At 40.7% G+C, this 58,948-nt stretch overlaps 2 protein-coding genes across 2 annotated transcripts in view; one reads left to right on the top strand and one right to left on the bottom strand.

Annotated features, from left to right (window-relative positions):
• Nucleotides 1-14,820: 14,820 nt before the first annotated feature.
• LOC127017337 (solute carrier organic anion transporter family member 1C1-like) lies at nt 14,821-33,885 on the top strand. The gene is made up of 14 exons (XM_050898386.1): nt 14,821-14,952; nt 17,279-17,420; nt 17,509-17,641; nt 19,778-19,893; nt 20,712-20,858; nt 20,975-21,073; nt 24,158-24,403; nt 25,292-25,456; nt 25,934-26,129; nt 27,620-27,782; nt 29,209-29,393; nt 30,645-30,709; nt 32,681-32,798; nt 33,669-33,885. The coding sequence occupies exons 1-14, from the start codon at nt 14,821-14,823 to the stop codon at nt 33,883-33,885; spliced, it is 2,124 nt and encodes a 707-aa protein (XP_050754343.1).
• Nucleotides 33,886-47,527: 13,642 nt separating this feature from the next.
• LOC127017751 (solute carrier organic anion transporter family member 1C1-like) overlaps nt 47,528-58,948 on the bottom strand; it is a 22,491-nt gene continuing 11,070 nt past the window's right edge. The window contains exons 8-15 of the mRNA XM_050899021.1: nt 58,913-58,948; nt 57,579-57,743; nt 56,014-56,209; nt 53,486-53,651; nt 51,735-51,916; nt 50,229-50,293; nt 48,925-49,042; nt 47,528-48,145 (exon numbers count right to left, since the gene is read on the bottom strand). The exon at nt 58,913-58,948 is cut by the window's right edge and continues 201 nt beyond it. Of these exons, the coding sequence (XP_050754978.1) occupies nt 47,923-48,145; nt 48,925-49,042; nt 50,229-50,293; nt 51,735-51,916; nt 53,486-53,651; nt 56,014-56,209; nt 57,579-57,743; nt 58,913-58,948 (1,151 nt within the window). The 3' untranslated portion in view covers nt 47,528-47,922. The remainder of the gene's footprint in view (nt 48,146-48,924; nt 49,043-50,228; nt 50,294-51,734; nt 51,917-53,485; nt 53,652-56,013; nt 56,210-57,578; nt 57,744-58,912) is intronic.

Genomic DNA, 58,948 nt, shown 5'->3' with positions numbered 1-58,948 from the left:
CCACTGCTGCCCCTCAGCTTCCTTCTGTGTGTGAGGGGTAGCGGGGAGGCTGCAATGCAGCTCTCTCCACCATGGTACCAGTCTGAGAGGAACTGGTGCACAAAACCCGACTTGGCAACCTGGAAGGTGCAGGGATATTCTGCACATAGCTCATCCTTGCAAGCGGCGTGGCACAGGACAGGAGGAAGGTGGTTTGCTGGAAGGACAAATCAGCTACAGGCTCTGGGCATCTCCTGAATTCAACCCATAACACTTAGGACATCAAATGTTGTGGTTAGGGATTCTTTTTCAAGTAGCTCTGTTATAGCACAACAATAACAGCAATAAAAGTTGTCATTGCAGTCAAAGAGACCACAAGAGTACCGTCCAAAGGAAACTGGAATAAAAATAGAGCTTTTTTAGGTTTCCAGCAGTTTCTTGCTACTTCTAGTACTCAGTGTACTGAATAATACTGTGCATTTTATGCAATGTAATAACATCATGATACAAGATACATATGATTTATTTTTTAAAAAGCTTGGCAACAATAAAATTAATTCAAAGACCAGGTGATTTGAGGCTTTTCCTTTTAATTTATTGTATTTTCTAGCTGAAACTAAAAGACATGTATGATAGTATACCTTTATATATAATTTCTGCAGTTTGACAATGTTTGATATTAAATTAATTTGGGGTGAGGAGTACAATGGAAAGCTGTTTAACATGGAATAAAGTCTCAAGAATGCTTGCACTGAAAAAGATAGTGACAGCACCACTGCAAATAATGTCCTTTAAAGCAACTAGAATTTTAGAGCACATCATGATGAAAGGTAGGCTTCACCCTTCATCATAATATTGACAAAGCAATCTCATATTGCATCACTTGCATCTCAGCAGTGACTGTAGGTACCCTGCTGCCTAGCTGAGCTTGCAGGTCAGAGGCAGATGTAGAGCCTCTCCTGTGGGATGCATGAGAAGGGGCAGATATACAAGAACGGGATTTACTGAGCTTTATCAATGATAAATGTTTACAGTGTGCCATTAGGGAACTACCTAATCCATTCAATAGGAATACCAAGAAGAAGGATGTTGCTTAAGCACCAAATATCTGCAGAAGGTAAGGATTTAAAGCCATCATTTGAGAAAATGCAGTTGTCAGAGGAAGGACCAATGCCACCTACCATTTGCCACGTGAGTGAGTGTTTAGACAGTGGCCTGGAATATGGGAGACCCGGTCCCCTGTCCCAGCTCTTTGTCCTCCCAGGTGAGTGTTGGAGGCTACAGGTAATGGGGTACTGGAGAGCTGGGGCTGTTCACTTTGCCTTGTATAACTGGATATTGAACTAAACAAAAAAAATTAAAATAATTAGAAGGTTTGTGAATATAGAACTAACTGAAGCATTATGGCTAGGGTGAATCACAAAGGTTGGCATTCCAGTCTCAGGTCTCATTCATACTACATCATCATAAAAACAGCAAAAAATGCCAAACCACATCAGCGTCCAGGAGTAAGAGAGATGCTTGAAGCCTTCCATAGCCTCCTTGGGAGGGCACTTTTCAAAACAATGAGCTGTCGGATCCAGTGAGAGAAAGGGACAACTGTCATGGTTTAACCCCAGCCAGCAACTAAGCACCACACAGCCGCTTCCCCCTCCCCCCTCCCAGTGGGGTGGGAAGGAGGAAAAAACAAAAGTAAAACTTGTGGGTTGAGATAAGAACAGTTTAATAACTAAAGTAAAATAAAATACACTACTAAGAATAATAGTAATAGTATAATAATAATAATTGTGATGAAAAGGAGTACCACAAAAAAAAAGAAGTAACACCCAAGAAAAGAGAAGTGATGCACAATGCAATTGCTCACCACCCGCTGACCGATGCCCGAGCTGCGATCCACCCCTGCCGGCCAACACCCCCCCCAGTTTATATACTAAGCATGACGTTCCATGGTATGGAATACCCCTTTGGCTAGTTCGGGTCAGCTGCCCTGGCTGTGCTCCCTCCCAGCTTCTTGCACACCTGCTTGCTGGCAGAGCATGGGAAACTGAAAAGTCCTTGGCTTAAAAGATAAGCGCTACTTAGCAACAACTAAAACATCAGCGTGTTATCAACAGTATTCTCACACTAAATCCAAAACATAGCACTGTACCAGCTACTAGGAAGAGAGTTAACTCTGTCCCAGCTGAAACCAGGACAACAACCCAACTTAAGTACACACTGGGATAAAAAAGAAGGGATATCTGCATTTCACTCAATGCTTGGTGTTGTATGTGTGTCAGAAAAATGGGGATGATTCCTAATTTGTGAATCAGTCCCGGCAGGGTTTATGGCAGGGACACTGCTGCTCAGCCATGCTGAAGCTGTCACGGAGGCAGTTCTGCATGTGCCCAGCAGCAAGATGGCCAGGAAGATTCACTGGCTTACAGGACAAAGAAATAAATTAAGAGAAATAAGCATATCCTACTCTAATTCAGAAAGAAACAGGAAAAAAAATCAACTATCACCTAAGCTTATGTATGTAAGCCTGTACTTAGTGAATAATTCTTTTAAAGCATGGGCTTTCCTTCCATACGTCATTTTCTTTACACATGAAAGGAAGAGGAATACTATAAAAGAATCTGTTTCAGTAAGTCTTACTTTCATTATAGTTTAAACATGACTCTTCCTCTCACCCTTCAGCAATGATAATACTGTAAGTTACCAAGCAGATATACTCCATTCCCACTTTTTGAAATATTTTCAAGTCTGCTACTTTATTCTAGTACTTCAAGTAGTAATGTGGATGTATGGATGAGTGTCTGACTAGAGATACATATTCTGCATTTGTTATAACAGATGAACTAAGGGATTTGGACCTGTCAGGTTCTTCCTACCAAAATTCTTCTTCTTAAACTAAATCTGCAACTGGTAATGTCTCACAAAGGTCAACAAATCTGGATTTTTTCTTTTCTTTTTAGAATTAGAGATATTAAACCACAAATGAGAGACTGCAAAGAAGCAAAAGCCTTTCATTTTCAAAGGTGCGACTGTTAAAAGAATTGGCTGAGGAGATTTCCCAGCTATTGATGCCAGTCTTTGAGGCCAGAGTGGGACTCACAACCTTGTTAAGAAGTACCCACGGGCTGTATGCCATGTAAAAATGGTATTCATACTTTTTCATCTTATAGCAAGGACCCTAATTGGCACATAGGGGAGAAGGCAAGGGTACCAAGCCATGTCACATGGCGGAACGTGCAACCAGGCCTGGGGCACGTAAGCCAATGCACATTTTCTCTTCAATTTCAACAGCAAAAAATGCAACTCTCAAATGACATAACATGTCTTGCTTAAAGGCACATAATTTCTAATCATGTCAGGAGGGAAACATCGAGGAATTCTAAGGAATGAAGGAGGCAAAAAGATGAGGTCAGCATCAGTATAGGATGAAGTATCTTCAGGTCACAGACAGTAGAACAGCTACGCCATCCTTGTGCCACTATTAAATTGCTATATATGATCCTGTAATCCGAGGGAATTGCCAAAAGACAGAGAGCAAATGGTGTGAACGTATCAAAAAGAATACATAGGCTGAATAATGGTAGGTTGCCTCCTTGATGTGCTCAAAATAATGAGTAAGATTGATGTATGAAACAAGATAGTAGTTCAAAGCAAAGGACTTGGCTTTTCGCACAACAGATGTGAGACTTGAGAAATCCTCACAAAGAAATTTTGTATACATAGTTTCAAAGGGAGACAGGGTAGTTACAGAAAAGAAAATGCAGCGTGGGTCATTAGGTAACTGCCTTTGACTCCTGGTTTTGCTCAAGACTTCTCTTGTATTTTGAAACTAATTGGCTATTGGGAGAGTAGTAGACATATCATATGTCCTGCTGATTTTCACTTTCCCTAAGCATCCTCCCTTGGCTACTGCCTGTCAGGGCTTTGAGGGCACCAATGGCCCTGACCTGCTTCCCCTAGGACCCACCTCTATTTCTGCCCATGGGCCCCAGAGCCCCTTTTCAGCTCCAGCCTGCCTATGCAGTCCTGATCTGAGCCATCTTGGAGGTTTGCATGTGCTGAGCCCTCTCCCTTGCTCTTCCTGAATTATTGTCTGGGTTTCCAGGATTGTCCTAAGGCCTGACTTCTTAACTTGCCTTTGGCTGACAGTCACTGGCCTGAGGCTGGGACCAGTGGCTGTTGCTGCCTCGGCTCTGCTGACCCTGATCAGGTGTTGGATGTACAGCCTGGGCTGGCTCTCAGCTACCAACTTGTCCTGCCTCGTAGAGCAGCCCCCGTCAACAAGAGCCTTTGGGCTAGAGGGATCATAGGTCTGACTCAGACTGGTTGTCTCTTCTTGTACCCTGGAGCATCACTAAGCAAGTGCTGCATGAGGCAGTTCTTCATCCAGTGCTAATCAGTTTCTGCAAGAAAGTAAGTCCATAGTTTCTGTAAAAATTATGAGAGCAATTTAAAGGCGGGGCCCTTTAATGGTGATTTAGAGTGCTCACTAAAATGACCTTACTTAAGCAACATGTGGTTAATATCATCAGGAGGTTGGTTAACCAACAGCTCGTCACTGATTAATACAGTTCATTGAATTTTGAAGGAGTAAATAAGAAAAGGATTTAGTGGAGAGCAAGCAGAGCACATTCTCACAGCTTGATGGTGACCAGGTCAGGAAACTTTCTCTCATGGCTGTTGAGCAAGGTAACTTTGAAAGGTTGTTGTACTCAGTGGTAACCAGAACCCTCTCCTTGATCCTGTGATGTTGGCACTTCTAAAAAAAGATGCTGAGAAATGAGGACTGGTTTAGAAAAGAACCCTGTGAAAGTGCTATGCAGTCAGCAAAAACCTGTTTATTTAATTCTGCAGACAAAGGTAAACTATGTTCCAGTGCCTGTAAATCAAACAGGACAAAACTGCGTTAGAAATAAGATAGATATACTTTTTTTTTTCACTGGAACAACTGTCTTTGGGATGTCATAGATTTTTCTGTCGTGTGTAGTCTTTAAATCAAGAGTTGGCCATTCTGCTAAAAGATCTGCTCTAGTGTAACAAGACAGACGAAGAGCTTAGTGAAGCTGTGTTGCATATAATGCCAGGCATTCAACTACGTGAAGCATAATATTTTTTTCAGTCCTTATATCTGAGGTAATATCCCAGACGATGCGAAGGTGATGGGGTTTTGCCCTGGGGATTTCACCAGAAGCATGCATGTTTTTCATTGCTGTTATGCTACGATGCAGCACACATTTGGACTAGCTCCTACAAAGGTCTAAGTACTCTCACCTGCCAATGACTTGCACACCTTCAATTCTGCGTCTATAATAACAACTCCAAACCAAGCTGCTGATTAAGACTGGATGCAAAGAGAAGCTGTACAATCAGCATTAAAGACTACCCTTTGTATTTTAAACAGAAAAATAAGAAATATCATTAAAACAGCACATCCTGGTCTACTTTTCCACAGACAGATACATGATGCAAATCAATGACAAAATTATCAATGAGTTCTTATGAAAGACAAAAGCTCCACTGAGTAGTGGAAGGAACAAGTCCCAGACACTAGCTAAAATGGCGACACTAAATCAGTTTGTCGGCATGCTTTTCTTTCCTGTTAGCTCTACAGAAACAAGCTGAAATTAGATGCACTGAAACAGGAGCATCAAGAAACCTTTTCTATTATTGTAAACGTTTTTCACGTTCTCAGGATTCCTGTAGTAGCTTAACATTTGCTTAGCTGTACACCATCCCTTTTACTTAGTTCGTTAACTAAGAGTTAAATTTTAAAATACATTGATCTTCTTTATTTAGGGATTAGTGTCCCGAGAATAAAAAGGGCTCTAATCAAAGCTGTCCACTGTAGTTGGCCTCTGCCTGGCCGACTGCTCCCTGCTACTGCTGGCTCACCCCTTGCAAATTGGTGCCTTGGCAGCCACTTCTTCTGGTGGGAGTCTTCTGCGACCCTTTGCCTGGAGGAGTCTGCAACCAGCTCCTGCGGTAAAGGTGACTCTTAGTGTGGCTTTTGTAAGAATTGTTTTTATTCTCAGGAGTAATCAGCAATTACTGATATCTCAGTGTTCTTATTAAGGGGATTTTCACTATCATAATCCATTTTTTTCCCATGAGTGTAAGTTACAGTCATATGGGAGGGCTTGGATGAAAAAAAGGATGAGATACATCTTTTTTCAGGTGTGAGACCATAATCTTTGATTTGACTTCAGTAATTTCCTGTTTCCCATTCTGGTACTTTTGGTCAACAGTTCTTGGTTCAAGAAGTCAACTTTGAATGTGAATCCTTCCACAGAGAGCTTGGACAACAGCAGTCTGAATATAGAAAAATTCTTCTCAGCCATACAGAAAGTAAAGTATCAAAGATATTTTAATTCCTGAAAAGTTATAAATTAACTAGAAAAAAATGGGGAGAAAATGCTGTATGGTCTTATGTTAGAATGAGGAAACCAAAGGAACACTGTTTCCTCTTTTACTATATGAAAAAGAAAGTGGCACTTTTTCTACAGGTTCTGCTACTTCCAAATTACAGAGTACATTTAGCTCCATGCCTTTTCATATTTTTAGGATCAAAAGGCAAAAACCCCCTTGGGTAGGTCTGCTAATACATCTGAAGACAACCTGAAAATGAAACCTTGAGCATGCAAGGCTCCATCAAAAAACATTGTAAAACAAGAGGGAATACTTATCTTGACGTAGTCAGCACGTAATAGTGGAGCTTGTGACACACCTTTGAAGAAGGAGGAGGACACAGGTGTTTGTGTGTATGTGCCCTTGGTGGAACATCAGTAACCACACAGATCAGCAGAAGTACGGTATGCCATCCTATAATAAAGAGCAATAGACAAGGGCCAAGATGCCTATCTTGTGACTAGAAAATGTCAATCATGGTATAAGAAACCTGCTGGAAGTGGATGCTGATGATTTATGCCACAACAGAACATGAAGAATCCCCAGCTCTGAGAAGAGGAGGCCCACATCTGTTGTAGGACCATGAATTTTGACCTCTTGCATGTAGTTACTGCTAAGTACATGATCATCTGACTGTGAGGATATGCTTGACTCTTTTAGAGAAATTGCAGGGGGGGCGGTGTTGGGGTTTTTTTTAATTCAGACCTAAATCTGATGGTTGCAATCATAAAGTAACACCATGTTTTTTCTCTGCAGCAATGAATGAAACCCCCCTTGACCATGTTATTTGTCACTTTTAGTCATGGAAAACTAAAATAATTCTGCACAAAAAGTTACAAATAAAAGGAATCAATAAAATACCAAGAGAGGTTTATGGAAGGTTATGGAACAAGTTATCCTTGAAGCCATTATTAGGCACACAATGGACTGGTGATTGGGAACAGCCGGCATGGATTTACCAAGGGCAAATCAAGGCCTGACCAAGCTGGTTGCCTTCTACAATGGGATGACTGGTCTGGTGGACAAGGGCAGAGCAGTACACGTTGTTTACCGGGACTTTAGCAAGACCTTTGGCACAGTCTCCCTTATTATCCTGGTAGCCAAACAGGTGAGATGATACAGTCTATCCACTATACGGTGGGTAGAAGACTAGAAGATCTGAAATTGTGATCAGCAGTTCAAAGCCCAGCAGCTGGTGGCCAGTTGCTAGTGATGTTCCTCAGCAGTCATTACTGGGGCTGATAATGGTCAACAACTTCATTAATGGTTTGGAGAATAGGACTGGAAGTGCTCTCAGCAAGTCCATGTATGACACCAAACTGAGGAAAGGAGCAGTTCATGTGCTGGAGGGCAGAATGGCAAAGGTTTGATGAGGATGGAGAAACGGGCTGACAGAAACTCATAAAGTTCAGCAAAGGAAAATGCAAAGCCCTGCACCTGGGATAGAATGAATCTATCCACAGAATATGTCAAGGGAGTCAGCTAGACAGAAAACAGCTTTGCACAAAAGGACCTTTGGGTCCTGGTGGACTGTGAGTTAAACATGAGACAGTAGTGCACCTGTGAGCCTACAAGGCTAACTGCATATTAGGCTACAGTTATTAAAGACCAGAAGATCTGGAAAAGTGGTTCTTTCCCTCTGTTCAGTACTTGTCAGGCTGCATTTGGAATGTTGTGTCTGGTTTGAGGCTCTCCAGAACAAGACAGACATTGATAAACTGAATCAAGTTGAGCAAATGATGAATCTTACTGCTTTCTTCAGCTATCTAATGGATGCTTATACAGAAGACAGCACCAGACTCTCCCCTGTGCACAGGTGATGCACAGCAAAAAGATGAGAGGCAATAGACACAAGTTGCAGCAAAAGAGATTCCAATTATACATACATTTACATCTACGTATACAAGTTATTTACCGTGAGAGTGGTCAGACACTGGACCAGGTCCCAAGGGAGGCTGTGGAACCTCCTTCCTTGGAGATTTCCATCCAAAACTCAACTTGATAAGACCTGAGCAACACCAACAAACTTTGAAGTGAGTCCTGCTTTTAGTGCAGAGGATTGGACCAGATGAGCTCCAGAGTTTCCTTCCAGTCTAAATTATGCTGTGATTCTAAGACTTTCTCTAAGCTTTTCTCTCTAAGATTACTTTCTTTTGGAACGCATCCCAAACTTTGATGAAGCCAACAGTTAGGACCCATCTATTTTAGATTTCCTAGCTAGGCACCAGTCTGTCTCTTTAGTTTTCATTACTGTTATTAGATTTCTAAATATACTATGCGTGACATTCCAGCTTCATTTTTTGAAATAACAGTAAAGGCACAAAGTTGGATGGAATGGTTAAACAGAGGAGAGTCTGGATATCATAGAGGGAAAAAAGAGGAATGAACCTGAGAATGGCAAAATAGGAATGGAATACAATGTTAAATAGAAAGTTGCATAGTTGATGGCCAGTAACAGGAATTTCTGCTCCAGGGTAGGAGCTCCTTAGCTGAAAATTTTTGAGAAGACCCTGAGTGTACCTGTTAATTGTAGATAACTAGAAACCACCCTTAAAAAGATGCTTTTCTAAAAATGCTGTATGTAATCTTAGAACATATCAGACAAGGCTAGAGACAAGGAATAGTTAATATTTCAAGATGTGGCACTCGTGAGATTACATCTGGAATATTGTATACTCTTTTAGCCATGTGCATTGATGAAATATAGATCCAGATAGAAAGCACTGTAGCCAAGGGCTCCAAGGATGTGCTGCAGAATCAAGAGAGCCTATTTTTCAAGAAATTATTAAGCATGATTAGCTTGTTTACCTAGTAAAACAGTTTGAAAAACTGTGCTCTCTTCATTTATGATCAAGGTTGAGTCCTAAGTATCAAATCGAGAGGAAGAGCTTTTAAAGCTAAAGGACCCTGTCAATTCAAAACCAGAATATAATTTGATCATGATATTGGAAATTAAAAGAAGATTCCTATGCATCAGAAGACCAATCTTTTGCAGTAGCCTTAGAAGTGGATGGAGTGGGAGGGAATGCAACTCTTGTTGTTCTCAAGGCAGGGCTTGGCCTTTTCACAAAAGGTGCTTTTGAGTTTGCAGACCGGATTTGTGATCTGGATTCCTCCTGCATTCTTATTTTATAATTTTACTAATACTTGTGGTTGAATTGCCCTGACATACAGCTTTGGAGTGATTACCATTTTCTTGATGATGACGTCTCTTGTTCTAGGAAGCTAAAGGGAACTCTCCGGTTGAGAGTCAGAAAACCCGTGAGCAGTGCAAAGTATCACCGATAACAGTATTGAAGGCAAAATTTAATTAAGATTATCCAAAGGTCAGCGTTATTAAGTAGGCTGTAATTGTTCATAGCAAGTAAAAGAATGGGCGTGGTGACAGTGGTGGCAGGGAAGGACACACAGACTACAAGGAATGGCACATTTTGGTGTAACATCCAGGCAGACAGTAGTCATAGTTTACATGTTTTAAGAATGGTTTCTTTTTTAACTACAATCACTCTCAGGAATCAGGCATAATCCACAACAAGGGCACAATCAAATAAAATACTTATCAGGAAACGAGTTCAGGTTTCATTGAACTAGAGCTGTAAGTAGGTAAAGGGCTGCTCCAAAGTACACATAGCCCCAATATACTTTCACACTGGGTTTGCCTGTGCTGTTAATAGCACTGACCTATAAATCTGAACAGTCTTCTAAGCACGAGTGTTTCTTCAACACCCAGTTTGTTCAATATACCCAAGGCATTATATTTTCTCTTCCTGCAAGTCCTTGGCTGGCTCTGGCAGGTCTTAGCTGAATGGACTTTAGCCATAGACTATGAAAATAAAACTTCATACCAAAATACATTTTTAGCTATCATTAACCAGGAACACTTCTAAAGTTGGGACACACCATTTTTAAATGCCAGGAAGGTATGAACTATTATAATCTTGACAAGCTCAGGAAAAAAGGTGTTTCACAAGAGTGTACAGAAGGAACACGCTTGCACGTTTTCTACCTAATTAATTTTTGACCACTGTGGATAAACATGTATTTTGGGACCTTTAACAGAGGGCAGAACTGGGAGGAGACAAGATTAAAACTGCCTAAACCATAGTTTGTGTTAGAAGTTAATGATTCTTCTACCAAGTACCAGCACAGACTTGCTTAAGGAGAGAATACTCTGACTTTTGAGCGTTTGTGTGCTAGTATAACTGCTGTTGTTGGGGATACAGAACCTAGGTAGGAACCTCTTTAATATTTGTTTCTCTTAACCTTAAAATGTTGCCATTTAGTGTTTGCAGCTAATGAACATTACCTGTGTAGTACTAGTTGCATTTCCTGTGACCAGAACACCAGTAACATTCCTGTTGTAAATGTCAATGCTTAATGATGGTATCATACATTTGTATGTGTGTCTCTGAACAGTAAGCATCATATGTCATGAGCAATGCAAGCAGCATTTAGACCTGCACAGCACTGTGATGTTCATTTTTCATATTACATTAACTTAAAAGTTCTTATTATGATTCCTTAAAGTATTTAAAAATCAATAAGACAATTGGATTAGCAATGTAATTAGTGTAAATCAATACAGTTCCATAAACCACTGGGTGAAATCTGGCTCTTGATTTGTGATGTGGTAGTCTATTGGATGGTGGTATAGCCCCTGAGAGTACAACCGCGGTGAGAAACAGCCCAGGGACTTACTGTGTCTGTGTTGGATTCTGAAAATTCCTCAAACATCATTGTATTTTTCTTTCATAAGAATCTACAAAATCTGTAGCAAACTATTGTCTCGACCTTTGTAAACTAATTCCCAGTTATTCATGCTAAGGTGTTTAAATTGGTGTTCTTATTCATTATAATTTGTATATAATTATGGCGTAGAAAACCAAGCTCGAATTTTTTTAATGTTCATCAAGGAATAAATCTACCTAACAGGCACAGAGTTCCCCTATAAGGTCATACACCCTGAAGCACTGAAGAAGTCTGCAGCTGTCCTTTCCAAGGCTGGCTGCTGTACTCTGGAATGAACTCGCAAGGTGCCACATGCTTCCCACGATGCTGTGAAAGCTCTCAGTTCCCACCAACACAAATGATCCACACTGATTATTAGTTAAGACCCTTGATCTTCCCCCACCCAAAGTGTTTCTCAGAAGAGACTGTACTGAGCACAAGACCAAAAAATGTAACTAGCTGTTTGTCAAATGCTCCCGGGGTATGATGCAAAAGTGAACAGAAAGAGTGTTTGCTTTCATTCTCACAGTATGGCTTGGCGGGTTTTGGTGGGTTTTTTTCCTTATGTTTGCTTTTGGGAAGAGGATTGTTTTCTACCCTCAGGAAGGAAGCCAGGGTGATTTTTGTTTAGGTTGAGTGACTACCTAAACAATGCCAGTATGTTATTTGACTGATCTCGTCCTTCTGCAAATGCAACTACCTCAGGTGATTACTACAGCAGAATGGTTTGTGCAGGCAAAACGTAATAGTTTTAGAGAAGCCATATAACTGAATGAACACATTTGAAGCAGAAAGCTTCATACTTTTGCTTTGCTTATAACCAGATCCTTGGTTTATTAAGCATGGAAAAACACACTAGTGAAATAAATCTAAAATAGCAACTTCATCAATACTTGAAACTGTCAGGCTCAACAGCTAATGTATGTTGACATCAATTGTGAATTGACCTTTTATCTTTTTTTCTAATCTTCTTGTGGCATGGCATTTTCCCAGCCCTGATCTCTTCTATCTCCAGCAGATTTCCATGTAGGTCAGGGTCAGCTGAGGACGGGAGGAGATGCTGCCAGCAGCGCCAGCTGTTGATCCTTGCACATAGCTTGCTCTAACATTTCTCCAGCACAGGTTGCATCATCTTTTTGCTTCCTTGCCCCTCAACCCACCCTTCCCCAGCAAAAGTACCACCATCTTCAGTAGCACCTTTGCAAAGCAATGATAAGACCTGTGTCATTCACCACTGACAGGAGCTGGTCATCCCTGTTCTTGCCTGAGAGTCCTTCCCTTGGATCGCAGGAGGACCTCAGTAGTGACAGTGCTGAGCCAACTAACTACTACCTTCTAGCTGCCTTTACACTTTTCTGTGTGCATCAAGCAGCTTTGGCCCCCAGAAGATTAATTTTACTTCATTTTTCTTCTCTTTCTTTATCCTTTATCTTGCCTGGTACCCTAACCTCTACCTCTGGATGCCTTTTTCACTGTTTGCCTCTAACTGCTTAACCTGCTCTTTGATACTTACTGCTCACACTTTCAATCTGACTGTCCTCCCTTCCTGTGCCTTCACAGTCTTCCTCTGAAACATTTACTGGGATAACCTGCCAATACCTAAACTTCTTCAGTTACATGTATGGATACCTAACTGCCTTTCTCTTTTCTCTACTTTGCTTCTTATTCTTATCTTCATGTTTCTCTGCCTTCACTCCTTCTCTCCTTATGTTCAGATTCTAAGTCATGTCTAAAAAAAGCCACTTCTTTAGTCCTGTGAACTGTAATGACATGCTACCCCAGCATCTTATAGTAGTCCTTAATATATCATAATAACAAGGAGAAGCTAATATTCTCAGATTACACAGGGACAGATAAATTTCAGAGGACCAGATGCTGAAAAGTATTTGTGTACTAACTTGTCCTGAGCACTAAGAATCTCATTTCACAAGCATTTCTGTTGGTAGTTGTGCAGACTTGAGGAAATCCTTTCCTCTACTTCTTGTTCCTACCTGCCTTGGGAGCCAAGGGAAAGGAAAAGCTATTTTTCATCCAGATATGTGTTCTGACCCAGACTTACAGCACAGCCACAGAAGCAGTGGTACACACATGAGTGAAGAGTGTGGGAAGCAGGTATGAGCAGTGGGAAAGGAAAGGAGTTGTTCATGCCAGCAGTAGTACCTCAGGACATGCTCATGAAATTAAGCCCAAGAAACTCCTAAGTTGTTTAAATCTCTGTTTGCGTATTTGTCTTAAACATTCTTAGGTATTAACCCTCTGCCATCTGAGTGAAGAAAAATGTTCTTCACCATCGTGCATTAGAGCGATGCCTACCCTTTAAATGCTCTGACAAGTGTTACTCTGCCATATGGCCTGTTGCAGAGCAATTTGCAATTGCAGATGGACTTTTTCCAGCATTGGAAAAGTTCATCCAACTTTTTTCAGCTCCATTCAAGCATGGAAAAGCTCTCTTTGTACGACTTCCCCCCCTCCCCTTTTTCACCCTTTTCTCAAATGAGGAGACCACTGTGAAAGGTGAAATAAATCAGTTCCTGTGAGCTATGATTTCTGAGTTCTGACTTGGGGTCATTACTTTCAATACTTCTATCATCTCCCCTGTGTGTCAAGATCTGCAGATCTGAAGAGGGTTTGTTTCAAGTGACCCATTTTTTCCGAAGGGCTCTGCAGTGGCATCTGGATCTTCCTTCAGAAATCTGTTCTGTTTGTATTTGGAGTTGCACAAACGGGCAAGTGTTTTCATTCTTTAAATAAACTTTGCAAATAGATACATAGACTTCCCTTACAGCTTTTCACTGAAGTACTTTTTTTAATTGCTTAATTATCTCTCAGAAATAGAGTTTTAAAAAACTGAGAAAAGAAGTATTGTAAATAAATTGCAAATAAAACAAATGCAACTTAATCATGAAACAAGGCTTTCAACAATAAAAAATATGTTATATCAAAGAAGATGAAAGATTTGTCCTCTGTGGCTACAGGGTGTGCTCTTCCCAGGGGAACTGGAGTGGTTCCGCTGAACTGCTGAGTTGCAGATGATTTCATGCATCAGGGGATATAGACAGCACTCTGCAAACAGAAGCAGATTAGGGATACCCTGTACACTATTGCAAGAAGAAAAAACATATAATCTCCTTAAAGGAGGTCGGGCAGATAAAATAATCCATTCTTTTGTCATTAAGAATTTTTTCCAACAAGCCAGTGTGAAGGAATAAGTCAGATGGCACAGTGTTACTACAGAGATCTTACCGAAATGATGATTGAGTCCTAAACTGCGTGGCCTGCAAATTCAGAGCTTCACTAGGACTCCCTGTGCCTCAGCACTGATGCTTTGTCCACCCTTGTAGTTTATTTATGGACAGAGACTTCGTCTTTTACTCTTTTGTGGAAATTGTCTTTTTAGCATTAAAAGTCATTCTAGACTGAAAAAAGGAAGCAGAGGTGTGGGGAGCAGTGGGGAGAGTGAAGACCATTTCACTTGAAAAGAAAGATATCAAAACAAGATACTTGAGAATTTAAACAAATACACACTTTGAAACACCCAAGTCATTGAGCCAAATCCTTTCCAATGAAAAGATTCAGTTTCAACATCTCAGCATTTTCCTGTAACTACTGTTTCATCAGAAAGGTCCTTAAGCAACTCTATTTTGGCACATTTGCTTTTGTATTTATTATTGTTTTTTCTTGGGTTCAGATCACTCAGTAAAGAAATCAATCATGACAGTGGAAACCGAATCCAGCAATGTTGATGACTCCAACCAGGAAGCAGAACCTGCCCAGCTTTTGGATGATGATGCAAACAAAGATCTACCAGTCAAAAAGAAGACTTCCTGTTGCACTGGCTTGAAGGTTTGGTTCCTTATCAATATCACCACAAATTACTGTTGTCATATGTTAAGAAACGTTGTTCAAGATATGACATGACAGATTACTTCATTCCTGTTCCCCCTATCTTTTATGGAACTGGATACACACTGGAGGTACAGGGAAGGGTTGGATCTTGTCTTTGTCCTAAAGAAAATAAAAATTCCTGATTTAACATATTCACTCTCAAGTTACTCATAGGTAGATCTCCTTTTTAGTCATTGGAGAGAGGCAGCAACGTCCAGTGGAAGACATTAAGCATCCTAAAATAGTCGGCTATGATACACTGTTATCTGGAGGTTGCTATCACTACCCATTCTTGTAGGGCCAAAATAGGGTGAGGTAAATTGTATTCCAGGACTTTTATCTAATCCAGGGCTGTAGGTCGAACAGTCCACTGATTCCCAGAAGTATCCAGGCTTTCAGGAGTGCAAAAGAAGAATTGACGGAACAAAGCAAGTAAACTTATGAGAATTTTGCTTTTGTGTTAAAACCTTAGTATTTATTGCTTCTGGCTGAGCTGCAAATACTACAAGGGCAAGATTTCTTTTGACAGTGATGTGTTTGGGTTTATGTTTTGACTACTTCTTCAGCCAGCTTCATCTCAGGTTAAATTCCATAGGCTCGGTGGAGTTGCAATCAGGGACACATTTCTCTCTATAAAAAGGTCTGTAAAATGAAAGATTAATGGAAAAAAATAGGTAATTGCAAGCTTCTCAAACATCCAAAATAGTTTGACTCAAGTATCCGGCAAAGGTTGTTATATTTTTTATTTTATATGACTCACATTTGCCACCCAGGCAGAAATAGAATCTGTTCTCTCTGGGAGACTCACAGGACTATGCCATCATGTATGCGGGCAGTGCTGCACGGCTGTGGATCTATGTCTAACTTTATGGCAATTAGAGTTTAATAGACACAATACATTGGAGGTAATAAAAGACAAACTGTTATTCTCCCTCACCTTCCTATTAAATGTTTTGTGGTTTACCTGGGGTTGTATTTTCAAACCCAAAATACCCAAGTCATTCTTGTTTGTGTTTTCATGATTATCAGCAGTTTGTGATTTCAGCCAAAACCCCTGAGAGCACTGCTGGCATAAGGCAAGAAAGGTGGTTCTCCCAGACTTTTTGCCAATTGAGCTCAGGAAATACAGAACATGTCTGGACAAAGCCCACACTTGTGAGATTTTTCTCTTCATTCTTAGACAAAAAGAGAATAAATGTACCTATTTTCAAGCTTTTACTTCCAGAATTGGCTTCATTCCTTACAGTAGATAGTATTGCAAAGTCTAAATCTGTATTTACCTTTGTTTACTTACCCAATGTTGTGTTGTATTGAAACTTTTACCCAGTGAGCAATAAGTCTATTTGTTTTTTAGACTGTGTTGAAATAGTTGGATAATATTTGAACAAACTTAGTTTAACTTTTTATCAAATACATCTTTACTTGCAAAAGCCACAATGTGTGTTGGTGGAAACAACTATAAAATTGTAAAGAATATTAAGCTTTCCCTTATGAGGTATATGGTATACAGGCGACACAGCCATGATCCACACATTTCAAAATATGTCATCTGAGACAGAGATGAACTCAATCAGTCTGTACCACCTTCCACATACTGGGATATCATAAAAACTTGCATAAAGCCTTTATTTTGATGCCATGGCTATCTATATGTTTGAGTTAGAACCAGTTATGAACTGGCCTAAAATAAGGGACATGGCCCAAGCAGAAGAAAATTGGGGCTAAGATTATGTTTAGGTTGGACTAGTATCAGTAAATCTATCCTGATTAGGATTTACCTCCGGCAAATTTTACGTTTCTGCAACATCTAGAAGTCCCACCATTTTGGCTGCCCAACACCAGGCCTCAGCTTTTTGATAAATTTAACCTCAGAATGTCGGTAAGGTAAGTAGTCCTCAGTGAGTTGTTTGCCAAATTTAAGTTCCACAGTCCATAGGATTTCTGCTTTGGAAAACCTCTGGCCAGCAATGCAGGGAAGATCAGGCTTCCTGGTCATTAAGATGGCTATTGCAAGCCTGAACCCTAAAGCAAGCAGCTGCTCTCTGTGCAGCATCTAGCACCAGCCCTCTCCGGCAGGGAAAACCAGAGCAGGAGCAGACATTGCTGAGAGACCACCCTGGTGCTCCGTAGCATTAGGGTACATGAAAATTCACACACAACGTTGTCACTGCAATTTGAGTAACAAATGTATACCATGATGATGATTGCTCCACACAGTTTTAAACATATTTGATCCCTCTGTGACCAGTTTTCCCTCCCATTTTCTGTATTAATCTTTCCTCAGGCATTTCTCGCTGCTTTATCATTCAGCTACTTCAGTAAAACGTTGTCTGGTACAATTATGAAAAGTTCCATCACTCAGATTGAACGAAGATTTGACCTGACGTCGTCTACTGTTGGTTTCATTGATGGGAGCTTTGAGATGGGTAATTGATATTCTGTAACATGCAGAAAACTGTTCAGAGAAATACGAGGCACAGCATCTGGCACTAATTTTGGTTCATTACCTTCCAGGTAACTTGCTGGTGATTGCATTTGTAAGCTACTTTGGAGCTAAACTTCATAGGCCTAAAGTAATAGCTGTTGGATGCTTTACTATGGCTTTGGGAAGTCTTTTAACAGCAATGCCTCATTTCTTCATGGGACAGTAAGTACTAATCAAGATTAATTTGGGTAACCTAACATTGGAATTGGATACTGCTTTCTGGTTTTTGAATGAAACTTGGTGTATATTAAGTCTTAGATTTCCAAAGGCCTATAGAGCCTCATCTCGATGTGCAATGAATCATGCTTGACACATCACTGTTCATTATATCTGGTTGGAAGAATATGGCTCCTCTGAAGTAAAAGTTCAACTTCTTGAAAAAATAGGAAAATCACAATGCTTTAGTTTTCAGTCAGACTTGTTCAGAAGAGAGGCAAAGAAGGAAATGATTTTACAAAATCATTAGAGTTTATTTTTTCAGGAGGAAACACCTATGAAAATCTTATGAAAATTCAGGTTTCAAACAAAACGTATTGTTCTTTGAAAATCTTCAACCATGCTACTATGCTGATGCTATCACTTTAATGAATTATATACTCTTCCTGAATGGCAAACTATAAGAACACCTTATTGGGACAATCAGTGTTAATCTAAGAATGTCACATCATTGGTTGCTAATAGAGATGTCTGGATCATATAGGCAAGAAAGTCAAACCATTATGAACCACAGTAAAATCATGAGGAATATAGAATCCACCTATATGATTTCCAGAATAAGTTTGTGCTGTTTTGAACAGGATCTCAAAGCTCTGAGTGGGTAACTTCATACTGAGTGACATCTCTACCTGAAATATGACTTTATTTATAGTAACAGGTAACTCTCATGTAAAATCAGGGATTCAGAGCTTACTCGGTGAAGAAACCAACCCACAAAGATGCTCATTAGAAGAAATCCTGCTCCTTGAAAGAAGAAACAAGAGCCTTGTTGTGTAAGATGATGCATATTGCTCTCCTGTGGCAAACAGCTGCTCCTCACACGAAGCAACCTCTCAGCTTCACGCAGAGCCTGCAGATGGATCAGTGCTGGTAGAACTGGTCCCAGGGTTTTTCCTGTTCCAAATGCACATGGCTGGTTAAACTGATTTTCCATGGCTGGTTAAGCTAATTTTTATTCATCTTCTCCAGGCTCAGAGAATTACTGCATTTTGCTTATATGTGATAATGTTTCTAGCCATAGCTTTGATGCAGTGATAGCATGTAGAGTAAGACGTATTTCTGTTGTTCTCTTAAATGTATTAGGATAATTTTAGGTATACTACTGTAAAAAGAAAACTGAGGAATGCTTTTTATCATGATAGCAGATCTTGTACTACCATCAGACAGCAGTTTTCCACTGCTTAAGCCAAACTATGTATCTTGCTCATCTACACTGGGAAACTCATGCAGTTTCTCATGAACCTGGGCCTGAATTTTTATGAGGAAACTGTTCTGCACTGTCTCTCCTGATGAATGCTCTTTGTTTCAACCTGAAAAATCAGCCTGCCTGGTCTAACAGAGCCAGCCCAGTTCCTAGAAGCAGAATGTGTGCTTTACCATGTTGTTCTGCTTAGGCTAATTGTACTTTGCACCTCAGCAGGGCTCATATCTGGGAAAAGGATCATGCTAAAGCAGTTGAAGAGCTTCCAGCACCTGAGCTGCTCAGCTGCCTCCCCACAGCATTGCCCTGCTCCCTGTAAATACAGCTAAAGAGTGTCTTTTAGCCACTACTTTATCCACCCACGACTGTACAACAGCTCTTTCTAAAGCCGGTGCCAATTACCAGGCAAACAGATACCGCCTGAGGATGGCTTCTCCTCACTGCTGTCCTCCCCTACTACCCCAAATTACAGATCTAAGATGAAAAGGGGGACTTGAGCTCAGACTCAAGAGATTCTTCTTTTTCTCCTTGATTGTGGGGTCAGCATAGGGAGCTCACTTGGACTTGACCCTAAATTTTGACACCGAAAGATCAATCCTATCTGAATTACTTTCAAAAGCCCTTCTGAATTTTCCAGCTTAAAATGTTATGTATTCTAGACAGATGATTCTAACTTTTATTTGTTCTTTATTTTAGTGGTTTGATTTTTCAACATGTGCTTAAATAATCTTCTTTTTTGCTCCTTCAGTAGCACTTTGTATTGATATTTAAACAAAGACACATTTCTTTTTAGGAAAACAGCAGTCAAGTGGTTCCTGCCCTACTACGCTAGTATTTCCCTAGTGAACACTGCTTCTAAACCTACTATTGTGTGTTTTCAGTTATAAGTATGAGACAGCATCACATACAGCTTCTTCAGTCAACTTAACTTCAAGCATAAATCCCTGTTCCCTACATCAAGATGTGAACAAAACCTTGTTGGAAGTCTCCCAATCAGGTAAGGAACCGTAAGTGTAAGTACAAATACAGGATCTAGTTTTATCCTTGGTTGTAAGTGGAGTAAATCATTGCCCCATGCAAGATGCTCAGTTAGATTTCTAAGTTCAGTCTCTACCTGGCTGGGAACATTACCAACACTTAAATGCACTTTGTGCATTTCATTGGAGAAGAAACAACCAGCAAACACAAATTATAAGGATCCAGATCCCCATTTTCCTATGTTCACACTTCCAAATTACAATAAAATCACCCTAACACTGAAGGGGATGCTGAGGCTGTGCTTGAAGGGATTCAGTTACCCAGGACCTGGAGTTGGGGAGGTGGAAGAGACAGCGTGACAGGGCATGAAACTGCACAGAGTCAACCAGAAATAAATGGAGATTTCTATGATCTTGCTTACAACATGGAATACAGCTGGTTTACAAGTTGCTTTGCATGGGACATAGGTAGAGAAAGAGCCAAGCTGTGCCCCAGAAACCATCTCAAACTTCTCACGTTAAAGATATATGCTATATGCCAGGTAATACATTTATGACAATATCAATCTGCCATTTTTTTACACAGGTGTTTTTTCTGATGGGTGATACTTATCTGTATTTTTAGAAACCAAATACAATGGAGGTGGAGGAAAGTGTTATTAAAAGATTATTAAAAGGTGTAATGAGGTTGACAGCCTTTCATTAATCTTCCATAAGGAAAATGCTGTTAATACCTTGAATACTAAACTATAATCATTTCATGTGCTGAATTTCCTGTGATTTGTCACTGTTTCCAATTCAACTATTCTATTACAAAGATGTAAACTCTCACCTGCAGGCTGTGAGAAGGAACCATCATCATATATGTGGATATACATCTTTCTGGGAAACATGTTACGTGGAATTGGTGAGACACCAATAACACCATTGGGCATCTCTTATCTTGATGATTTTGCTAAAGAAGAGGATGTTCCTGTGTATGTAGGTAATTTCAACAGGAAGTAAACTGAGAGATTCATAGTATAAGAGGTCGATCACCCTCTGCAGAAGAAAACGTTCAGCCATTAAAATGTACTAGCATCTGCTTCGTTATATTTTCAGCATGTTTGCACACGATAGCCATGTTGGGCCCAATGTTTGGTTTCCTGTTGGGATCTTTATGTGCAAAACTGTACGTGGATATCGGATTTGTGGATTTAGGTAAGCAAAACAGAGGAAAAGTGGAAGTAAGCTAATACTTGTTCGTAACAGGTTCCTCTACACATTTGCATAAGTTTTTATTATATTAATTATATTAATATAATTTATATTTAATTTATATTTATTTCATTAATTTTATTATATACTTTATTACAATTTAATTAAATTACTGGAAGCTTTTAGGGTAAAGGCAGAATTAGACAGGGAATCATAGAATCATAGAGTCATAAAATGGTTTGGGTTGGAAGGGACCTTAAAGATCATCTAGTTCCAACACCCCTGCCATGGGCAGGGACACCTTCCACTAGACCAGGTTGCTCAAAGCCCCATCCAGCCTGGCCTTGAACACTTCCAGGAATGGGGCATCCACAGCCTCTCTGGGCAACTTGTTCCAGTGCCTCACCACCCTCACAGTGAAGAACTCCTCCCTTACATCTAATCTAAATCCACCCTCTTTCAGTTTCAGTTCATTACCCCCTGTCCTATTACTTCATGCCCATGTAAAAAGTCCCTCTCCAGCTTTCTTGTAGACTCCCTTTAGGTACTGGAAGGCTGCTATAAGGTCTCCCCAAAGCCTTCTCTTCTCCAGGCTGAACAATCCCAACTCTCTCAGCCTGTCTTCATAGGCAAAGTTCTCCAGCCCTCTGGTCATCTTTGTGGCCCTCCTCTGGACTCACTCCAACAGGTCCATGTCCTTCTTATGCTGGGGGCCCCAGAGCTGAACGCAGTACTCCAAGTGGGGTATCACGAGAGCAGAGTAGAGGGGGAGAATCACCTCCCTCAACCTGCTGGTTACGCATCTTTTGATGCAGCCCAGGATACGGTTGGCTTTCTGGGCTGCAAGCGCACATTGCCAGGTCATGTTGAGCTTCTCATCAACCAACACCCCCAAGTCCTTCTCCTCAGGGCTGCTCTCAATCCACTCATCACCCAGCCAGTACTTGTGCTTGGAATTGCCCCAACCCACGTGCAGGACCTTGCACTTGGCCTTGTTGAACTTCATGAGGTTCACACAGGCCCACCTCTCAAGCCTGTCAAGGTCCCTCTGGATGGCATCCCTTCCCTCCACTGTGTCGACCGCACCACACAGCTTGGTGTCACTGGCGAACTTGCTGAGGGTGCACTCAATCCCACTGTCCATGTCGCCAACAAAGATTTTAAACAGCACCGATCCTAATACCGACCCCTGAGGTATGCCACTTGTCACTGCTCTCCACTCGGACATCGAGCTGTTGACAGCAAGTCTTTGAGTGCTACCATTCAGCCAGTACCTTATCCACCGCATGGTCCATCCATCAAACCCCTGTCTCTCCAATTTAGAGACAAAGATGTTGTGTGGGACAGTGTCAAATACTTTGCACAAGTCCAGGTAGATAACATCAATTGCTCTTCCCTTATCAACCAATGCTGTAATCGCGTCGTAAAAGGCCACCAAATTTATCAGGCATGATTTGCCCCTAGTGAAGCCATGTTAGCTGTCACCAGTCACCTCTTTATTTTCCATGTGCCTTAGCATAGTTTCCAGGAGGACCCGCTCCATGATCTTGCCAGGCACGGAGGTGAGACTGACTGGCCTGTAGTTCCCCAGGTCTTCCTTTTTTCCCTTTTTAAAAATGGGGGGTACATTTCCCCTTTTCCAGCCAGTGGGAACTTTGCTGGACTGCCATGACTTCTCAAATATGATGGATAGTGGCTTAGCCACTTCGTCCGCCAGTTCCCTCAGGACCCATGGATGCATCTCATCAGGTCCCATGGACTTGTGCACCTCCAGGTTCCTTAGATGATCTTGAACCTGATCTTCTACAGTGGGCGGTTCTCCTAGTCCCTGCCTTTGCCTTCTGTGACTTGGGCAATGTGGCTGGAGCACCTGCTGGTGAAGATTGAGGCAAAAAAGTTGTTGAGTACCTCAGTCTTCTCCATGTCTTGGGTAACCAGGAACATATTTTAGAATTGTGTTTTAGGATTAACTTTAAAAGTTAGTACCAAGAACTCTCACAGATCCAAGATGTTTTACTAAACTGAGATCTTACTGAAAGGATTCTGCTAGCATAACAGTTTTACAGTTTTGGTGGATTACCTGCCCTTTCAGCTGAGCATTTTACATTATTTATAATTCATGTAAAGTTTGCAGTACATTATATACTTTTTGCCAGCCCTTGCTTATTCAGATGAAAAGAAAACACAGGTATGTATTCACATCTGCAAAATGCCAGAGGGGGCAGAGAAATCCCCGTAAGTGGTGGCTGTGGTCCTTCATCCTGTTCCCTTTCACTGGAAGAGGCAGGAGCCATCTCTGAGGTGGTGTTTCCTGGCCAGCCCACTTCCCAACCCACCGGACCAGCCTGATGGGGAGTCAGGCAGTATGGACTGGTGTCGGCTTTTTCAGGAAAAGGCCCACGGTAGCAGCAGCAGTGGGTGATCCTGTTTTACTAGCAGGACAGAGAAGTTTTCAGATCTTCAGGATCCTGTAGTTAGATAGATGAACTATTTTTTCTTTGCTCTTTGTTAAGCCAATGTTTGATTTTACTTAAGCGTAAGGACAGTGAGCCAATTCTGGTCACACAGTGAAAAGTCTTACAGTGTTGGTCCACCACCAAACATGCCAGCATGTTACAATCATAAAAATACAACGAACTACTCTCATCTTCTTTGCAATACAAAGTTTAAAGTCATGGCTAATCTCACCAATGCCACAGAGAATGCCCATATGCTTAATAGCAACCTACACAATTCAGGTTAGCAGAGGATGGTCTCAGTAGAAATGTATCATCAGCCCTAAAAGGACCCCATGCTTTGGGTCTGTCTGCCACCCATTTTGGTTTCCTATGTGTTGGATAAGGACCTCTGTGTTGCCATGTATGTCACAAAACAGCAGTCAGCGTAAGATGCAGAAAGGCAGATGAAAGATAACACCATTCAGGGTATGATTCCTGATGCCTTCACTGCATGAACGGTCTCTCATTAGATGATTATCGTTACCACTGAAAGTCAGACATTGTAAAATGTAGCTATTTTAGCAGATAAAGGGTGGGAAGGTTCAACTTCTTCATTTAGGTAACTTGTATCTGTTTCCCTCAATTCTAGGAAGCGTCACTATCACCCCACAGGATTCCCGCTGGGTGGGTGCGTGGTGGCTTGGTTTTTTAATAGGTGGAGCAACGAGTTTCCTAGCTGCTATTCCATTTTGCTTCCTGCCAAAGAGTCTGAAAAAGCCAGACAAAGCCAATAATGACAAAACTTCGTGTGGTCTCTTGGAAAACATGGGTGCCACGAGGAAGAAACTTACTCCTGCAAAACCTAAGTCAAAGAAGTGGTCAGTAATGCTGAAAGGCAAGTGTTTTGCATGTTGTATAAATGTGAAAAGCAATGGGCACAACGTACAGTGGGAATGTAATAATTCTGCAAAATATTTTGCCTCCCCTGCACTTCAGTCTAAACCAGTTAGCTATCCCCAGGAAAGAAGGGGTCCGCTAATGATTATTAGAAGTCAAAGAGCTTGTTCAAGACTGTGAGGTTCCGCATGCATCACCTGCAATGCACCATCGCCTGAGTGGTACCTACCTCTCAAACTTTGTGCTAGAAGGAATTTAAACAGTGGGAAAATTGTTTCTGTATCAGGACCTAAAGAATATACTAGAAGTCTCATTTTGCAATATGGAAAGCCAAATTATTCATCTGATCATCATACAGCTCATGGAGACTCTGAAGCACATTGCTGCCTGAGGAAAATACAGCAGGCTTGAATGTCAGCCCTGGTTGTGCAGTCCTTAGGCTCAGAAAGGAGTGGAAGGGTGGTGGGAAGAGATGCCTTTGCATCATTAGTCGAATTCTCCTGTCTTTGTTCAGATCCCAGTGGAAGACATTGGGCATCTCCACAAAGGCAGCTCTCACTTAGCCTTGAACCTGTGATAATATTCATGTAAGCTGAAATGAGTCTTTGCTGTGTGGATCCCTTTAGTCTTCATGTGCAGATCTCACTAGAGCACCCAGGCCTTAACCCATACTTCTGTCTTCTTTTAGGATTCTCTTCCTGTATCTCAACCTCTGGTGTTTTTCAAGAACCTGATTTTGCTTTCACATACTCGCATGTAAATGAAGATCAGTATGACTTGCACTTGGGCAGCTGAGAGAAGGATTCTGCCCTACGTTTTGTAGATTAGTCACCAGTGATTATGCCATGCATCTTTCAAAGCCAACTCATATATTCCTTTCTTTCAGATTTCTATACCTCCCTGAAAAAAGTATTGGGTAATCGAATGTACTTTACATTTTTGTGTTGCTCACTGTTACAGTTCAGTAGCTTTATTGGTTTCTTGACTTACAAACCAAAGTACATGGAACAGCAGTATGGACAATCTACATCTAAATCTAACTTTCTAATAGGTGAGTTATATATCTATATATATATTAAGCAATGCATGGGGGTAACTTCTGGCATGCTTTTTCTGGGACTGAATTCCTTGCAGAACACGCTGATGTAAATGGTGCTCTCCTGAACTTGAATTATATAAAGGCAGCATACAAAGTACAGTTTTGGTGCCTATGGCACCAGAATAAATTATTATATTATATTATATTAATTATATTATAGCAAGAGCACCCCAAATATGCAACAAATGTGGTGTGGGTGTTTTAGTTGCTGCAACATCTGACAAGTGCCTTGCAATGGAAATGGTTTTGGGGGTTAGGCACTTCATAAATAGCATATGCAACCCAGGGATTAGGCTGAGCATAAAGCCACCTAAAGTCATCATAACAGAACATGAAGCTGCCAGGGACATCAACCTGAGGACAGACTTTGGCTCTTAAACCCATTGTGACTCTTTTATTTTAACATTCCCCTTCTATAATCTCTTTCAGGATTGACATCCTTACCTCCTGTAGGTATTGGGATTTTCCTAGGAGGGCTCATAATGAAAAAGTACAAAATGGGCATCATTGGAGCAACCAAGTTTGCATTTACCATGTCATTTTTGGCCTACGTCATCACTCTCTTGCACTTTTTTGTTGGCTGTGAGAACCATGTGGTAGCAGGAATGACAGTGTCCTATGAAGGGTGAGTATAAAATGAAGAAGAGTATGTTTTTCCTCATGGCAGCAATAGTTCAAAAAATGTACTATGACATCAAGGCTAAAAGAAGAACATGCTTTTGCAATCCTTAAGAGAAAGTGAACACTACCACGTGTCATCATTGTGATAGTTTTGTCGGTCAGCAGAGTGTCAGCCTGCCAAAGCACAACGCTGGTCAAAGATTAAGTAGAAATATATTAGCAAAATTGCATCACTACCAATGTAGGTTGTTTGGCTGTGTGTGGGGTGGTATTGCTGTCTCACACAGTGCTATCTCTACACCAGAAGCAATTTTCTAGCTAAGTGTATTCAGTAAAAGGGTGAAGCATATGTAACAGAGAGCATTGGTAGCATATCCTGCACAGAGATGGAAAGACTGCAACATGCTAGACTCTCAGCCTGCTGTAAACCAAAATGAAGCTTTTATGCCTACTGAAGATGCTCTCTCCTCTCAGGCGAGAACCAGGGTTTAAAAGTTACAGGCTGTTATTTTTTCTTGGAGTGAGTGAAGATACCAGTACAGGGGATGTGTGCTAGTATCTGGTTGTCCAAGGGCCCAGCAACACACGAGCATATGGGTTGTCACTACTTCATGTCCAGCCTGCTCAGAGTACCTCATGGCTAGTGTGAACCTGTCTGCATCTTCCTTGAAGACTTACGCACAGTTCAATAATTTGTCACTACAGTTCATTTATCAAGCCATACTGTTTCACAGCTGAAAGTGTGAAACTGGACAGGCAGAATACCAAGGATGTTTATATTTGTTGGAACCTGAGGACTAATTGTTGCTTGTCCTATACTCTGCAATGTTTTCATTAAGAATGCAAATGGTGGACCAGGGAATATACTTAGCAAGCACTGAGATGAAAGAGATGGCAAGCACATAAGCTTAATTAACCCAGAAAGGAGAAGATGAGGGAAGACATCCCTCTTTGTTACAGATCTCAATACCCAAAGGATGTCTGAAAGTAAAAGGGAATATTGCATTCTCCATATCCTCTAGGAAGAGTTAGGCTAGGCTTTAAGAGAGGAGTATTTTTTACTATGGAGACCAGGAAATATAGTTTCAATCATTGGTGCATTTTTACCAACAGCTAAAGATGTACTTGATAAGACTGCGTTAACGGTTGCTAGCTCTACGTTCAATTAGGTGGTAGTCTAGCTGACCTCTCAAAGCCTTTCAGCTTTTCCTTTTTCTTTTCTGTCTACACCTGCCAGCTAAAATCAGTAGCAACATTTTTATTTGTTTTAAATTTCTTTATAATCTAGTAATTACTTTAATATCAGTGCAAGTAGGATGGAATCTCAAACAAACAGATCAATACTGTAGAGACTCAGCTATGAAAACGTATGTCCTGGGTATATGAGGTGGGTTTCAGGACAGCAACACTGTCACACAGAAGGGACTACACTGACCTCAGCACTGAATTAAAAATGTCTTGCACTTTTACACCTGTCTGAACTTAACTTCCAAGCAAACCCATTCCTTACCATGAAAATGCCATCTTTTCTGAGTGCAACTCTGACTGCAAATGTGCCTTCAATGTGTGGGATCCTGTGTGTGGAGACAACGGACTCACGTACGTTTCAGCATGTCTAGCTGGGTGCACGACTTCGGTGGGACATGGAAAGAACACAGTAAGACCCTGCTTCAGTTTCTGAGGTTTTCTACCAGATTATTTTCCATGTAACATCAGGGATTTAGTAGTATAGTACATTTAAGGAAAACCAAAGTTACTGGGGACCAGTCAGTAAAGTATTTACGATTTCTGGCCACAAACAGCACAGAAGACATAGAGATTTCCCTGAGTTACTGCACATGAAGCAAAAAGCCCTAGCTCCTTGTTGCAGATGTTAATTTTCATCTTTTGTAGATTGAACACAAGAGGGGGAAACAAACAAATCAAAGTGGTTACATGTTGCCTGAAGGTTGTCCATGGCTTGCCTTTCATAAACCTCATTTTGGCTGCCCTGAGGTTTTAGCCAACAGTTGAAGTACACTAAGACAGTGAGGTATCTTCCCTGATACTGATCATTAATGTGTAAGTATGAAGAATGATTTGAGGGGAGGCAGCTTGTTTGCTCCATGTGAGACTCTGGGATGGCAGGATACTGCTTATTTTTCTGGCTGACTGATTTCCGCTCAACACAGAGTGCTGGGGATAATGCACAGAGTCCCAGAGAGGAAGCTCCAGTCCATGGGTATAAGCCTTCATTGGACTGTGTCATTCCCATGTTTTCTGATGCCAGATGATCACTCCAGAAGATACATGGTCTGGAGCTGTCTCTTGCACTCAGACAGTTTTCGCTGCAACAGATTTTTCTTTGTGGCTGGTTTCTCTCTGATGTCTGCAGCCATCTTCTCCGAAAGACGTTCTTTGCTTAAAATCTTAAGGTGGGAGGCAGGAGAGAAGGTCTCAGCAGTGTCCATGACAGTGGGACTACTGCCTCCCACACAAGTCTGTCTCTGTAGAGGTTAAGGTTTGTGGCTCACAGTTCCCCTTACCTCAGCACATCCTCAAGCCCCTGAAGCCCTGGTCAAAAGCTATTGCTCCTAAGTTATCAGTACACCTACTGCTGATCTCAGCGCTCTGCATGAGCTGTGTCTTGACAGGTAGCTGCTTACAGCTGTGAGGTACCTCTGGTGGATCAGCATTAGCAGAGAGGGACCTGTGATCCAGGTGCTTTTCACAGAGACAAGTCAGCTAACAGATTGTATCACCTAGCAGCAAAACGTACAGCTCCCTGAGCCTCACTTTTCCACTTTGACTGCCCTCCAGGGATCCAAAGGCTGAGGCCAGCCTCAGAGGTCCTGCAGGTACTCCAAACATCTTCCAAAAAGGGTTGCTATGTCCACTGGCAAAAAACATGCTGGCACGGAACATCCCTTCCAACTCTGAGCACTGTTTGTAGGAAAAAAAAGAAGATGCTGCCCATTGCCTCAAGAAAGGCAAATAAGATAGGAACGGGATGCTTAGGAAGGCTTCAGGCTCTGCCTGTGTCTGAAGGCAGGATTCCCCATTGCATGAGCTGTGTCCTACCAAATCTGCTTTGTGTCTTCCAGGTCTTCCATAACTGCAGCTGTCTTGAAGCCAGCAGTTCATGGACAGGAAATAACTCTGCCACCTTGGGGCAATGTCCAAAAAGTGAAGATTGTTCAATGAATTTTATTTATTATACAGTAATACAAGTCATAAGTGGCTTTTGTTATGCATTGGGAGGCACCCCAGCATACATGATTATGTTTAGGTAAGTAAAACTAACTGTGTACCAAAGGTTGAGGCTTTCCAATGAGGGGATCAAAATTATGTTTAGGTTTCTCTCTTTCCCTTAAAAAAGACTCTCTTGCAGTATAATGTGCTTTCTTTAATGAGTTTTGTCATTTCCCATTTGTTTGTAGCTGTTAGCATCAAACCTTACTTTGCTGCTGTCTGTAAGTCAGTTCTAGTGTGTTGCTTCCAACTACTGCAGAAAGGTTTCTCTCATGCCTGTCATATGCCCAGGTTTTCCAGAACATGTCCTCTTTCTCTGCTTGGATATTCTGGCTGTATGGATTTTGAAAATGCCATACATTTTCATGCCATGTCAGGATTTCTGGATGTGGGATTGCCCTAACAGTTTGTCCTTATCAGATGTCTGGAAATTCAGGATGTCTGAGGCTCCTATGCTTATGTCTGTCAAGGTACCCAGGTGCAGGTGTACCAGGATATGATTTGGAACCACGTATATAAATTAGCACATACTTTTCGGTAACCTGAAGAGAAAGCTCACTCAGTAGAAAAATGCTTAAGTGGCAAATTTAATGGTAGTCCTAAGGGCATTATGTCATCCTAAATGAGCATGGAAAACAGAATGCGAACTCCCCTCCCTTCCTCATCTCTGTGAGATGTCTTTCTGAGTGTTAACCATGTTAATACTTGTAAGGAGATGGTAGAGGCTGGATATATAACGGATTCAAGATCAGTGCCCATTTCTGATGCTTGGAGTGTGGTTCCCCGTGAAACAGATGGGCATATTGCCAGATGGCTTTGTGTAGTTCAAGATGTGGCGTTGTACAGAGGAATGTCATTCGAGAATAGAAAGATGCCGCACTAATGCAGCTACTTGCTACATTTTTGTCTTAGGGCAATATGGTATTTCCCATCAAGTGAGTAAGGTATATCCCCTCAGGTGAGGAAAATGTATGCCAGGGAGTTAAGGCAGTTGGAGAGCCCATTTCAGTAAGACTAGGATAGACTGTGAGTATGACTTTAAAAATTCACTTCTTTAATTATGCTTAGTGAATGGACTTCCCAGGAGCTATGTGATGGAAAACAATAGATTAATTCACTTTTTTCATACCACTTAACCTATTTTCAGCAGACATAGGAAGCACTCTCCTTCCAAAGCTTCGCTTTCTGTCATTAAGAGTATTAAATTCAGGGTAGTTAACAGCAGTTTAATAGACATGTCTAAGCACTAGGTAGGCAAATACTTCACATTTATCCCTCTTTCTTTCAGATGCGTTCAGCCAGAGTTGAAATCTCTTGCAGTTGGGCTATACACACTCATTATGAGAATGCTAGGTAAGAGAAATCATTCTGACTGAGATGCTTGCTCATATGGCTTTAAATGACACCAACGCAACCACCATTTGTAAACCAGATGTATCCTTGAAATAGCTGTTAGATCCTGGGCTGTTCCTGAAGATCCTATTTTTTTCCTGAAGGTCCAATATTCAGTCAAGAGTTCATTGGGAAACCAGCTAACACAATTCTGAAAATCTCCGACGTGCTGATTAGATGGTGTTGCAGTTTGGGAGTCTGGTGTTCCAAAATGGGAAGAGTTTCTAAGCAAAATTAAAGTATTATCTTGAATTTCTAAACAACACTATAAGGTTTCAAACTGATGATTCAATCAATGGCTCACTGAGACACAATGCTGCAAGTAAGATCGAAAAGAAGTGCTCTAGTAGGACTTCATTCAACGCTAATACAACTCTGCTCATAGCAGAGTGTTTTCTCCATGTTGAAACTTCACTTTCCTGGTGGATAACAGCTTAGATTTCAATTCCCTTTAAGCATGCTGCAATGCTCTTTTTTTTCCCTTTTTATTTGAGAGTTGCTAATGAGATGATTGATTAAGATGCCTAGGCAGGCAAGAAAACACCTCTGTTTCCTTTTGTTCTCTTTGTCAATGGAATAGGAGTACCTGCATTTCAGACATGTAGAGAAATGCGTGTGAAGAGACAAGCCACATGAGTTTGCTATGAAGCCTGAAAAAAAATCAACAGCCGCTTACAAATGTCTACAATCAGACCTAGGTTAGGGCTGTAGTCTCTACTCAGGATTGTGATGGGACATTTTGAGATAGGAACGTGTATCCACACTTCGTCCTCTTCTACTTTTCTCATCACACAGTGGAGGGGCAGAATTTCTCCCCCAGCTCTCAGGACAAGCAATGCCAATGGGATTCTTGGAGCAATTTCGGCCATAGGAAATAAAAAAAAGCATTATGAAAAAAGAACTGCCTCCTTTTTACAGGCTTCTGCTTCAGCACATTGAGCCAGTATGCTCCTTCCGTTGCAAGAAGGGGTAGAGCCACTGTCACTGATTCAAAAAAGCTGGCTTTTCTCTTCAGTGACTCAGAGATCAAATCTGATGTGCTCCCATCTTCCTTCTCTAAGGAACCTCCAAAATGAGCATTTGTACCATCATACCCTGACTACAGCACTGATGATCGTAGTACACAGGCCTTTATAGATAGGTTACTGAGTTCAGACTCTCACAAGAGCCCTAGGGTAGAACAGGCTGAGAGTATACCTGTTTTTACAAAATAAATTATTTCCTATATAAGAACGCAGGATGCTCCTGTAGGAACAAAACTAATGTGAAACATGGCCCTGTACACACTGAAACCTGGATTCCTCTGAAGTTAATACTCGCCTTTACTTCAGCAAGGCTAGGATTTTGTCCCATGTCTGCCATGTTTTGCAGTAAAGCATAAGCTCTTATCTGGCCAAGTCACACTAAGGATTTCAGTTGCTCTACCCTCATAGACTTTTTTGAAAAGCGTATTCAGTTCCTGTAATCATGTATACTTGGTGCTGTCCCTTCAGGCAGAAGAGACTATCAGCTGCTATCAGATAGATATGAAGCTGGTGTGGATAATTTAGGCTATGCGTAGAAGAAGGAACTATGCATCAGTTCAGTGCTCCAAATGCACAACCAGTCCAGCTCTCCCTTGCAAGAGTTTAGCATGCACTGGAAGCCGGCAGTGGCTCTCAGAGCCATGCTTGAGAAACCAATGTGCACGACTACAAGCATGGCCAAACCCATCAGACCACATTTCCTGGGGACTGATGATCCCCATGGCACAAAGAGGGTGTCCCAGCTTACAGCTACTCTGACAAAGGCAAGGAAAAACTCCCTACAGTCCAATCCACCTATTGCCACTATTGCAGCATGTAACTTGCCACTAAGAAAATACAAAGCTGATTTCTAGGAAGATGTCTTTTCCTGTGATATCTTGTGACATTTTTGCTTGTTTCCTTGCAGCTGGGATTCCAGCACCGGTTTATTTCGGTGCACTGATTGACAAGACGTGCTTGAAATGGGGAAGCACAAGCTGTGGGCAGCGAGGGGCTTGCAGGTTATACAACTCCGATGCATACAGGTAAGGCAAATTAGGGCACAAAAAACCTCATGCATTTCCTCTCTACAGATAGATAGACATGCTTTATTCTGTTATACTGTAGTGTGTGAGGCCACTGATCAAAAATTATGGTCAGATGCTATCTCTGGACTCAGATTTAGGTCAGTCACGAAATTGAGAAATCCTAAGATCAAATCTTAAACTTTTAGTTTTTTAGTCAGTTTTTATGTTGTGCAAAAATCATTTAATATCAATGATAGAGATTTCTGGAATGAATTATGTATTTTTAATACCCTTTGAGTCAATTTAAAAGACCTAGGATTGTATGATTTACCGTCAAGTGGAAAGTTACCCAAATTTACCTTATTTGCAGGTAGTTTGTTCATACTGGCAAGAATGTTAACTTTGTGCATTGGCCACATTTGAGAGAAAAATAAATGAAAGAAAATCATACTGAGCAGCTGAAGGTATTGGTTAAACACAAACACTATTGGTCTCCAGGAGGAATATTCCAGAGATTTTTCTCAGTTTCACCCAAGCCTTGGCCACTTCTGATGTGTTTTTTATTTTTACATACAATAGCCCACTCTGGTGATCTCAATATATTTCTAGCCCTAAAAAGTCTAAGGCCTTAAAGTGATCCAAAAATCTTCAGAAACTAAGGGAAGATGATGGAAGTTTCACTTTGCAACTATCTTCATAAGCAAAAAGAATATTATCAATTCTTTAACAGAAGTTTTTGCAAGCAAAAATGTCCAGTTTGTGGTACCATTCACAAAGAATGAGTTTTAATGTTTTCCCCTAAGCTTTTTTGGTACATATGTGATCCTTAAAAGCCATTAAAGTGATTGTCTTCAGTGCCTTTGAAAACTCCTATGCTCTATCCCACAGGTATGTCTACCTTGGCTTATCAGCGGTTTTAAGAGGTCCTTCCTACTTGATTGCAATCTTATTTTTTATATTGGTAAAGAAACATTTTCAAAATAAGAACTCCAAGCCTACAGAGAATGGAGGACGAGAAGATGCTCCTATGCACAAAGAAGATAATAGCAAGATCAAAGAATGTTTGCCAGGTTCTTCTGATGCAGAGAATGAATCGTGTATTTAGAAAGCCATTTAGACCAGCGTCATATGCACCAGGACAGCTTCTTTTAGAAACAACTTTCACAATGTTATGAATAACTAAATAATAAATAATAACACTGTTCAGAAAGTAAAACTAATAGCAAACCTGTGATCAACAACAGGAAAAACTAACATACAAGTATGGAAGTGCCTTACAGGTACCTGGTTACCAATAACACACAGAACAAGTTACATGAACTGAACCAAATTCTCAACAGATAAAGGAAAACCTCCCTTGGCATTTCCGATAGAGCCAATTTCCAATTTTTAAAGGGTCAGAGATGACTGCTGACAGAACAGCCACATGCTGAAGGCCCACAAAATGTGATGCTGATCCTGTACGCACATCCGTGTGGTAGACTGCCACGGCAATGACAAGCTCAAGGCTAACAGCAGCTTTCTGATTTAATCAAATTCAATCAGAATTCACAGTAAAACCAAAGCCTTTAAGCAAAACATTTCCACCTTATCGAAATGAACCATTGCAACAATTTTCCATCGCAAAATTGACAAAAGCAGTATTTTTCCAAGAAGCATTTTATCTTAGCTCAGCTGAGAATTTTGTGCCTATGTAAAACTACAAGTAGGTTGCCATAAAGGAAACAACTTTTTTTAAAAATCTCAGAGTTGTAGCATTTTATTAAAAACTATTTTTTTTAGTTTAGTGACTATGAAACATAAGAAATATTCTGAATTTTGTAGTGATATTTTCTAAGCAAAATCCAGCCAACATGTGCTGGTGGCTTTATTGCTATGCCACGTACTGTCCAGCAGAGGACACTCAAACAATAACATTATCCCTATGACTACTGCAAATACTCTATACGTCGTGTTCAGTCTTACTGTTCTGGAAGAAGTTCATCATCAGGCAGGCAAAACACTCATCTGTGTTTTCATGCACCTTAAAACTTCCTCAGCTCAAGCCTTTAGCTCATATATTCAAAGTTGCTTTTGTGTATTTGTTGCTTCGTGTTCATCATATTTGCGTCACTCGGAGCTTGACAACTGTCGTTACTTTAAATAAAAAGATGTGTACTTGCGTACGGTTTCACACAAGTGATTGAATTCTCCGGTTGACACTTTAAAATAGATGCTCAAGGCTCAGTGGGATATGGTTAATAGACATGTTAGAGCAAAATGCTGAGTTGTTCTGAAACAAGTGTGTGTCATGACAGTCACTTAGCAGTGATTGCAGCAGCTGAAGGGAAAAGAACGGGACTTTTTAACCCAAATGAAGTGATATTTACTGGAGGCAGAGATTTTCCATCTAGCAAAACTGATATGATTCTTTGCTTGGTCTTGTCTTACAATTGTATTTGCAAATGTTTTAACATATCCAGATACAGCCATAGGAATGACCTGTGGGACCTAAAGGAACGAACCACCTTATCTAACTCCTGAACTCAGGAGTGGGTTTTGGCAGGGAAAGTAATTGCAACTGTCTCGTTCTGCTTGTCTTTCAGCTGCTTTGTCCCAATGATATTTTATTAACACATCTTGGTGCATATATAATTTCCTATGGTGACTTTAAAGCCAGGGGTTTGGGTGAGCTATTTTTAATAAAAAATAGGTAACCTTTGAAAACAGATTTTATTTTACAAAATATACCAGTTTTAACTGAAAACAAGAGCTAATTCCAAATGACAGATTATGAGAGTTATGCACAAGGAATCAACAACACCAGACAAAGCTGTTATGGCCTGCAGCAGATTTAGGGAGCTATTACTCCAGGCTCATGTGGTCAAGGATGTGTCAATATACTGGCCTCTTTGGATACAGAGAGGAAGGCTGACACAAGAAGGTCATAACCTGCTTATCGAGGGCTTTTTCCCCTTTCTTGTGGAAAAAATGTTTCCAGCCAGAGTCAGGGTGCAAAGCCCAGCTGCCTTTGGGTGCCACAGCAGCTCAGCACCTGCAAGGGAAAAAGAAACAGAGAGAGAGAGAGAGCACACTTTGATTTGTTGCCAGCCTTGAAAAAATTGTGGTCTTCCCTCCGTCATTAAAAAGCTGCAACTGTAGGTCATGGATCTGTGGTGGAAGCACAGTAAACAGGACAAATTATTTTATCTCACAGTGCAATTCTGCAATTAATGTTTGTGCTACTGTTGTGGCCCAAGAGCCCTTGCTGCATAGGAAGCACTGTGCACACGTGCACACACACGCGCATACACATGCACACATATGCACAAAATGGCAATCTCTGCTGCAAGATGCATGCATTTGAGGTAGGGCAAGATATATATTGCCAAGCAGGAAATCAGCAAGAAATAATGATGACTGCTGCTAAGCATGTTCAGGAGAGATTTGAAGAAAACTACAGAGATAATTTTGAGCATCTTTACAGTTCTGGGAGGAAAGCTTAGACACATTTTCATTGTTGTTTTTGAGAGGAAAACAATTACTCGGTGGAAAGATGTGCATGAATGTGTTTCAGCAATAATCTATCACTGCAGCCACAATTTTTTCACATTGAGTAAGTAAAATTAAATGCCTACATCTACTCTTTTATCCACTGCTCTAAAGATACGCATCGCTCCCTTTGCTTAACTCTTTGGAAAGGCAGGCTGATTTTATTCAGGTGCCTCCCTTTATGTACTGAAGTTTTGAACATTACGAGCAATGCCTCTAAACTCAGAGAGGCATAGTTTACAATTCACACAACTGGAAGTTGTTGCAGCAGTTTGGGGGGCGGGGGGAGGTTCTTGGTTTTCTTTGTGTGTTTGGTTGGTTTGGTTTTTTTTTTCCTCGATAGGTGGGGTTTCTTGGGAAACAGTGTGAGAAAAAAGGTTTTATCTTTCACACTTAAAATGCCTCAGCCTGGCCCCTCTTCATGTTGCTGATTCAGCCCAAGCCAGGCCAGGTGAGAGCCCTGCAGAGACGGCCTCAGCAGCAGTACGGGTAACTGTTGAACAGACACCTCCCTGTGCTTCCAGAATGAGAGCTTAACAGCAGCGTAAGTTTCTTGCAAACATTAAGCTCTGAGCTTCATAAAAGAGCATGAAAAGGGAGGAAAATTATAAATAATGCTTTTTCAGAGTAGAATGGATGCAAACAAAGAAAAAGAAAAGCTGAAAGCATTTGCATGATGAGCTCTGGGAGAGCAGGAGTGAATCAAAAATTTGATGAAAAGTTTAAGAAATTATCTTCCCCCCTAAAAGAAACACAGCAAAGCTGACATGCTATGAACTGCAAAATAAAATTACTGTGTTCAGTGCTGTGCACCATGATGAGAGAAAAAAGTGCACAAAGAAGAAAAGCCTTTTCCTATCTTGCTACTTTCTGTGCCTAAAGCAGGCCAAGGAATTATTTTTGTCTTTTATGTTAGTGCACAGGAAAGTAACTATATTGAATGTTTTCCACTTATTAAAAAGTACCTGATGTCCAAAATCAATATAGAAATACTTTTGGAGCTAAGCATGCTTTGCTTAAGGTGCTTTTAGGTGAGTGTCTCCATTTCAAGACAAAGCTGGAACACATAAAAGAAGAGGTCTTCCGAGGCTGTGTGTGGTGCCAGGAGCTTTATGTCTGAATCAATGCAAAGCATGAGGAAGGCTCATTCAGCTTTTATGTGGTATATACTACCCCATGGATATTATCGTAGTTTTATTCTGGAGCAGGATCTACAGGCAATAAAATACCTCGCAGACATTTGACACAAAACAAAGACAAAAACTTAAATCTGTCAATTTTATTTTGGTGACAGGTTATCTACTGATGCAAATCCATTCACTGTGAATAACTTCACTTACCTGTCCAAGCTGGCAAGTGGGTTCATTAGTGCTCAACTGAAACAGTGTTAAAGATTAGCTCTTTTTTTTTATTTCAGAATTTCTTGGCAAAATGGCCGTCTGTCATGCATTTTATCCAATGCAGCATAACATCAGATGGTGACTTTAGTTTTAAATACACGAATTTTCTGTTCTAATAAAATTCTTGGAATTTAAAAAATAGCATTAATTTAATGTACCTGTGTGAAATATTGTAGAGTAATGTGAAAACACAAGGGACACTCTACAGTACTGTGTAAGCCCACCCTGAGTGGATTAGGGTCACAGACCTGACCAGGGATGGACCACTGATGTGTTCTACTCACTTCAAGGGTAAATGTTTCATATGTGGTCAGATCTCTCAAGTCTTTCAAAAAGTGAATGTCAAATTTTTTGTTACATTCATCTGGAATCTTAGCAGTTACTCATTATTTTTAAAAGATACTTGCTATTGGTCAGTAATAGCACTAATTAGTTTTCTTAGTGCACCTTCTTATGCATGCTTTCTGGAATTCCTTATTTCCAAACACACTAAGTACCTGCAAGTATTTACTTGCAAAAGCTCCTTAGTTTCCAATTATTCATACTATTCCTTTTTTTTTTTTTCTTCTTGAAAACAGATTTTGAAGGAGAGTTCAATTATTGACTCATTTCTGAATCATCATTAATTTCAGCCCACTGGTCTTTTTTTAATCCTCATTTTAATACATGGAATTTAAAGTTGTTTGTTGTTTTCATTGACTTTAGGAATGCATTGAGTTGGTTGAAAAGAAGCATTATGGAGAGTAAGAAATGCTTTTGCCCTCCAGGTCTCATAACTACCCTTATTCCAGCCCTGTTTGACGAATCCTCCAGGACTATAAGAAATTCAACAGCTAGTTCTTAAGGTCATCCAAACATTAGCAGGTCTAGAAGACCTGCCATTGAGTGAGTTGTCATTACTTCTATATTGATGACGCTACTCAATAAGGGATGCACTTTGCTAGCTTGCAGTCAATTTGAACTTGCAATAAATGCCAACATTGGCATTCATTGGCATTAATCAGAAGGCAACAGCAGGCAAAGCATTGAACAAGTAGACTCCTGTTGTTCCTAAAAAGCTTCAAGAGGACTGAAGGTTTCAACAAATGTAGAAGTGCACAACAAACTGCCTCAGCAGCAGGTACTTATGAATGGATGGATGGATGGGCAAACATTCAAAATCAGAATAAAAATGTGTCAGATCAACGTACTACCTAAATTATTTTATCTCCTAAAATAGCTGAATTGGTGAAAACAGCTATCATAATACAGTGCAGAGAGTGCATATGGGAAGTCTTTGCAAGACAACAGCTTTTAAGTGTTATTTTGAAAGTTGAATTAAGAAGGAAAAGAAAATACATGGGAATACAGGGAACAGGACTGATTGCAGTAACCAGACTAAATTGTCTGGTCCACCTTCTGGCATTAACAAAGAAAATCTGCAAATAATCAAACCCAGTTGACCCAAAAAGGTGACCTCTGGGTAGGGACTGCATGCAGGGCTAGGATTTTTTGTGTTGATGCAGGAATGAATCCCTGCACTGTGCAATTTCAAGTTGAAGAAGGAGAAAATCCTGTTGAGGAGTTACTCTCCTACTTGCAATCACCTCTTTCCAAGTTGTTGCAACTTACCTTCTATAATGAGAGCTCAATGACCAGCATTAGCTAGTTTTGTTCCTTTCTGGCTCTTCAGTTTTTCTCTCAGATGGTGTCTTCTGGGATCTACAGGAACAAATGGAAATCATGGTATTTCCTCTACAGTTTCCATTAGTATCTTCAGATCTTAGTTCAGTCTCTATCAAAGCTGTGTAGTCAGAGGAGAATGGAGGAAAACTGAGCTGGAAATAACTATTATATTACACATAAACATTTGAATCATCTGACATGAGAAGGAGTGTTCTTTATCTCCCAAAACTTCACTAGAGGATCTGTTACCCTCACACATGAACTCAAGGTAACCATTTTTTGACACATTGAACAGACTTCCTTGGTGTTTGGGATGTCTGCATTCACTTCCTTGTTCTGTTACAGCCTTATTTCTTTGGTCAAGAAATGCAAGCTTGGGAATCATAGACAAAATAACATTTTCCAAAGCACTTATAAGCCAAATTTATAAGCCAAACTTCTAAGTCAAAATTTTGTCTTTCAGATTACTTTATAATGGCATCCCAATGGATGCAAGCTCCAAAAAGCTTAACTCATGTTCAGTAATGAAACAGGACCATGTAGGTGCTTTGAAAACTTCCATTTGAATGACTTGGATCACAGTAAACATACAAGAAAAGAAGTGCTTCAGGAGATATTTTGTATTCTAAAAAGATATAACTCCAAAAACTAGAATGTTATATGTTCTTCATTAACAGTTATTGAGTTGCTCCCTCATTCTGGATAAGCTTTCCATGTCTGGAAAAGATATTGTAGCTTATAAGTGTTTTGGAAACATGATTTTATCTGAAGTCCCCACCCTTTCATTTCTTGACCCGTGAGTAATTTTTACTTGGTGATAACAGCTCTGCCACTGGAAGTTTAGCTTTAATTTGTTTAGCTTTGAATGACAGTAGTTATGAACACATTTTTGCCTTTCAGCACGGGGTTTTGGTTTTCAGTCCAAACACTTCACCAGAAACTGCAGTGGGTTTGTACAGCCCATGCAAAAGTGTCTTCTTCACCACTGTAACAGGCAGCAACTGGATTCAGTAGGTTAAGTCCACTCAGCTGTGATCATACCTTTGACTGCAGTGGAAATCTCCTCTTTTTTCATATATTGGTGGTTTATTACTTTATGATCTAGCTCTTTTACTGATCAAAATAAGGTCATGTATTTGCAAGCTAAAGCCAGTCAGGGATTGGTAAACATCCATTATCTTCAGAGGGGTTGAACCTGTTTGTGTGCTGGCTCTGAAAAGACACTTAAAAAATTCCTAAAAATTATAAGTTCAAACGTTTTTGAGATGTCCTGATTATTTTTTTTTAAGAAATGCATTATTCAGTGAGCCTAGTACTAGATTTTTGGAGAATGTTGAGTACTGATGCTTTTAAACTCAAAATTGTTACCTAGATTACCCAAAATATGGCACCCAAAAATGCAACTCTCCCTCTAAACTCATTATCAACTTCTGACTATGCAGATCAATACTTTTAAGCATTAATAGAAAACTTCTTCACAGTCTCCTAAAGCTATATTTAATCAATTCTTCTCTTCACTCGTAATTTTATTCATGTGTTGACGTGTTCCTCTTTGCAAACCAGGTATCCCAATGAGCCATTCTCCAACTGATATAATATTATAATTGGCCATGATAATCTTGTATGATTCACACCTTCTGCTGGCTATGAAAATGTATTGGGTTTGCATGGCAAGGTGTTGGTAGTGGGGGGGCTACAGGGGTGGTTTCTCTGAGAAGCTGCTAGAAGCTTCCCCTATGTCCGATAGAGCCAAGGCCACTCGACTCCAAGATGGACCCACCGCTGGCCAAGGCCCAGCCCATCAGCGACGGTGGTAGCACCTCTGTGATAACATATTTAAGAAGGGGGAAAAATGTTACTGCGCAGCAGCAACTGCAGCCAGAGAGTGGAGTGAGAAGATGTGAGAGGAACAACTCCGCAGACACCAAGGTCAGTGAAGAAGGAGGGGGAGGAGGTGCTCCAGGCACCAGAGCAGAGATTCCCCTGCAGCCCGTGGTGAAGACCATGGTGAGGCAGGCTGTCCCCCTGCAGCCCATGGAGGTTAACGGTGGAGCAGATATCCACCTGCAGTCTGTGGAGGAACCCATGCCAGAGCAGGTGGATGCCCAAAGGAGGCTGTGACCCTGTGGGAAGCACGCACTGGAGTAGGCTCCTGGCAGGACCTGTGGACCCATGGAGAGAGGAGCCCACGCTGGAGCAGGTTTGCTGGCAGGACTTGTGACCCTGTGGGGGACCCACGCTGGAGCAGTCTGTTCCTGAAGGACTGCACCCTGTGGAAAGGACCCACACTGGAGCAGTTTGTGAAGAACTGCAGTCCATGGGAAGGACTCACGTTGGAGAAGTTCATGGAGGACTGTCTCCCATGGGAGGGACCCCACGCTGGAGCAGGGGAAGAGTGTGAGGAGTCCTCCCCCTGAGGAGGAAGGAGCGGCAGAGACAACATGTGATGAACTGACCACAACCCCCATTCTCCGTTCCCCTGTGCTGCTGGGGGGGAGGAGGTAGAGAATTTGGGAGTAAAGTTAAGCCTGGGAAGAAGGGAGGGGTGGAGTGTTTTTAAGGTTTGGTTTTATTTCTCATTATCCTACTCTGATTTGACTGGTAATAAATTAAATTATTTTTTTTTCCCCCCAAGTCAAGTCTGTTTTGCCTGTGATGGTAACTGCTGAGTGATCTCCCTGTCCTTATCTCGACCTATGAGCCTTTCCTTACATTTTCTCTCCCCTGTCCAGCTGAGGAGGGGAGTGATAGAGCGGCTTTGGTGGGACCCAGTGTACAGCCAGGGTCAACCCACTACAGTTGAGTAAAATTCTATATAGAAATCTATCTATATCTGTTATATTTAGGAGATGATTTTCTCACCCATGCACCTGCAGCTTTAAAAAAAGTTTGAAGCAATCAATGCATGAAACCCAGCAGGACCTCTTAGATATTTCAGGTCACGTCATCATTATTATTACTGTAACCTGTTATTAATACTGGAGTAATATTTCAGGTTTCCTTGGTCTTGTCAGATTAAGTCAGGACTCGAGCACAAACTCTATGATTATATACATTGCTAACATATATATTGTCCTTGCTCTAGCCTAAGGAGAGACCAAGGGTGTCTGGCTTTCTGGGAAGGAAACTCCAACAGAGATGGGGCCAGCTCACCCTGAAGCTATGCTCTGAAAGGCCACGTAGATACAACCAACTCAAGCTGTGGCTCACAGCTGTGGCAGGGAGCCTGCTGTGCTGGCAGGAGCAGTCCATGCGATGCTGGGAAGAGGACCAGCACGTTTGGGCAGAGCTGTGCTCTCCCACTGTTCATTATGAATCAGCAGTCCATGTAGAGCCACCTCACAGCGGGACATCAGGCTCCAAAGTCCCCATGTAAGTGAGCCAGACTAGCAACACACTTTTGTTATCAGGGAGACACATCCTGAGGGAAGCAGTGAGTAGAGCCACCAGCAGCTGCAGGGGACAAGTCATGGCTCTCTCCCACAGGGCTGCATACAGATCCTCTGTAGGGAAGCTCAACAGCCATGGCTGAAGGTATATTAGCCACCTAAAAGCAGGGTGTTCTGGGAGGATGCCTTCTGGCCTCGTCTGAAACTGCATTAATACCCCTTCTGTGAAAATGCCATCTGAGCTATGGGAGTGGCAGAACTCAGTAGATGTATAAGAAATCCAAGTCTGAGATCTAGTATAATAGTAATTTTAGAGATATGAGCTCATATATAGAATCAGTGTTCCATCAATGAGATGATAATAAAATAAATATAGGTTCAAATAAGATTAATTCATTTACTGTTTTTGCAGATAACAGGAAGAGTACTCGTTCATTTACGCAGCAATATGTTCTACTGAGAAACATGAAACTCCTCTGATGATTTCTCACCTGGTGACTTTGGAGGAGAAGAAAATGCTGCATTTTTATATAAATGCCTTATAGTGTAACACAGCTGAGGAGATGAATTATTTAGGTATGACAGTCACTGACTCAGAACGTCTCTGGTTTAAGATGCAGATCTGTTATAATAATTTTAGAAATACTTCTCAGATTTTTTTTCCCTGCATTATGTAAGTCTTATTCTGATCAAATCTCGAGGATTCCATAAGAATACTTTGTCTCCACCTGTATTTCCCTTATAACAATTTCTGTATGGCCTCTCTTTTAAGTTTATTCCACTGATCTAGCGAAATCTGCTGGCCTGTTGCTTCCTGGTAGTCTTGATCACTTGGGACTTATTACTTTTTTTTTTTCCACTAAATGTGGTAATCAGTTTACAGCATCTTTAGAAGACCCAAGGAAAAAAACAGCACTTCAGTCCCATTGGAAATCAATCCCAGGCTTTCTGCTTCCAGTCCCACACCACAACCACTAGTCTATGTACCAGAGACACCCAAAAAGCAGTCTGCGTCCAAGAGGTGGGCCAGGCAGGAGCTCTTCCAGCATGGGGCATGGATGGGTGGCTGCATAGGAAGCTCTTGCTTAACCATCAGCTTCAACTTCGTGGGCTTTCTAGTCTTTCTGGGTGGCTCCTTTGTTCCACCTACACTGGTGGAAGTCAACCCCTGCCTCAAGCAGCTCATCCCAAGGAGGAGGGACAAGTTCCAGGAACTAAAGTGGGACCGTAAGTGCAGTGACACCATGGTTGACCTCAGAGGAGACCAAATTTACCACACATGCAACACACAGCCTGTCCAAACCCACACGATAACTCCACTGTGCTGCACTTGGTTGTGCCATGGATGCCATGCCCAGGTTTTGTTTGCTGCTTAAAAGAGTCCTGACTGCACGAGGGAGAAACTGTGTCCTGACTTTCTTAACCTGAGACTGCAACACTGGCTTTTCAGACCAAAGCTAAGGGCTGCCATCTCCTGCAGGGTGCTGCTGGTGCATGAGGCAGGGCTTGAGCTCAAGAGTCCACCCTGTCCATAATGCAGATCTGGTCAAAGAGATGGACAAACACCTTAGGACACATACAGCATGCTTCTGTGTTTTCCATGACCGCTCTCCACCCTCCATATCCATGGCCATACACAAACAAATCACTTTTACCTTCTCTAAGAAGCAGTCTCTGCCCTTACAGACCACTTTAATATTAGTGCAGAGGGGTCTCATGAAGGAACTTGCTCAGCCTCAAAATTCAGGTGCACTTGTAGGAGGATTTTTTCATTTTTTTCTTCTTGGCTGACTTGAACTGTGATTAAGTTATGCTTTAGTAGCTCACAATAAAAATATGAATTAATTAGAAAGTAAGATATATAAGTAACACTGGAGAAAATAACACGTGATTCAGACCTATATTAACAGTTTCAGCTAGAAAGAACTTTGACCATATTCCAAACTAAAGGTAGCCAAATGACAATATATTCCACAGTGAAAAACTGGTAGACTAGATCTAATATTACCTTTCTGCTATATTGATAAAATATTTTAAACGCTTTAAATTCAATTTGACAGCCTGAAGTATTTTCTGTTTATTCTGCAACAGCTAGTACGCTACTCCCTATTTATTTTTGTGCCAGGATAGACAGGACTTCTTGATAATGGGGACACAAAACCCATAGGAGGGCTTGGTCTTTGTATGGTACGTGATTCTAATGTGTACAGAAAACTGTGGGTTTAGGGCTGCTGGGGTTTTTTTATCTTTGATAAACAACTAGAAAATATCATAAAAACAGGTAGTCATAGGTCATTATGTCTGCTTGATTATATATCTAAAAGTAAAGAAATGCCAAATAACTGCACTGTCTTCCATAATTATTGTGACAGAAGGACTTTGATAATGCCATTAAAGGGCTTTTTGATAGCCTCAAACAAGAGTTGGGTAAACACAAGGCTCATGCCCTTAAACCTCCCACAGTCTGATAAAAATTCACTGGTTTAGCTATTTCTTCATTGGTTTCAGTGGAATTACCATGATTTGTGGCCCACCAAGTTGTCTCTAATGATCCCTAAACTACCTGGTTTGTCTTCTTTATTCAAAAGCGTGTCTGACTTGGTGTAGTTGCAAATTTGCCTCCAAAATACCTTTCCTGGTTAACAATTTTTCTTACTGCCTTAGAATACAACAGGTTTCTCTTCCTTCCAGGAGGATCTTCCCAGTCATGGAGCTCAGAGATGTCAGAGCTAAGTCTGAGCATGCCGACACAGGACAAAAATACCAGTTTTGATCCTAGAATCAGTAATGTGGCTTTGCAATCAAACCAGAGTCACAGGGGCCTCTCTGCCTCTCTGTTTGGTGAAACCTTGCCTTTGGAGCAGGAGGAATTAAAAGGGAGAATGTCCTTATTTATTCTCTATTGTGAGAGACAAGGGCATAAAAAACTTTTGGAAAATGCCACTCAGTCGAACACCTATTTCATTTTTTGTATATTCTGTGCTAGTTGCATGTTGAAGAACAATTCCCTTGAAGAAACTTCTACCTGCTGTTCACAGGAGAGTGTTTAGACTTGCACACAAGAAACAGTGCATGTTGAAAACGTAGACAAATTATATAGTCTTGGAGTTGGGAGTATGCTGAGCCACAGGCTCATTTAATACCGCCTGTGGCAGTGCTTATGCTATTATCGATTTGGGACTGTTATGAAGAATGATGTTAAGTCTTATTTGTTTGAAAAAGCTCGCTTTACCAAGTTGCATGTGGGGTAAATATCTGGACATGAATCATCAGATCTGACCAGAATCTCATTTCTAGTCTGACATCAATTGTCAACACACCTTTGATAAAACATTACCTCCTGGGAAAATCAAGCAATAGGTGCATAAGATGCTCTCATCAAAAAACCTGTAATATAAAAATCAATGTACAGAAATAAATACCCAAACAACAGAAGTAAAAGGGAAATTATGTTAGTATGAGTCACCTGACTAAGTCTATATATCTAGCACAGATCACAAGTGTTTCTAGAACTGCCAATGTATTTATTCAATGTTAAAGCACTGTTTGCAGAAGGAGAAAGACACACCATGATTTCCTCTGTGTAAAATTCCTGGGGTTTCCGGAACTTGGATTTTTCTTTAATTATTTCCAGACCTAGGTGCAATACTGATATCATCTATACTAGAGAAGCTTTCATCCCTGTTCCCTTATAACACACACTGCTTCCCCAGATCTGCTGGCAGTTTCTAATCATCAGAGCTGTGATGGTAAAAGACAACGTCTAAATGTGCTGGTCATTGTCTTTAAGCAATGCAATGCAAACAACTCCATCCTCAAGGCCAGGATATGAACAACTTGCTTTCATTGAGTACCACGTCAATCCTTTTCCCATTCCTGTTCTTGCACTTACATGGGGCAGATGGTAGAAAAAAATCCAGAAGATCATTTAATACGGGAAGTCCCTCTCTTTAGCCCTCTGAACTGCTACTTTCTCAGAGAAAGTGTGGTAGATTTTCTTTATATTAATGCAGTGCTCTCTTCCATGTCCCGAGGAAGTTTAAGATTAGGAAAGAAAGCTTGTTTCCTAGTTTTAGGCTTGTGCACAGGACCACAGGGAGCAGAGATACCCTCCAGAAAAGAAAGCAAAATGGCTGTGATGATGGAGACAAAACCTGCAGTGATCTTGCTAGGCATGTTTGCTCCCATTGTGAAGTGGGAGCAATATCGAGGTTTTTTAGAGGCTTTTTTCCCCAGTAATGACTGTTGGAAACATTCTTAATTAAAGATTCTCTCTGGACTAGGGACTAGGCTGTCCATGGAAAGCTGTGAATTTGCAAGCTTTCAGCACTGTATTTCAAGGCTTACTGGAGGTTCCTTAAACAAGAAAGGAAATCTATATACATGTGGTATGAATGCAGTGGTCATTAGGATAAAAATGCCCCCCCCCCCCCCCCCCCCCCAAAAAAAATTAAAGAAACTTAACCATCTGTCACTTTATTGTATCAGTTCAGAGTAATTTTACTCAAACCCAATACTGAGATGTGCTGCACAATTAATACACCACTTTCTTTTGTTTGCAATCCATTTTGATTGTTTAATGTGTTCAAGCCAAACCCCAGAGTTGCTGTGCAGTTCTTGTTCAGAGAGTGCTTGCTGACGGCCCCGGGGCTCTCCCCTGAGCATGGGCCGTGGGACCCAGTCTGGAACAAAGAGCTCTGGTCATGAACTACGCAGCAAAGGCCATCAGAGCAACTGGGCAAGTGTAACTTGATGGGCCATTGAGAGCTGTAGGACTAAATACAGAGCAAGAGGACTTGAAATAAAGTCTGTGAAAAATGGAAAAGAAGCTTATTGTGGATTTCTTATTTTTAATTTTTCAATCATAATCAAATTTATGACACTTGAAAAATTTTGGCTAGTCCTACTGTTGGTCCAGAAAGGGACTGAAAGGAAAAGGATGGGAGAGTTCCCCAAAATTTTGAAGACCTTTTCTCTCTATTGTTTCAGATGAGGAGAGGAAGAGGATAGGGTAAAGCAAATTAAAAGTCAATGTTTCAAAGATGTTTTTTTGAACCCCCAAAATGTAAACTAGCTGTTGAAGCCAGTAATTAGACCCCTGTTGTGCTTAGAAAAACTGAAGCATAGGCAAAGTTATGAAAAGACCTTGTTTCTTTTTTACATACAAGTTTCCTCACTCTCCTCTGAGGTTCTTGCACCAGAAAGAATTTCTTTTTTGTTGGCAGTAGCTGGTTCTTTGCTGGTTGATCTTTCTGTATTTTTAATATCTGTCATCTCTTTGCCATCTGGTTTGAAGCGTTTCATTATTAAAACAGAGAGCACTATGTATAAGAGAGAGCATCCTGCCCGTAGTCCTGCAATGAGGCCAAGATAGACATTTCTAGAAAAAACAAGGTGACAAAATATGTTTATATTAATAAAGCTTGCCAATTCTGAGTGGAACCAAGTAAGATATCAAATACACTTTGGCAAAACCATCTATTCTCAGCCAGGTATTGCTGCACATTTTGAGAAATAACAGACAGAAAGCAAACAATCTCACGGTATTTAGCCCCAGGCAGGTTCTAGTCACGTCCTATACTCCTAGCAGAAATGCCTCCTGTCTCAAGAGTGCTCCCATTCAGCAGACTGTATTTTAGAGCTGGAACAGGAGGAGCTGCACCAGCAGAGGCTTTTTGCCTGTTGTCCCAGCCTTCCCCAGTCCCTCAATGGCAGCACTCGGTGCTCCTGGCTGCAGCTCTCCATGCACCACCAGTCATTTGGGTCCCCTCTCCAAGTGGCTTTTGTGAGGTGTCTTATACATTAGGAAGCAGAGAAATGAGGAATGAGGAAGAGCATCTTCAGTGCTACACTTACTCCACGGTTTTTCAGCCTCCCACAAAGCCAAGGCATTGCAGAGTTATTCAGTGCACTAAGGCTTCAATAAAGGAACTAATTCTGGTGATGTAAGGCAGTGTACTGCAATGTCATATGTCAGATTGAATCAAAATTATTTGGCTTATTTGATTTATTAAGGCCTAGTCAAAATAAGCAGTTTTGGTGCTTTTAGCATCCTAATCAGTCTATTGACAATTGACATGGGCAAAGTAAATTGTTCTTGGTGCCCAAAGCTGCCTCAGAAGCCAAATTCCCAACTCCTTACCGAAGATTTTGGCTTACCTGAATGCTTTCGTGTCATATACCCGGCAAGATCCAGATCCCCCACAGTTTTTTGTTCCCCATTTCAAGCAGGTCTCGTCTATCAAGGCACCGAAATAAATAGGGGCTGGGAGTCCCCCTGCAAAGAAAATTCTTATTATGTGATCTCAGACATGAAGATCTCAGAGTTTAATGTCATGGTAAAGAAATGAAGAAATGAATCTCAGGGTTTCTGACTAATGGCTGCATAAAATGGGACTAAACATCCAGCTCCAGCTTTGAAATTCCAAGATTTGTGAAAATATTTAAGCAAGTACCTAACAGGAGTTGAAAGGATGGAAGATTATAGCATTATTATATTCAGTGAGGGAAATGTTAGTAATTCTACCTTAATGGCATTTTTATTAGAATTATAACTTCTGTTGTTTAAAGAAAAAGTATAACCAATGATTCTTTTTCAGTCCCCAGTGTGGAATTACGTGCCATGACATATTAATATTTATGTATACTAATGTATGTATTCAGGTATTACACAACAGTTTGCCATTAAAAATGGTTAGTTGAGTGCAAAGGGCTGAAATTAAGCACTTGCTGAAAACCAACTAGGTAATAAGTGTCTTACTTATGTAATACTTTTGAAAGAATTCCTTTCAGACAGTCATAAGGCTTTAATATAATTAGTAAGCTGTTTCAGGGATAATGTGTAGTTTTGTGAAAAAACCTATTTATTTCATAAAAGCACAAGATCGATACTCTGCAGCATTCAGCTAAAATAAGGAGATTAGGAAAGAGATCCAAATGACTACTTGGGCTTGTCTGCATGGAGAAGATTTCAAAAATCAGCAAACAAATGAAGATAAGGCAAGGTTTGCTAGAGGCAGGGCAGACTACATGTCTGAATACTTGAATGATTATTTATTGCAGATAAACACAAGAAAGAAAATAACAGGCAGAGTACATGGTAGCTCTAAGTGAAAAATGGTCAGCAAAAGGGAGCATAGGTGTTAAGGATATCCAGACTGATCAAGCTCAGGTAGTTGTGTCTGCGAATCAAAAAAAACCCCAAAATTACAATGACATTTCCTTCCTTCGCCTGATTCCTTTGTTGCATAGAAAAAATTCTGAAGAGGTGATCATAATATGTAATTACATACCAGGAAACATGTAGCAAGCTTCTCCAAACATTTTGAAGTGCATAGTCTGCTTACAAAGAAACATTTTGGAAAATGTCTTTTGTTCTTGTCTGGAGCAAGGGCATTGCACTGGCTAGCTTTGGTCTATCTCTTTGACTACCTACTTGAATCCCACAAAGAAATGAAGTTTACCTAGTACTCTACCACCTAAAGTTTCAATCCCAACAGCAAAGGATTTCAGGTCTGGTGAAACAGATCTAAAAAGGAAACAAAAATATTACATTGTTTTGGGGAAACAATAGAATAATGTAGCTATAGTCATGCTGTGAACATCTGCACATGCCCCATTGCAAGAGGCTTGTGGCTTACCTAGCACAGCTCACTCAAACCCTAATTGAAAACGTTCACCAAAGTTCAGATGTAGAGCCTCCTTCCTTTGACGTCAGTGGATGAACTCTCTTTGAAATAAATGGGAGAATCTACAGAAACTGATCTTGAACCCAAGGAGAACAGATTATAAACACTTTTGGGAGAGGATGCATGGGAAAATTAAAGTGAACCAACTAAAAGTAGGCAGTTCATGTCCATAAGTTAAGCTCCAAGAAGCTGCCTTGCTTTAGAAGAGGCTGTATTGTGCAGTGGTGAACAGAGGGAACAAGGGTGTGCAGTCCTTGCTAGCTACATGCAGGTAAAACCCACCTCTGCCTCTAGCATTTTACAGAGACAGCGAACGTGAGTTACCTGGCTACAAAAGCACCTCATTCCTACCAGTGGAGAAACAGCCTGTGTCCATCAGATGAACTGGAAGAACTGACAAAAAGCAGAGGGGAGTACTGAGCTGGCACAGGATCAGGAGGGAGACTTGCTATGGCCAGCCTGTTTCCTGAACTGGAGTTTATACATCAGTATATCATCTTTTCAGCATTAACATGAAAGGCTTCTCATTATACACATTAGTGTTCTGAAAACTGCCCAGTAAAGTTAGTCTTGTCCATAATCCAGGCATGCGGTAAGAACAGCTGCACTTAGAAATACTGCAGAAGAATCAGCAGCTTAGCCAAGAGAGTTATCTAGTCATGTGCACTGACTACTGAAGATTGCAATTCACCCATGAGTGTGAGTGGAAAGAAACTTCCATGTGAAAGGCACAGAACATTGTATTTTTTCAGAGTGTAAAATAGCAGTGCTGTTTTACAACTGAAGGAATAAAAATTAAAAAATTATTGTTGCTGACGTATCTCTGTTTATACCAGCTTGACAAAAAATGGGAGTATCAGACTTCTAACAAGGCAGAAAACATTGTGAGGCAACAAGGCTTAACAAAGGTGAATGTTTTTTTCCTGAGTAATGTGAACAGCATAGTCACCTTGGATATGGCTTAGCACCGCATCCTATTTCAAGTTCATTGCTCTGTTAAAAACATCCCTGTCATTGGAAGTGAAAACTAACGTTCAGAATCAGCATAAGGCCCACCCATTTCATCACCAAAGTATCTACTCAGCCTTAAATTGGAATTAAATTGGTGGACAGGCATTTTGCTGTGCTTCTGCACAGAGCTGGATTTCAGAGTACAGGCAAAGACTCAGGGCCCCAATTTGATCAGCATGCCATTCCTCACAATAGGAATGAAATAGTAGATACCATATTCTCTTTCTCTTTCCCCAAGCTTTATGGTCAAGGTAAGGCAAAGTATTTCACCTAAACATAATCATGTATGTAGGAGTGCCTCCTAAGGCTAAAATAAATGCACATGCAGTCTGTAATGCTAAAAAATAGGGAAATGCTTTGGTACAGCTTTCTCTTTGGCATTGTCCCAAAACTGCAGAGGAATTGCCAAGCCTGTGCCCTTGTCCTTCCACACAGCTGCAATTGTGAAAAACCTGAAAGGAGAAGATGAGAAGAAGAATTTATTTAGTCGGAATTCAGTGGCACAAAACTATTATAGTAGCTAGATTTTTCACTCCCTGTAACAGGCAGGCTGTTGTTTACACCGAAAGAACCTCCCTAATCATCTTTGCAGACTGATGACCAAGTTCATTGGTATGCTCCAGTCACTCTGAGCTGCTCCAGAGACACAAAGCAACTGTGACTCTAGTTTCAGCCATGCCATTGCTAGGACAGAAGGTGCTCTGTGTATGCTTAAAATGGGTCAAAGCTATAAAATTCAGACATGAACTGTTATCCAGCTATTCTGCTCAGGAATCCTATGAAGTAGATGAGTAACAATAAAAATATAGATGTGGACCCAGCAGTGCAAGCATGCATATCTATCATTATGTATCTAAAAGAGGATTTGGCACTGGATTGAGAGTGGGCTGTTTCATAGCCTTTGAAGTTAGCAGAAGACATGGGTTTGAAAGCCAATTTCTCTCAAGTGAAGCAAGAGAATATTGCTGGGATATATGGATATAAGCCTGAAAATGTTGCTTGTCTTTTTCAGTATTGTTACACGAAGACAATTCTGCTTCTGCCAGAAGACATGACCATTTGCACATGCTTCTGCAAACCTACTGTTTTTAATGGTCTTGCCCAGGTAGGGTTGTTTGAAGTTCCGGAAATGGCTTTGCTCCTGATACACTGAACAAAGTGGCCAGATGTATATTTATGGGACCTCTTGGCTGTACAATTTAGTGTTACGACTTTCTTTCCTGAGCTATGGCTGCTTAGGAAAGCAGGCAATTCCAGTATGATCTGTAATAATTTGTGAAACCAGCAGTCACAATTTTATACAGGTCTGTTGCACATGAGTTGACACCACAGATTTTGCTAGTATAACAACCAGACTAGTAAAGGTCTTCTAAAGCAAACCCCTCTTAGCTGTGTTGTACCTACACAGTAAGAGATCTACTGAGAAGCTTAAAGCCAAATTTATGGTCATCTTGCTGAGAAGAAAATAAATTTTAAAAAATCGAAACAAAAGCATTCAAGAAATGTAAGTTAAGAGTCTGAGATTTTCATGTTTTTCCTGAATAGCTCACTTACCTCACCCCAACTCTTTTAAAAACCCACCCTGCAACCTTCCACTCAGTTTCTACAAGGTTAAACCATACAGAATGGACATTTGTGTCTACAGGATTTCTTGATCACAAAGCCAAATAATTAATAGATCGAGAAATCTAGCTATATCTATAATCATAGAATCATAGAATAGTTTGGGTTGGAAGGGACCTTTAAAGGTCATCTAGTCCAACCCCTCCTGCAATGAGCAAGGACATCTTCAAGTAGATCAAGTTGCTCAGAGCCCCATCCAACCTAACCCTGAATGTTTCCAGGGATGGGGCAACTACCACCTCTCAGGGCAACCTGTTCCAGTGTTTCACCACCCTCATCGTAAAAAATTTCTTATTTACATCTAGTCTAAATCTACCCTCTTTTAGTTTAAAACCATTAACCCTTGTCCTATTGCAACAGGCCTTACTAAATAATCATCTATCCACCTATATATTTACCATATTCTTTCCCATCCCAGTTGATGATTTACATCCCGCAAAGCAGGCCGTCATGTAAGTGATCCCATTATCCCCACATACAGGGTCCCACTGATCCAGCTTGCAGCTGCAGTCAGCATTGCAACTGGTCATGAAGTTGTTTTTGGGAGAGGAAAGATGCTTTAATCTGGAGGAAAACAGAAAGAAATAAAAGAATTATTTAATCGAATTACATAGTCAAAATATCAGGGAGTAGGTAGGAAAAACGTGGAGAAAGTGAAGCAATCAACACGGACAGGTATCGGCTACCATCCAATGGACTGTGAAGTTGTCATATGGAGGCTAAATTAATTTCAACTAAACCAAACCTCTCTTGAGATTTTTCATCAAGCATTAACATTTTTATGGATTGTTGCTGAAAAGGCATGGAACTCGTAAACTAGGTATTCTTGGCTGGGAGGGAATATTTGGTATTAATTTTTCATTTGAGTGTTCAAGCCAAGAAAAAGAAAATCATACCTAGAATCTCTTGTCACCTGTAGACTGGCCATGCTTTTCCTTAGCAGTAGATATCATATCATATCTGGGTGCTAGAAGTGGTGATATAAAACTACATAAAACTACAGCAGCAAGATGTCCTTGACTTTTTTTTCACCAGATCAGAGCTGGTTAGTGGCATTCAAAGTTGCATGAGTCTGAGTGAGAAGTGCTGCTTCTGTCTTAGCTCTGACCGTATTCACCAGCAGCAGCCCTGCACCTGGGACAGCCTTGAGCCCCATTTCTCATCAGATCTCATTTCTTGTTGTATATTATCATGGAATTTCATAGCTTCCACTTTTAGCAACATTTCTCTAAGAAACATCAAAATCAGGGCCCAAAGAGTTAAACTAAGTGGATGACAACTAGAATTGAGAATTTTAAAAGTGGCCAGCAACTCTGAGGGCATGGTAGCAGGGCTCAATTTTCAGAAAGTGTTAGGAGTCCACCATCTACAAATCACCCCTGCTTTGAAGTCACTCACAAGATAAAGGAAAAAGCGTTCAAAATTTGCCTTTTTTTCCTCCTTACCTCTTAATCCAAAACATACCTCAAGGGGGCTACATTTCTCCTAAGTCTTTTAGAAGGGAAAATAACTGGGGGGTTTAGCCCTCCTAAGGCTGTTGCTTGTCTTCAAATTATAAATTTCTAAACAGGTAAAATAGTATGTGAGTTGCTTAACCAGAACAATCCTAGCACATGCTAAATTCTCCAGTCTCAGTTTTCCTGGGGAAACTGTAATTGCTCTTTCAGTGTTTGCTGTCTTGATGTTTCATGCTTTTTTTTTAATTCACTCTACAGTATCAGATGTTGCACTCAACCAGACTTATCTCCAATGCACAAACTTCTGACATCTTTTATGTAACTAACCTCAAAGTTGAACTGGGTGTCAGGTTTTCCAAGACAACTTAGATATTTCCCTGAACATAGGCTCAGTTTCAAAAAACACAGGACTGAGTTTCTGTCTGAATTGAAAATCTAGCAAGCCCTGCTGGATTCAGTTTAATCCTTTAAAATCCTTTGAAATTTGTTGGACCAGACTGAGCTAAATTTAAACAGTAGGCAATTGTGGCAGGCTGCTAGAGTCAGCAAAATGTTCTCAAGAAAGCATGACCATGGTCCTGGTAAGGGAGGGGGAACATCTGTTTGGGCAGCACACACTCCTGACGTGACTGCTTTCTACCTCCCAGCTGAGAAAATGGATGCAGGCAGGTCAGCAGCTCCAGATACCGGGGGGAGGCTGGTAACTCCCCATGCAGGTTGATAGCTACTGATCTAGAGGACAGACCCTTCTAGAGGCAAAGCCATTGGGGGACTATGGGGAAGCCACTTTCAACACTTTTTTTACATCCCACTCCCCACATGGTAGGAGGAGACTGGCTTTAAATTAAAGCTTTGAAATAGAACATAAAAACTTAATTTGCCTGTGATAAATTTTATCTTAATTAGCAATTTGCCAGAATATAGAGGTATATTGTTGATATCCAGCAATAAACAATTTAGAAAAAGAAATGCTCAGTTTAAACGAAATTTGAAAAACAGAATTGGGATATTCTACCCATCCGCAACACTAGGTATCATTTCAGACTGACAAGTCTATCTCAAAACCTAGGGTGTTCTTGTGTGTATCACCACCAAGGGAGCGGTAAAATGATATAATCACAGTAGTTCCACTCTAGCTGAAACCACTGATTGACGCTAGCAGATGACCTAATACAGGTCAATTTCAACAAAAATTTGTTGTCTTTAAACAGACACATATATTGGATTTTTTATGCAAAAGGATATAGCAATATGCTACAGTAAATCAACAGAGAAGACACGTTTCAGAACTCATCCAAATTCAAATCAAAATGTTTTCTAGAGTAGAAGGTTTGTAGCCCAGATGAGATTACAAACCCAGATTAGTTTGTGAGAGTAGAGGAATACGGGTGCGTGCACCATGTTCCGCATGGGGCAGGAAGCAACCATGACAAATGACACAACCAGGACAAACCCAAGGGGATACAAACCCAGAGTAGGGCGCCGTCAAACCGGCCACCTGGAGCACCTCACAACTGCACGTGAAGTACAAGAGGTTTAACAAATATGCTACTATAAAGGTGATGCATGCGAACTTTGCCATTTCAGTTATGTGGAGTTTGAATTTCTTGATCAGAAAGCCTCCTAGAAACATCCCCAGGATTGTGACAGGTAAAAGTATCACACCTGCAAATAGAAGGTAATAAAAATGTTAACTGCTGTCACTTGCATTGACCCTTTTTAGAATAAATATCTGGTTCTAGTAGTTTCCAAAATATCACATACTGACCTATTTTCGGACTGATCCTTTGAGGTTCTAAGACTTTTTATTACCTTTAAGTAATTTTGCTTACTTCCTCATTTTCTCTGAAGTCATGTTATGACTTTAAAAAGCTTAGTTCCTCAATATTCCCTACCTTTTTACTATACTGTTGTTTGTATGTATACCGATACAATAAAACCTATACAGGTGCCAGTTAGCAACTGGAGTAAATGAGATAAATGTCTCAGCTCATGGGCACTTCTTCATCTAAAATAAAACATTAAACATTCTGAAAGTTACAAAAAAAAATCTCCAAAATGAAACATGAAAGGAAGCAGCATCTGGTTTTGCATTGGACTCCATTTTGCTCTGAGAGTGAGTCATGGAAAGATTTGCATTGAGATTTAATCCATTCAGCATTTCACAAACTCCAGCCTGAATACTGATATGCTAAATAGAGAGGTTTTACAAGATTTTATTGTGAGGGGTTTGCCTTTCTCTGTGTGTTTTTTTGTTTGGTTAGTTTTTTTGGTCATGTGGGTTTTGTAAAACTTTACCTGCATCCAAAAAAAGATAGGAAAAAGAAAATTCTTCCCACATTTGTACCTGACCAGCAGCAAAGCAGGGTGCCTTCAGATTAAAGTAATGGAATATCAGTTCTGCAATGACCTCAAATACCCTGGTTTTCTTGCCAGGTTATGAGACCATATTAATCACTGTAAGATTAATATAATTTCAGCATTCTTTTTTTGTAGAACACTACAAAGAACTTATTTTTGAGGGAACTGGCAAATAGAAAAAGAGCTTTGAGCTGAATGAAATTACTCAAAATTTTACATTTTGGTTTCTTATTGCTTATAAAATTTGTATTTGTAATCAAAATGGAAGATCATTTATATCAAGATATTATTCTGAAAAGGAAAAATCACACATTTCATTAGACATTTTCTAAATTTTTTTCTTTTAGTTGTTACTTAGTTGCACTTTATGTGTGTTTTTTGTTCACAAGAACAGACACATTCATAACCCAAATCTCACTCTGAAAAAAACTTCAGCCAAAAAAAAATCCACCCAGTTCTAATAATCCTCTAGCTCACTAAATTAGTAACACAAGGAAAATTAACACTAAAATTAACATCCATTTTCAAAATATGGTAGGAAAATTAATAAACCATTACATACTTTTTTTTAACCATAAAAGTTCACAGAAGCTCCGTCCTAAAAAGGAAGGCAAAATAACAAAGAAAAGCTTGCTTTTTGACACTGGACTTTAAAAGAAGGACAGGTACCTACCAATTAGAAAGATGGCTCTTGCTACTGATACATTAAATTGCTGCTCCATAAACTTTGTCTCATAGGTTATCAACCCAACAAGAGAATTGTACTGCAGAATAGTGAGGAAGATGTACACCAGGAAAACTGGATTTCCAAACAGCTTCTTCAGAGCTGGGAAGAAATCTGCAAGGAAGAGGTATATGCTGTACACCCTGCTAAACACAGAGAAGCGTTGTTTCGACATTCTTTAGATAATAAAACTAACTTTGATTTAATTACTGGCTGTATTGCAGGTTATAATTCTTTGCCTGTCAAAACATATGCTTGCTCAAGGGAGAGTTTTCCTCATGGCCAACACATGACTTGCAGGAGCAGCAGGGCTGGATGGCACAGTGGGTGCTGAACTGGGAATCAGAAATCCTAGATTGTCTTGTGTGTGACACAGGACTGTTCATCAAAGGCGCTAAGGCTTGCAACACTGATTCTCATCACCTGTACAGGAGAGTGTCCCTAAAGGAGCATTAAGACTCCCTACAATGTACCATGTGAAAAGTTTGGTGCCTAAAGCAGGAGCCTTCACAAACCACACGAGAGCCCCACATGAGGCTGATATTCCGAGAAAGGGAGCACCTGACCGAGCAAAAGGCTGGAACCTTTCCTGAGACCCTTGATTAGAGTATCTAAGTCCATGAAATTAAAGTGAAGACAAAAACCTGCATTTAGCCTGTTGTCTGGTTGTTGGCACACTTGCCTAAAAGATGAGAGTTCAAAACACATCTGCCGTAGCCACTGAGGGATGTACATGCATACATACCTATGAATAAAACCCTTGGGGGAGTCCAGCAATGGGTAGTCAGGTCTGATATTGCCTATATGAGGTTAATTTAGGATCACTGAGCTCATACACAGGAGCTGTGAATCCAGTGAAATCCCTCCAACAGCTAATGTAGTACTTAACACCATGTTTCCCTCCTATATGTTGGCCTCAGTGAAACAGTAACCTGCCAGCTGTGGATTGGTTATTAATGAGAGATGGGAGGTTTTCCCCCCTTTCCTTCTTAATCATAAGGTTATAGCTGTAATACATCCTATGACAACTACTGTGTTGAACTGAGAATTTCTGGTGCTCAAAGCAACAGCTCGAGATTTTTCCAGCTGTCTGACATAAGGAGAGGACTGAAACACACCCTTAGCATGTAATTATAATACTGCAAATTAAAGAGAGCATTTTTGTCCATCATTTGCACTACAGAAACGTGCATTTTGCTGAGGGTTGTGCAAATCCATCCTCAGCTCAGAATGAACTCCTGAGAGAGAATTCACATGCAAACATTTGGGCAATAATCTTTCACCTTTTACTGCCTCTGAGAATTTTAACTGTGGCTGAG

Source organism: Gymnogyps californianus, chromosome 1, assembly GCF_018139145.2.
Source record: "Gymnogyps californianus isolate 813 chromosome 1, ASM1813914v2, whole genome shotgun sequence".
Taxonomy (NCBI): Eukaryota; Metazoa; Chordata; class Aves; order Accipitriformes; family Cathartidae; genus Gymnogyps; species Gymnogyps californianus.
Note: the sequence above shows the minus strand (reverse complement) of the source record. Positions and strands in the feature narration are given on the sequence as shown.

What these genes read in the sequence shown, in the direction of transcription:
- LOC127017337 (XM_050898386.1), top strand. Translation starts at nt 14,821, where the DNA reads ATGACAGTGGAAACCGAATCCAGCAATGTTGATGACTCCAACCAGGAA. An exon ending in TGGGACATGGAAAGAACACA is followed by an intron (nt 27,783 to 29,208) that starts GTAAGACCCTGC and finishes TGTGTCTTCCAG; the next exon opens with GTCTTCCATAACTGCAGCTG. An exon ending in ACTCATTATGAGAATGCTAG is followed by an intron (nt 30,710 to 32,680) that starts GTAAGAGAAATC and finishes GTTTCCTTGCAG; the next exon opens with CTGGGATTCCAGCACCGGTT.